This window comes from Platichthys flesus, chromosome 10 (assembly GCF_949316205.1).
Source record: "Platichthys flesus chromosome 10, fPlaFle2.1, whole genome shotgun sequence".
NCBI classification, from domain to species: domain Eukaryota; kingdom Metazoa; phylum Chordata; class Actinopteri; order Pleuronectiformes; family Pleuronectidae; genus Platichthys; species Platichthys flesus.
Window position 1 is genome coordinate 4,570,181 of NC_084954.1, and position 70,509 is coordinate 4,640,689.

The 70,509-nt window shown below is 43.1% G+C and overlaps 4 protein-coding genes and 1 non-coding gene across 10 annotated transcripts; 2 read left to right on the forward strand and 3 right to left on the reverse strand.

Moving 5' to 3' along the window:
• Positions 1–780: 780 nt before the first annotated feature.
• On the forward strand, positions 781–11,129 carry LOC133962034 (afadin). Its single transcript, XM_062397470.1, has 23 exons — positions 781–876; positions 1,612–1,804; positions 1,891–1,997; positions 2,143–2,270; positions 2,379–2,455; positions 2,768–2,973; positions 3,090–3,235; positions 3,950–4,044; positions 4,126–4,397; positions 4,880–5,023; positions 7,087–7,285; positions 7,390–7,481; positions 7,576–7,662; positions 7,768–7,833; positions 7,911–7,984; positions 8,226–8,344; positions 8,430–8,588; positions 8,683–8,777; positions 9,026–9,163; positions 9,326–10,201; positions 10,559–10,658; positions 10,752–10,803; positions 11,042–11,129. The coding sequence occupies exons 1-23, from the start codon at positions 781–783 to the stop codon at positions 11,127–11,129; spliced, it is 3,609 nt and encodes a 1,202-aa protein (XP_062253454.1).
• dusp23b (dual specificity phosphatase 23b) lies at positions 10,690–14,963 on the reverse strand. 4 transcript variants are annotated; one of them, XM_062397797.1, is made up of 3 exons: positions 14,826–14,963; positions 12,284–12,564; positions 10,690–11,659 (listed from the first exon to the last, which is right to left on the reverse strand). In XM_062397797.1, the coding sequence occupies exons 2-3, from the start codon at positions 12,551–12,553 to the stop codon at positions 11,474–11,476; spliced, it is 456 nt and encodes a 151-aa protein (XP_062253781.1). In that variant the 5' UTR covers positions 12,554–12,564; positions 14,826–14,963; the 3' UTR covers positions 10,690–11,473. The 4 variants fall into 4 exon arrangements, with proteins under 4 accessions (XP_062253781.1, XP_062253783.1, XP_062253779.1 ...); XM_062397799.1 differs by lacking the exon at positions 14,826–14,963 and adding an exon at positions 13,594–13,665; XM_062397795.1 differs by lacking the exon at positions 14,826–14,963 and adding an exon at positions 13,351–13,505.
• Positions 13,602–13,684, forward strand: trnal-cag (transfer RNA leucine (anticodon CAG)). Its single transcript has one exon. It is a non-coding gene; the product is annotated as a tRNA-Leu (tRNA).
• Positions 14,964–16,304: 1,341 nt separating the features above from the next.
• gng2 (guanine nucleotide binding protein (G protein), gamma 2) lies at positions 16,305–31,409 on the reverse strand. 2 transcript variants are annotated; one of them, XM_062398096.1, is made up of 5 exons: positions 31,325–31,409; positions 30,866–30,950; positions 22,362–22,438; positions 18,083–18,203; positions 16,305–17,434 (listed from the first exon to the last, which is right to left on the reverse strand). In XM_062398096.1, exons 4-5 carry the CDS (start codon positions 18,167–18,169, stop codon positions 17,306–17,308), a joined length of 216 nt encoding a protein of 71 aa, XP_062254080.1. In that variant the 5' UTR covers positions 18,170–18,203; positions 22,362–22,438; positions 30,866–30,950; positions 31,325–31,409; the 3' UTR covers positions 16,305–17,305. The 2 variants fall into 2 exon arrangements, with proteins under 2 accessions (XP_062254080.1, XP_062254079.1); XM_062398095.1 differs by lacking the exon at positions 31,325–31,409 and having other exon boundaries at positions 30,866–31,134.
• Positions 31,410–38,573: 7,164 nt separating this feature from the next.
• frmd6 (FERM domain containing 6) lies at positions 38,574–63,874 on the reverse strand. 2 transcript variants are annotated; one of them, XM_062397766.1, is made up of 14 exons: positions 63,706–63,874; positions 53,374–53,676; positions 52,658–52,748; positions 50,495–50,574; positions 49,641–49,717; positions 49,315–49,501; positions 47,725–47,880; positions 47,467–47,532; positions 47,291–47,359; positions 43,808–43,982; positions 42,738–43,046; positions 42,345–42,476; positions 42,008–42,099; positions 38,574–41,690 (listed from the first exon to the last, which is right to left on the reverse strand). In XM_062397766.1, the coding sequence occupies exons 2-14, from the start codon at positions 53,470–53,472 to the stop codon at positions 41,400–41,402; spliced, it is 1,824 nt and encodes a 607-aa protein (XP_062253750.1). In that variant the 5' UTR covers positions 53,473–53,676; positions 63,706–63,874; the 3' UTR covers positions 38,574–41,399. The 2 variants fall into 2 exon arrangements, with proteins under 2 accessions (XP_062253750.1, XP_062253749.1); XM_062397765.1 differs by having other exon boundaries at positions 50,483–50,574.
• Positions 63,875–70,509: the final 6,635 nt, after the last annotated feature.

The window sequence follows — 70,509 nt, forward strand, 5'->3', positions numbered from 1 at the left end:
GCATCCAGACAACAATACCCTTGATTGTTCAGTGTTTGTTAATGCAGTTCTTTATATCTAATTGAGGGGTGGGTTTCTTTAAGGCTTTTGTTCCATTGTAGGTTTACCCTGAGAGCTTCGGTGCAGCCAACAAAAGCTGCCCCACATACATGGAGCCGACTGAATGGGAGGACATGTAACCGTAAATTGTGTTGAAGATCACTGGTATGCATGAGAAGTGGGATTCCCTCAAGCGTGAATATGCACATTGCAGGGTGGAAATGTCTCTGAGTCCACCACGCACTGTCCGCGTCACATGACCACCTATGCAGCACGGTTGGAATATATCGGAATACTCAAACGCATGTAAATGCCCGTGATGAGAGATCCGAAAAAATAAACTTTGGGAAATGATCTGATGACGAATGAAGAGAAACTGACAGATTACATTTAGCCGAGTGTAATCGTTTGCCTGTGAAGGATCTATGATTAGGAAAGTGTTTGCCTCACATAACAAAGAGGCACTGACCCGTTAAATGGGAGCAGAGGGGTGCGAGGGCTCGGAGGGGAGATGTGAACGTGGGGATGAAGTAGGCAATTATGTTTGAGAACTCCCTGCACAGCACAATGGGTTTATAACGAACAGAGAATAGAGTGAGGACGGGGTGGGGTCTCAATACATTAGCCACTACGGGTAATAACTCATCTTTCAAAGGATTGTTTTTATTCCTCTCTTTGGTTTTTGGGGAGCAAACCCACAGGAGTCAGTCCCATAGAGACTTTGACGTTAATTGGTGAAAAATGCCCGAGGAGGAAGAACAGGAGAAGTTGGCCAGAGTCATCCGACAGTGGAACAACAACAGACTGGACCTGTTTGAAATAAGCCAACCTGACGAGGTGAGTGGGCTGCAAACACTAGACTGGATTCCTGCACCTCAATCAGCTGTAGGTTGGATTTACCTTCATTCTTTTTAACTTTAGATAAACCTCAGAGCTGTTTTATAAAGTTAACAGCCACTGTAATACTTAAGCAGAAGATAAATAAATTATTTGGTTTATCAAATGTAAGAAAGGTTTTCAGTTTAATGTCATTAAAAAAAACTGAAAGAAGAGAATATGAAGCATTTTTGCCCCAAGAGAATTAAGCGATTGTCAAAATAGTTGTTGATTCTGTTTTTGTTAAATGGGTCAAATTATGAATCAATAAAATAATGATTTCGTACATTTTGAGCCGAATGGTTATTGGCCTACAGCTGTTGGTAGTTTGGACAGTATGGAGATGTAAACATGCGAAGACATGGATAGATATAGAAATAACAAATTAGAAATTCTTCAAAAGTTAAGAATACTACACAACTACCTCCTCCTACTAATACTACTATGACGACAACTACTTCTAGTTATTTACAGCAATGACCAGTGTCCAAACATTCTTGCTCTTCTGATTCTTGATCTTCTGATTTACATCATATTTTATTGTGACCATCGTGACATTTCACTGAGCTAAGAGTTGGTTTATTTAAGGTGTGGATAGAAATACTGAGCACGGAGTACTCTCAATATTCTGAAAGCAAGTTAACTATATAGTCCTGAAAACAGAAACCACAGGACACGTTATCTATTTCCCAGCAGAATGTGGAGTTTCACGGTGTGATGCGTTTCTACCATGAGAATCCCGAAGAGGGAAACGTGGCCACAAAGTGCCTGCGTGTCTGCAGCAACTCTTCCACTCGCGAGGTCATTGAAACTCTCTCGGAGAAGTTCAGGCCCGATATGAAAATGCTGACTTCCAGTTATTCCCTTTACGAGATCCAAGCCAAGAAGGGTGAGCATTGGTTTGGACTGTGTTCTCTGGTCCAGCAGCTGCAAACCGTCACTCTGATCGCTTCTCTTTGTTTTATGTGGATGAAGAACGCAAACTAGACCCGGACGAGAAACCTTTGATTGTCCAATTAAACTGGAGCTCGGACAACAGAGAAGGACGCTTTGTGCTCAAGAAGGACAAGGAGACTACCCAGGTATCATCAACCTATTGCAAGATTTAACCAGGTGTACCTCATTTGAATGTGATATTTTACAGGTAAATGATAATTTAGTCAGTAGTTAGCTTCCTCCTTTACACACACACAATTTCACGTTTGTTTTATGTGTTGACAAATAAAGGAAATGTCTCCAGAGAAGGAGAAAGGAGGCATCATCCAGAACTTCAAGAGGACACTGTCAAGAAAAGACAAGAAGACGGAGAAGAACAAAGCTAAAGCTGCTGACAAGGTCCCAGGAGACGAGAAGGGGTATTATGTCCAGTCTTCACTATAAGTTATTATTTTCCAACTACTGGTCCCAGGTCTGCTGTACCTAACTGTCTGAAAAACCATCTACCCCTTAAAACCAATATCTAGGTCAACTGAAAAACTACTTAACAACCAGGAGGCAAATCACGGCTCAGAAAACCAAAAGCAGCAGAGGCAGGCTGCAGGTGAGTATTCTGAAAGGTGTAGAGATATAGAAACTGAAATGAATTTTCTTTCATGCATAAAATACAGGAATATTTAACATCTATTCTATAATAAATAGATTATATAACATAAGGAAGGACGGTTGCTGGTGTGAACACTCAGAAAGTTTCCATCCTGACTTTTCAGATCAGCCTGGATTACCAATCAGGATTAAACTCTGTGAAAACTGTGAGTATGAGATTAGATGTTTTCCTTCCACCGAGTTATTTGCAAGTTTAATAACCTGTGAGTCAGAAGCTCAGTGCCCCCTGCTGGTGTGTTTCACTTCTCAGCTGAGGAGGCCTTCCTGGCTGCGGTCATAAATTACACCAACAGCTCCACGGTCCATTTCAAGCTCTCACCTGCGTACATCCTCTATGCTGTGGGACGCTTCACCCTGCGGTGCTATCACAGGCAAGGCTCGCCGCGCTCAGGACAACCACACGCCGTCACATCCATCACTGGCAAAATGGTGGCCATGACACATAAGGTCATCCAGGCAAGTGGAAGAAAAACACCTACTTTTGTTCCAGTTGAACAGATGAGACTTAGAAACACGGGACCAGATGTTGTTGCGAGTTTTAAAACCACACTGCTGCTGTGTCTGACCCTCAGAGGCAGCAGACCATTGCCGGGGCGCTTGCCTTCTGGATGGCCAACTCCTCGGAGCTGCTGAATTTCATCAAGCATGACAAAGACCTCTGCCCGCTCACACAGCAGAGTCAGCTGGACCTCGCCCACCTGGTGCACAGAGCTTACAGGTGCAACGACAAGACGCTTAATGGAGGCATACTATGCTTTTCCAGTTTTTCTATCCTCCTTCCCCATCAAACATGTGGCTGTGCTAAAACCACGTCATGAAAAGTGGAGCTAGAATCACATCTGATCTCACTCGCCTCACTCTGTCTCTCCCCACTGAGGCATTTGTCCTGCAGGTCTAAACAAACCGCAGTAGAAAATAAATTCTTTAGCTCTGCAGAGGCAAACCTCAAATCCCCAAATCCCCAACCTCACAGTGAACACTACATGCACTCCAGCACTGTGCCACTTCAGCATACATTTCTCCTGCCTTGTGAATGTGGTAGTAAAACAAATATTAATGTTTGTTTGGTTTTCCAGTTTCTCAAATATAAGTGACTTATCGTTTCTTTAATCAAAGTAAAGTAAATCTTTCGTTAATTTGAGCTGTTAGTTTGAAGAAATGTGTTAATTGATGATGATTGTGGGACTTGAGGGATGTTCATAACCTCTTCCAATGTTTTCAAATATTTGATAGATTCATCTACTACTCCAAAAAGTGACATATGCTAGTTTCAGCCCAAGACTGCTTCTTATAGTTGCTGACAGTCTAGAACAAATTCTCAGAATTCAGGTTATGTGGTGATTTAATTAAAGTATTTAAAGTGTTAAAATTCAAAATTATCATATGGTTTGTTATCTAAATGTTCTGTTTGTGTCTGTGTTATTCTTTACAGTTGCCTGCTAGAGTGTCTTCAGAATGAGTTAACGAAGCATTTGCCAACTTTTCTGATCGATCCTGAGCAACATGGCTCCCTGCCGGCTGGTATAGGTAAACATTCATTTATGACAATACAATACTGTATACTGACTCTCATATGAGCTGAGATATGTTTTATCTCTCCTGTTCCAGAGATGGTGCTGAACACCTTCATGAACACCATGTCTCTGCTACGCCGCTGTCGGGTCAACCCCGCCCTCACCATCCAGCTCTTCTCCCAGCTCTTCCATTTCATCAGCGCTTGGCTCTTCAACCGTCTCATGAGCCCAGCGGCCACTGCTCCGGGCCTGCGCTCCCACTACTGGGGAGCAGCTCTCCGCCAGAGGCTCACCGGCATCGAGGCCTGGGCGGAGAGGCAGGGCCTGGAGCTGGCCGCCGACTGCCACCTTGGACACATCATCCAGGTCAGTTCCTACCTGGACTTCCTGTCTGGATACTGGTAAAAGCAAAGTTTAGTCTTTCGGCTTCTTTAGAAACGAAGAAAATCTGAATCATATAATCTTTTCTGTACACATTTTCTATTATTGGATTTTTTGATGAGTAGATACATTGAATAACCTTGTTTTACAGAATCTTAAATCCAAGTTAGAGATTATACTGTACATTGTGAGATAGCCTTTAGTTGAAATACTTCGTACCTTTTAATTCTTGGGAGGGACAGTTGTTTAGTCTATAGAGTAAAATGATGGACAAATAATCCAAATAAGGTTAAAAACATCTAAGAACATGACAGAAGCTTCTCAGTGCATCTATATTACACGTTCAACATCGAGGTGTAAGAACTCATTTGTGATTTTTGCAGCTTTTGTCCCAGGTTTTTTTTATTCAGCGTGAGAACATCCAGAGAACAGGAGCTGTTAAAACACTGTTGCCTCTCTGTTTCCAGGCAACCACACTCCTGACCATGAATAAGTACTCGCTGCGAGAGGCGAAGGACATCCAGAATACCTGTTTCAAGTTAAACTCACTGCAGCTGCAGACGCTGCTCGCTGGCTACCTCTATGCAAACACCGAGCCTCACATCCCCCCCGTGAGTACTGCAGTGTGTTCCTCTTCTCTCTCTCCTGTCTCTTTCTCCATCTTTGAAATCAAGAGGAGTCAGAGGAAACTCATGCACACAGGGCGGATCCAGAGAAAACGTGGGGTTTAGAACTGCACAAAGCAGATGACGTCATGTATGAATATAAGTTTCATAATGAATGTGTCTGACTGAAGCTGCAGCCTCAACCGCACCAGAGAAGCTAGACAGTATAGATTCAACAGTTGTGAATAATTAACGGTGATGAATGTGATTATGAATTATATATGAAAACGAGTAAAGCGACTTGTCACATTACCTGATTGCTTCGGAGTGAAATATTTCTCTAATGTTTTACTTCAGATTAACGCGACTATTCCACGAGTCACAAAAGCCAAATCCATGTTTTTCCGCGTGAAGCTTTTGTTTACATCATCAGTTTGGGATTTGCAACGAGCCAATAGGAGCAGGGAATATGTCATGAGATCAATTCAGCCACTTAAACTCAAACAACAATAAACATCAACATCCATATTTAACTTTGAACAGCACGAAGGCAATGGATGCATCACACCAAGCTCACTTTGTGTCTGACATGTTTATTCGAGTCCCTTTCATTAACATATATGTGTTTTATCTATGACGTCCCCTTGGTTCACTTGTCTGTGAGAGTTTGAATGAAGAAATACTCAAACTTGAAGTTAGCAGTTGTAAAACATTTATAAAAACAACTCTGTGCTGTTAAAAGACATTTTCAAGGAGTTTAAATCCCAATTATTTAAGAAAACATGATGCTAGCTGTGACTCCAAGAAAGCTACTTATGAATGCTAACAGAAATTATAAACAATACTTATCTTGTGGAGGTGAAGCAGTCGTTTGAGGCAGGGCAACATATGAAATTCCTGATTTAAGCTAACTAGCAGCTAAGCTAACTAGCAGCTAAGCTAAGGGCTAACGATCTCGCACGTAAAGAGCAGAGAACGCGGGTGGCAGAAGTGGGCGGGTCTTCGTCAATAGACTGACCCAGTTCTTTACCGTGGGAACCGCCCCCACCAAATAAAACAGTCAAATAATAAAAACAACACTTCACAACACTGCAGGACAACAACAACAAAGATAAGGAGTCAAGTTGAGTAGGAAGAATGTGCATCGTTCAGAAGGTCACAGGTTCGATTCCTGCCTTCTCCAGTCTGCATGTTGGATGGTCCTTGGGTAAGACACGGACAAATCTGCCTCTTATGAATATACGAATGATAGAGAAGGTTTATGTATGAATGGATGAGTGTGACTCTTAGGCTAAAGTACTTTGAGTGGCCCTGAGGCTGGAAAAACATTATATAACATGCATCTATTTATATAAAAGTGAGAACAAAATACTAGTGAGGTAGTAGTTTGGGTATATCTGCTGACGAACAAACAAAATCACGATAACAGCTACACTCACTAACGCAGATGCTTGAACTAACTCATACTGTAGTTCCAGATTTCACACGACTCAAGATGGTTTACCGGTGAGATCCTTTATCAGCACCGCAGTGGGATGAAGACGTGAAACCAGCCAGCTTGAAACTCAGCCGCTCAGACAGCCCAGCAGATGCTTTAATAGAGATACAGCAACTGGAACTGAATTCAAATGATGGGACTAAGTGGTGCGTTTGTATGGATAACAGCACCGAGGCTGTCTCAGTGAGCGGAGAACAGAACGAGCTGACAGATGTGGAGAGGAAGCCGTAAAACAGAATCACATTCTCATGAGTGTAATTTGGAAAAACAAATGAAGATGATAAAAAACAATGAGCATCAAGTGAGAAATGGGGTGTAAAAGAGAGAGAACAGGAAGATGGTTGAACAAAACTTAAAGGGAAGTTAGTTGGACGGAGGTTTTGGGAGTTATGGTTTATATTATGTTAAACTGAGGTCACAGGTCAAGGTAATCCGCAGGAAGGTCTTTAGTATTTAGGTTCAGGGTCGCAGTCTGCAGATTCGAGCCTTGTCACGGAATGACAAACGTCTAATCAATATATCCTCGAACGACCTTTTCCTGAAATATTGTCCGCTGTTCTCCTCGCTGCAGGATTTGATCGATGCCGTGGTGGCGGCCGCCGAGGCCTCGGCCGACAGCCTGATTGACAGCGAGGGGCGGGACGTCCAGCTGGAGGAGAGCCTCGACCTCCACCTGCCTTTCCTGCTGCCGGAGGGAGGCTACTCCTGTGACACCGTGAGAGGAATCCCTCATGGCTTCAGGGAGTTTTTGGAGCCAATTTGCCGAAAAGGTACAAGATTGTGAATTCTCTTTGATATATACAAAACTGTAGTGTGTTTAAAACCGCTAAAATTGGTTATTTGTGTAGTTCTTCCTGACATCCTACTCTTCCAGGTCTCTGCTCTATAACGTCCCAGCCGAACCCTAAAGGCGACTGGACCGTGTATTTCTGTGAATCTTCACCTCCTACAGAGAACAAGTACTTGGTAAATACAGAGGTTTTAAAGTATAATCTTAATTTCAGTAGCAAATCCAGCATAAATGAGGCACTCGCTGATTGGTTTCTATTCTCTTTACCAGGCAGCTCACAGAGAGCCGGAGGTTGTGACCATCACACTGAAGAAACCTCTCAACAGTGGGATGGGAGTCAGCATCGTGGCTGCCAAGGTGACCACATGTTTCCCAGCTCACTAACTGGAACCGTTCTAACACCAGACCTGGGAGCTGAACATCTCAGCTAATTAACAGCCCGCCTTTTGTTTTCTACCACAGGGAGCGCAGCAGGGTAACCTTGGGATCTATGTCAAATCTGTAGTCCAGGGAGGACCAGCTGAAATGGTGAGACACGTTCCTGCTGCAGCTGAACTTGAGACTCTAAAAGGAAAGATTGACATTAGCTTCATGTGTCTCTACAGAATGGAAGGTTGGCAGCTGGAGATCAGCTGCTCAGTGTGGATGGCCAGAGCCTCATTGGCCTCAACCAAGAAAGGTATGAATCCCAATAACTTCAATGATCCCCTGACTTGTCCTCTAGCGCCACCATTAGGTTCACATGAAAATGTGACACAAAACTATTGGTTGTTCGTCTTCCCTGCAAGAAGAACTATACGACAGATAATCTTATGAGTTTATACAGGCCCCAGTTTCTTAATCAACGCCAGGTTGGCACTGCTAACAGTTTAATATGATGGTGGATGGTGGTTGATTGTATTACTCTTGTGTGGATTCAGGGCTGCTGCCATCATGGTGCAAACTGGCCCTGTTGTGACTCTACAGGTGGCAAAGTTCGGAGCAAGCTTCCACGGGCTGGCGGCTCTGCTGAGTGAACCAGCTCCAACAACGACTACAGGTAGGAACTAAACAAGCAAAACACAAATTCTATATCACTTCTGTTTGCATCATGACCTAATCAAGAGCTTCTATTTCTCCACAAGGTGAAACAATCTTTGCCAAACCAAACGGTGAAGCGCTGGTGCTGTACCGTGCAGTGGATCCTGGTCCGTCAGGGCATCAGCTCCATGGAGGCAGCAGGAGGAAGAAAGAGCTGATGCAGAGGAACCGGCAGCTGTTCCGCTCCAACCCCAACATGACCAGTGGGTGCTCTTCCATGTTGAGCCGCTGCTGGGCACATTCAGTAAATGGCCTTAATGTGAAATGTCATGTTTTTTTATTTCTTCCGCATTTCAGCCGACCTTTGCCCCGAGGATGGAGATGAACTCGTTGACCCTGTTGTGAGAGGAAACAACCTGGCGGCTGTTTCCACCGTCAACCTCTGCACTGACGTAAGATACTTTTCATTTATCACAATGAATTTCTTCAATCTGAAATATAATCCATCAATGACTTTTGTTTTACTGTTTTTTTCACACCTTCATGTAAACGTGTTTTACAATCTTTTATTTACCAAAGTCTTATGTAGGTTTATCCAATATTTTCTGTTTTGATTTATATTGAATGGAATTTGAACTTTTTGTGGAAACGTAGCAACTAAATCTGTCTTAAATTTGGTTCCCTCCTTTCCTCCATTCAGACGTTTCACAGGGAATACTTGACACTTCCATCTCCTAAGTCCCAGGACAAGAAGGTGTCTGAATCCAGTCAACCACAGAAAACATTAGTGTCTTTCGGGCCTTTGAGTGGAAACAGCTGCAATAAGAAGACGTACATGGTGAATATTAATGTCCCTCCGGCTCTAAAAATTGTATATATCATCAAATATTCTATTTACCATGTGAATAATCAGTAGACATATGAACACTGATATAATACTCTTTAAAAAAAATGTACAACCAGTTTAATGTGCCTAAACACTTTGTGTGTTCCCCTCCAGCGTCAGGCCCTTTCACAGGAAAACCTTTGTATGGAGAGTGGAGGTCCCCTGCTGGACAAAAGGGGGAACAACACAAGTGCCAAACAACCCATGAGCCACTACTCCGCTTTCCCAATTCGCTCCAGTGTTTCTACCCATGACCTCCTCGCTGATTACAGTTCCCCTGTAAAACACCAGCAGGTCATTCGCACAAGTGGCGCCGGTGTCTGGAGGGCGCCATTTTCCCAACGACCCACGTCCACGCCTTCATCTCAGCCCGTACGCATCGACATCCCCATCACCAGGGCAGTGAACACAAATCCTCCACTCACCACCTTCCAGAGTCCGGCTCTGCTGTCGACCAGCATGAGCCCAACTCCTAAAGTCAACGGACACAATCAGAGCCCTCACCATCAGGCCCACCATAACTACGCTTGCCCCATCTCTGCAGTGAAGAAGCTGCCCCGGCCTTCACTTCCGTCCCAGCAGCACAGGCCCGGCATATTCAGGGGTCAAGCTGTAAAACCTCAAGTGAGCATCCCTCCAACAAAACATGTTTCCTTCCAAGAACCTCCCACTCAACAGAGGCAGGGAACGGGTGCTCTGAAGCACAGATGCCCCCAGGAGCTGTCCGGCCCCTGGAGGAGGGAGACGCAAGAGAACCTGGAGAAGCAGCACCGGCTTCAGGCGGTGGACCTCCTGGAGCAGGAGGTGCAGGAGCTCCAGGCCAAGGTGAAGCGCTCAGCAGAGGAGAACGACCGACTCCGGAAGCTCAGCCTGGAGTGGCAGTTTCAGAAGAGGCTGCGGGAGATTCAGCAGAGAGGAGACGAGGAGGAGGACGAATATGAGGATTTGGACATGATGGTGGCGATACAGCAGCTGGAGATGAAGACTCAGGTGAATCACATGGCTCTAAGGGAAATATACAGGGTGCCGATATTCAATTATCAGGGATGAGTATTTAACTTTGATATATTGTTTGTTGATTTTGAGGCTCCTTCCCAGAGGTTCTTTAGGAGATGGAGGCAAATTAATAATAGCAAAAAGAATCTGTAGATGCTGAGAGGCTTTTCCTTAACCAACTGGGATTTGTTGTACTTTATAAACTGAAGGTTATATTGTGGGAAAATACACATATTTGAAAGCTTTGTGTCAATCTCTGTTCAGAAATACTAGTGGTATTCACTGTATAATTAAGGTGATGATTAAAAAGTCTCGACATCTATAGCTCATATTTTTTGTTTACATCTTCAGGAAAAGAAAAGCTCTGGAGGAAATATCAATAGCGAATTGAAAGAGTTGAATCAGCAGACTGGAAATCACATTCTCCAAAAAGAAGACAAGGCAGACCTCGGTAATTGTTCACGAGTGCATGACAATGAGAATCAGTTTTAATGTAATATTTATTGTGTTTATTTCATGTTGCAACATTTCTTGTGTTTGGCAGGTCACAGACCAACTGGACAGACTGAACATGTTCACAACGTGGCAACAAAAGAGTGAGTTGACTTACTTTTTTTAACAATTGAGGCAAAACATTGAAATGAAATCAACCGACATGAAGATATTTATGCAGCATTTTTACAAATGATGACTTTAAGACATAGAAATCAATAAGCACATCAAGATTATTACATTAGTCTCTATTCGTCAAGCTTATTCCAGTGTGCTTCGTGAATTTCTTTCAAGCGAAAGAAGAAATAAAATTCAAGTTTTCATACGATTGTTTACTTGCAGAAACCAGGAGGAGAAAAGCCTGGCGGCTCCTGAGACGCTCACGTTCAGGGAGCGGCAGCGTCTCTTTTCTCTGGCGTCCAGTGCATGAAAGAAGTTACAGTCATGTAAAAGAAAATGTCAATGTTTATAAAAGAGAAGTAAATATGTGCTGGTCGAAGGAAGAGTATACAGTACAATATAGAAAGGCATGTTCTTTGTTTATTAACTGTAGAAGTGTTTCTCTTAGTTAATTATCCCAACGGGATCATGTGAGTAATTAACATTGAAGTTCATTATTGTTCAGGACTTTGTTTCTTGATTTATCGCCTGTCTCAACATTATTATTTTGTATTTTCATACTTCTAGAGAATAAAGTATTAATTTAGGGAAATAATTTTGTCTGTGATAATCAGTGATACATCTGTAAAACAGTTATTAAATCCTCTGTGTCAGTTACTTGGTGCGCTGATAAAACTGCACCACTGCTTTCTCTTGCTCGTGTGTTTCGATGGAGCCGGTCCGCAGCCGCCGGATCTCCTCGATGGCGTCGATGCCTGAAATCTTCCTCGTCTTCACCAGGTAGCAGGCCAGCATCGTCCCGGTTCTACCGTGGCCGTGCATACAGTGAACTGCAACACCCTGAAGAGAAGAGACACCATTCAATATCGTTTCATCAGCTGCAGCTACGCACACAACCTGCACTAGTTTCTCTTGTGAGACAAGGGGAAATTAAACATCAACTATTTTAATTATCCAAGTGATGTTTTCCAGCAAACATTGCGAACATTAATTGTTTGCATCTTCCTAATTAGGAGGATTAACTATTTAATTGTCTAATGGGATTTTAAACTGAATATGTATGAATTTTAGACACCTTTTATATATATATATATATATATATATAACAGTTTCCAATGAAAAAGTAAATGACAAACAGCTGAACAAGCTTCAGTAAACAAAAGTTGTCCTGACAGCCTGTATGAGGGTTTAAAAACCAACTGCATGCTGAGTCAATTCTATATACTGACACAGCATCATTTTTTTCCTTTTTAATTCACAAACTTTAGAGGAGATACAAGTTGTGGTTTTTTCCACTCTTACACAGGCTCCATCAAATTCACCTAATAATTATTCCAAGTGTTTTAGGTTTCTCAACCGTAACTTGTGAGCCAGCAAACACAATACTGTACATGATCATGGAAACTACTTTATAAAAATAATCCATCCATCACATCACAGTCGATCAAGTGTCTGAGATCTCACCTCCCCCTTGGAGTTGGCCTCTTCCACGAGAGCGAGGAATCTGTCGATCTGACTCGGCGAAGGAGGAGTGAAGTCTTTGATGTTGATGTGGTGCAGCTGCAGCTGAGGGCACGAGTCGTACTGAGGCGGTTTTCTCTCGCACAGGCAAACCAGGTGTTTGATGCCATTGTCCAGCAGATACTGGTATTCAGCCGTCATCCTGGGCAACGCCAGTCCGGCCACTTTGCCTGGCTCGACCCAGGAGAAGTTGCTTGGAGCATTGGAGGCCATGACTGTAGGATCTGAGGACAGACAGACCGAGACAGTCTTTCATGTTTGGAACTGGGAGGATGAAGTGCGTGGTGTTCAGACACTTCACCACTAGATGTCACTCAATCCTACACAATGAACCTTTAACATTTCCAGCTCATGGTCCAAAACACTGTTTCATTTAGCCAGACTTCCTGGTTCGGTTCATATCTAGCCAATATGGAAATGTGGAGCGCTCCCAGAGTTTATGGCTTTGAAGTGTGAGTTGGCTAAAGCTTTGTGTGTTTTCTTATGTAAACACCATAGACTGTAAGGTAAACACACAAAGTTAAGACAAGTGACACACTCCTAATAAGTTCAACAAACTACTTTGACAATTTCTAGCAAGTGTGTCTGTAAACATAACCACAGCAACAAGTTAACTACTGTGGAGACACGTGAGAAAATACACAAAGTACACAGCAGTACTCCTGAGGGACATTAGCATACTGGCTAGTCTGGCTAGTCCAGTGTCTTCCTGAGGGATTAGTCTGAAGACATTTCGTCCCAGTCAGTCCCAGTCAGCCTGATAAGGAAACACAAGCAGCTGCCTGCATGTTTCACACAAAGATCAGAAACAACACAACAGAGATCTCGTTTAGCTTCTGTATCAAAGTCCAATTCAGAGCCCCTGGAAGCTAACTAGCTAGCAGCTAACGTCATGTACACACACACACACACAGACACACACACACATGTTGCTCAAGCGATGACACAACTGATGTTATTATCCAGCAAACTTATATCAAAGCTTCCTGTTCCTGAGTGAAGTTACCCACTGATTCTTCTCTGTGATGAAACGATGTTTGGCTACTTCCCAAAGCTGCGGCTAACACGTTAGCATCGAGCTAACTCGCCGAGGTGAATGAATGACCAAACCCGTCTCTACAGTAAAAAGAAAACAGCTGCTGCTCTGTTATGTAACGGCAGAAGGGCAAGGTACGAGGTGCGTCAGAGACAACCAGCGGAAATCAGCTGTTCAACGTAAATCAGATGTATAAATTAATACGTTGAAATCATACGTTTTCATGTCAGGATGGCCGAGCGGTCTAAGGCGCTGCGTTCAGGTCGCAGTCTCCTCTGGAGGCGTGGGTTCGAATCCCACTTCTGACAATAACCTTTTTTCTATTGGTACAGTACGTTGTATTTATGCAGGACTCACATATTGTATACTGTACTGCTTCATTAACAGAAGTAGAAGTACTTAGGGTTTAAGATAAAGTAAGTGTACTAATATACCACAAGGTATTAGGTTTATTTTTATTGAATTATTTGCTGTGTTAATTAATGGTCTCGTGACACAGATTATATAAGATTCTTCTTCTTTCTCCTTTTCATTCAACATGACATTTTGTAATTAAAACAGTTTTGGTTGGTCGTTGAATGAAGTAAACTTATACACTATAATACTTGATTACACATTAAGAACACATCAGAGTCCTTGACACACATACGTGAACCAATATACAGCAAGCTTTGGGAATAAGAATAAGCACAGCAGGGTTTCTGTGTTACAGACCTAAATCAGTAAAATTGTGAATTAATCAATATCAATCCAGCTATTTATCTATGTATATATTTATCTATCTCTCGATCGAACTATCTATCTCTTAATTTATCATTTATTTCTATTTATTTTAAAATCAAACTAATTTCAGATACCAAACATCTGTATCTTTGGAGAAGCTGTGTTCAGATGATGTTTGATGCTAAACCAAACTGTGAGTTGATCATACCTGTATTAAATTGAACAGTGGAAATTTAACAATTAAGTGGAAGAAAAGCAGATTTGTCCCAGTGTGCTTTGCTCAAAGTGTTCTGTCCATTTTACTGTTGACTGCCTGATGCTGAGCTTCATGAAAAGACGACAGTTGTTTGTTCTCTTAAAATGGATGATGCTCTAACACTGGATGAGTTGGATGTCTACGCATCAGTTAACTTTAGAAAAGAGGAAGAAAACGTTTTTATCTAATAAGTCAAAGTTGGGTAAGTATACGTTAGAAACTTAAATCTGAAAAGGCAGTAACGCAAAATGGATTCGTCACCACAGAGTTATTGTGTCAAACAATCACTCAGTGAATAAAAAGGTTTGTGAATGTTGGTAAATGTCCAAACGCCATCGACCAATGGCGGCCGCTGCTTTGGGACCTCGATGCTAAAGAGTCAATTACATGTAAATGACGACACTTCAGGTGAAACCACTTCTCCACCGAAGGCCAAGTCGCGGCTCTCTATTAAATGTGTGGATTCTTACCATCGCGGTCGGGAACTTCGGTAGTTTTCAGTGACTCGTTAGCTTCAGCGGTCGATGAACCTGTTTCTGTAAAGCTGGGGAACCGGCCGGCACGTGTCTCCTCGGACTGACAACCGCTGTGATTGGCTGCTGCAGTGCTGCCCCACTCCTCCGTCGGCCAGTAGCACGTGTTCGCTGCATGACACACGCCCCCTTTACTCACCTTCGCTGATATAGCGCTGCCAACATATCTGTGCTGTGATTGGTCAAATGTTGTAAATGTTGGCAGACGGGAAGAATCCGCTGCAGCGAGTGGCGGCTGAATGATGGAGGCTCGAACGTGATTGGCCGTGTGGTCGAAAATTTTCCGACATTTCCACGGACGAGCCGTCTGCTGCTACGCGTTCTACTCCCCTCGAGTCTAGGGTTCGAATCCCGCTCATAACATTGACCTTTTTTCCTACTGGTTCGTTATATTTATGTAGGAGTCACATGTTTTGTACTTTACTGCTTCATCCACAGAAGTAGAAGTACTCTACTTCAAGTTTAAGTAAATGTACTAATACCACAAGATAGATAGTTAATTAAGTTTCATTATTTTCCTTGTAAATGAATGTCTTGTGAAAGAGGAGCAGATTACATGAGTTTATTCTTCTATCTGCTCCTTTTTATTAACGATTTGAGATTTTGTGTTTGCGTTTGAAATAGTTTTGTTTGGTGGATGAATTAAATAAACTTATACACAACTTAAATAATTGATTACACGTGAAATATTTGTATCTTTGGAGAATCTGTGTGCTGATGAGGTTTTGTGCCAAAACAAAACTTTAACGTTTATTTTGTAATGATGAAAATGATAACATTTAGAGAGAAATATGTCAAATGTCTAACAAGTGACCAGCTGAGATCACACATTGGTATTTATTTAGTGTTTTCTCTTTACCACGTTCGGTGACCCCATGTAATGAGAGGATGCAAGTTCTCAAAATCCTAAAAAGGTGAAATAAAAAAAAATAATACATGTATTTATGTCATCCACGCAGTTGCACTTAAAATACCTGTAGGGGGCGCATCATCTCCTGCAGCAGAAAAAAATGGTGCTTTGATCCATTTTTCACAAACTTGTATTGTGCAACCGAGCCATCCCAAGGATTTTATATCAAATTATAAGCAATGATGAAAACACATGATGTGGGTTTTAATAGTTCTATTTAAAGCAGATATATCGATTTTTATACTGTTACATATTTTAGGAAAAAGTTTATTCTTCCCCACTAATTTAAAGAAAAATAAGTGAACATATTAATATTTTAAGGTTAAAACAGTTTATTTTTTAGTTTTACTATAAATAAATGTAAGTTTATCCCGAGCATCCAAACCAAATCCCAAATCTGATGTTTTCTGCAGTCAACTTCTCCAAACTGCGAATGTGCTGCAGAACATGATCAGCAAACGCTCATCGTGGTTTTTCCTCTTAGATTTGAGAGATGTCCTTGTCGATTCCACACTGAATCATTCTCCTTTTAATTTCTTTAGGCCGGACCCTGTTTCATACAATCTCCACACGAAAGAAAAGAGAAGCTCGTTCTGCTCGTTTCATGCAATTAGACAAAGATACAGACACCACGGTTTCAGAACTCACAGCACAGCACAGTTTACTTGCTAGTCATTTTATACAAAGAGTAGAAAGAGGGTTTGTATCTGAAGGAGACAAACGGCGTCACATTTGCCAGATGGATGTTGAGATACACAGAGACCGGTGGTTTTCAGAAAGGTAAATGTAATGTAAAGAGAATCACAGAATCAAACTTTTTCAAACATCCCATTTAAAAAAAGCTTTCACTAACCTGTTGGTGTAAAAAAAATTAAAAGAAAAGAAAAGAAGTTAACAGAGCAGTCATCACGTACAGTTATAGAAAGATATCTAGGTGAAAGGTCAAATAAACACAAAATAAACAACTTAAAAAACATTCCAAGATTCAGGTGGTGTCTAGTGGAAGGCGTACTTTTTGTTTTTCTGTCCTACGGAGCTCGAGCCACCAACAAACCATCTAACAGAACATCTGGAAGTCCCAAAAGAACCACGAAGTATATTTATTCTCATTTTATCTATTTTTTGTTTTGTTTTGTACACGTCACAACCTGAAGACTTTTCTCGGTTGACTGGTTGTCCATCACTCTGCGTCTCTGGGTTTTCATCATACTCCCCCTCCTCCTCCTCCTCCTCCTCATTATCAATATTATCCCTTTTGTTTCATCTAAAAAGCACCGACCCCCTTCAACATGCTGCTACCCCTCCCCCCTCAACAAAGCAATCACAACCCCTTTAATGTTTACATGTTAACTCTGGTTTTAATTTGTGCACTCTGTAGGTGCCGTTCGAGAAATGGGGGGGAGGGGGCATTTATCGCCATGCCCTCCTACTAGAAGATATCTACGTATTTTGAACGTCCTCGTTCAAAGTCCCACGCTGAGCAGGCTGCTGGGGGGCCATGCCGAGTTTACAGGATGGCACAGAAGAACTTCTTCTCCCTGAACGGGTTCTCCGACGCCGGCACCGGCGATAACAGAGGGTCCTCTTTGGCGTGGGCTTCGCAGTACGACATCAGGTCCGCCGCTGCTTTTGAAACCTGGATTTAAAAACACAAACACACACGTGTCAGCAGGCGACAGGTGTTAAGAAGTACTTTGACATTTTAGGGAATGTACTTGTTTTTATGACAAGATCGATGATGCTCTCATGTCTATAAAGGAATTAAGAAACTACAGGTAGCAGCCAGTTAGCTTAGCATTACATCTGGATACAGGGGAGAGGGGATAGTCATATACTGTATATACCCCAATTCAGGTAACTTATTTCATATGGTATTCATATCACAGTGACATCATGATGACATCATTCTCCCCATATGATATATACATGGTTTTCAGGGTCTATATAAGCTTCAGGTCGGTTTCTATGTTGTACAGATACAGTGAACATGTAGTTTTGAACTCCTTCATGACATCATATGATGAATAATTATTTGATGATAATTTTTTGGATTCAATACAAGCTTTAGATCGTCTTTCTATTATCTACAGAGTGATCTTGGAAATCTATTATCAGAAGAAGTGTGTGGACACCTGACTGAGAGCTCCACGACATCGCTCGCCCACTTACACCTGAGACCTTCTATTAAAGTCTGCAGATTGATTCCAATCTCCCATCTCATTGGGTTGAGGAGCTGCCCGGATGGTGGAGAATTTAAAAAAAGATCCAAAACGTGTCAACTGACCTTTATCCTGTCGATGTTGGCCTCCATCTTCAGCTGCTCCACCAGCTTCCTGGCTTGTGCGATACTGGCCGTGTTATTGCTCGCCATTGGGGCGCTATCAGTCAGGTCTTGTGTGCTCTGTCTACATGGAGGAGAGAGAGAGAGGGAGAGAGAGAGAGAGAGAGAGAGAGAGAGAGAGAGAGAGAGAGAGAGAGAGAGTTACACATCATCTACTTCAGCCACAGTGTGACACTGATGAGGACGAGCACCATAATACACCAGGCATGCAAAGAGGACTGCTACTAACAGACACCCTGTTTATTACACACACGCACACACACACACACACACGCATATTATTTATGGTGTCAGTTGCTAGGCAGCCCATGACAGTGAGGGGGAGGCAGAGAGGCGGGGGAGGAGAGTGAGGGGGGGGGCAGCGCTTTGTCTTGCACTATATTTAAAACAGATAAAGGGATAAGTGACATTACTGCTTCCCCAGATACAAACTTTTGTTTTGTTTTCTTCAGCCTTGGCCCTCAGTGTCACACGAGGGCACGAGAGGAGCGATGAATCAATAAAGTGATGGAGTGAGTTTCTGACGCAAAGTAAGACCGGTCACCTCTGGGGCAGCAGATGCAAACACAGCCCAGTGTTTTATATATATATATATATGTGTGTGTGTGTCTGTGGTTTGCTTTACCTTATCATTTGTTAAATGCAAAACAGTAAATTTCAATAAAGTCAGGATAAACACGGCATTGTTGTTTATTCATATTACGAATGACAGGGCTGAGCTTTCACTTCATGTTGAATCATGGCTTCTAAAGATAGATTGATGCTTTACCTGGTAGGTTTTTGAATTTCTTCTAAAATTGATTTTGTGAGTGACGGGACCACTTGAAAATTAAATATCTAATATCTCCAGTAAAGCTGCAAAGGTCAACTAGGAAGCAAATGAGCTCATGTGAGGTGTTTTGTTCCTCAAGGGCCAGTGGCTGTTGGAAACAACACTGAGGGGGCGGGGACAGAAACAGTGCCACAGGATCTGAAAATATTGATGAGAGCAGCTTTAAGATTCAAAGTCCCTGTTTTACTGGTGCTGGTTGGGATTAGTCACCTCTCAGGAACCTTTACAAGAAGTTGGATGCTATTGTGTTTGTTTGCCCGGTATGTGTCACACAGACGGAAGAGTGGAATCCCCAGTTCAGACTCTACACTAATTTGTTGTTCTTAAGAATGTTTCGTTGGGATCAGATGTTGAATTGAATTAAACTTCTTGTGTCCTATATGAATAGAAGCATCTGTTTTTTCCACCTTGTACCAGCCATCTACCCCCCCCCCCTCACAGCTTCCACCTGTGTGTGTGTGTGTGTGTGTGTGTGTGTATTTGCTTCACAGTTTTAGTTCCGTGTCCTCAGCTGCTTCTCTGCCTTTTATACCCTGTTTGATTAACTGGATCCAGCTGCGTGCGCTCTCAAACAGCGTCCTCCTCGGGGTGTGGGATCAATCCTCCCCGTGCTACCCCCCCCCTCCCTCCCTCCATCATCCGTCCGTACGCTCGGTGGTGCCACTCAGTGTGGGGTCAAGACTGATCTCAGCGCGGAGCAGGAGCCGAGCATGAATAATGATGCTCCACGGTGGCACATCTGCTCATCAGGTCTCTGGTGTCACATGACCTGAACCCCGGTGACCTGACGTGCTTCGTTAATCACAAACGCAGCACAGGGTCACCGGTTCCTCTGCTTCACGTGATAACTCCCAATGTGTACCAGAGGAATCGGACTAAATGTGATACTGTTCTGTATCTTTCTTCTATTTTCTGTGGTCTTTGTATTCTTCCATGTGAGTTTCCTGTTTCTTGTTGAGCTCTGATAACCCACATACACACATTTTCCACTGATTCCAATATGTGGTTAATGATGTTGTTGTACTTTCTTTGTTTCCTAATCATTTTCTTTATTAATCGTTCAATCTTAAAACAGAACAACTAATTCTCAGGGCCCAGAGTGTTGTCTTCATATTTGTATTTATTAAAAGGAAATGCATGAGGCCTTTCTTATTTCCTCTAGCGTGTCATATTGTTTTTCCGTGAATGTATATTTTCTGCAATATCCAAATACCTTTTTATATTTCTCTATTATAATACCTCATTGCTCTACTGCACATTAGTCTATTATATCTATATGTACAAGTTATCACTGTTTGCAGTGTCTGATTAGAAGATGAACTGTATTTTAATAATCTTGCTTCTACAATAAATCTGAGATTTTCTGTCGGACGACTAATTCATCTACAAAGTGTTTCGTTGCTTCAGGTTTGAAGTTGACAGTGTTTACAGTGAGGGTGTTTATATCCACGCTTATAATGTCTCTATGCATAGCATGAGCCTGAATTGACTTGTGTCTTATTCTTTGACATTTCAAGAGTGATGAAAATCTTAATTCCCACTTTAAGGCTGAAAAACTCTTCTGACCTGAGCTGGAATATCTCGAACCAGCGTCTGTGTATAAACCAAGTGACAACCTGAAGATGATTCATGAGCAAAACCTGCAGTGGACTGTGCAGATTTAATAAACATTGTATTTTACAGTTAGTGCAGCAGAGGGATCCTGGTTTGAGAGTTTCACCTTTTATGGTGATTTCAAACTGAGCTTGGTGTCAGAATATATAATTCTACATCTGTTGTGTTGTCAGATTCCTCTTCTTATGAATGAGACGGGTACAAGTCTGAACAGCAGGTAAATATGTTACTACAAAAAACGTCCCAAAAGGTTTTTGCTTTAAAAAGGAGAAGTAATGTGGAGAAACAGAGGAAAGGAAATGATTGGAGGTCGTGTTTACACCAGCTGGAGGGGTTTTGGATTACTTCCTCCCAGTGGACTCCTGGCTTCAGCGTATTTACATCCTTGTGGGGTTAAAATACAATAATCTGGGTTCCCTGTGTGGAAGCCATATGCCAACGTTCCTGTGTTATCTTAAAATCACAGATGGAGCAGGTTCGGTGTATTATATGCAACGTTTTAGGTTTGAAATATAATTTGTATATCCCTTTTCTCCTCCTGATGACCACACACATTCTTACGGTGCATCTATGTGCAGCACTTTCTCTATCACACATCATTCAAACGCTGATCTATTTTTTGGATAATTTTAAGCAAAAATATGTTGTTACTCAGAATTATACCTCGCCAAAACACAAAAATAGGCCATAGACTTCTTACAAGGTGAGAATTCTGAGTAGAAATTTGTCTTTGTAATGTTTCGAGGCCATAACATTGTTTCCACACTCAGGGGAGACGTCAAAACAGGCCAGACCAACACCAGACTATTGATAGGGAGAGACGTCCCTCTTTAAAGGCTTCTGGGATGTCTATGAAAAAGTAGGGCTTCGTGTTTTTACAGAAAACGATCAGACACTGAGACAATAACCTAGTTTAATGTGAGACTGACACAGAGACATGATGGTTTTGGTAAATATCATAAAATAAAATAAAATACAGCCTCTTAAGGGGCTTAAATACGAGGGAAGACTTTTGTCATTGGAAAGGAGAAATCAAGAGTCAGTCTCAGCTGTGAATCAGGAGGTTTCATCCCTGTTTTTATAGCATCAGATAACAAATTAAAACAAAATGAATCGATTTGTACCACAATAATGTGTAGAAATAAAAAAGCTGCCGTGTTATGGGCGCGTGTTTCATGTGTAAAATATGTAAAACATCTAAATCTATGAGATAAGCTATTTAACAAAACTGTCACTGCGTCCACAAAGTTTGTTTCCTGTTTATTGTCGGAGGAGCGTGCGGAAATGCCACCCTGACATTTTCATATCTAGGAAGGGGAAGGGGTGGGGGGGTGAGGCATCAAGCGGAAGAGCTGGTACCTTGAAGGCAGCTGAAAGGATCTCAAATTAAAGATAAGCAGAGAATACAGCGGCCTGGCCTTTTGGTTTTGGAGGTTGGTTTACTCATTCTTTCAGGATATCATTTATCCGCTACCCAATGTTCTATCTTCCTTCCTTCCCTCGGTGCTATCAGCTGCCCATAACACCCTGAGATGTTGCACACGGTGTCAACATGCTGATTAATGTGGGCACTGATAAATAATGCATCCCGATGGACGCAGGCCTCAACTGTGTCAGCTGTCGCCACCAATTCAAAAACTCTTCGCTGTTGCACAAGTGGCAAGCAGGAAGTTTGTGAGCGGCTCGAAGGTGCTGTCATCGCTGACCCCTCCTGCCGGTCTCTGCCTCCTCTCATAATGCTGCACTGCCTGTTCCTCTTGTCTTGACGTGACTTACCTTGTCTGCTCGCTCCTCCGCGCTCTGCCCCGGTGTCCTCCTGCAGTTCAGTCAGCAGTTTGTGTCCAGCTCGCTCTCTGCAAACAGACAGAGATACAGACAGTGACATTTAGACGCTGATCAGAGGAAGACGCTCTGTGCGCTTTCATTTCTGCATTCCAGATAAATGATGCCACGACTTTGTGTGTGTGTGTGTGTGTGTGTGTGTGTGTGTGTAGCCTCTGTCTTCTGGTCACTGTGTGTCAGAATGTCACAGCTCATTCCTACAAACTCAAGGCCTCAAAGATAAACACTGATGGGAATACACAACCACAAACTACAGAGGGAAGTCATGCATTTAAAGGAATAGTTCAACTCTTGTTGGAAATGCCAAAAGTCAGACAGGAAGATTGATACCAGTTTTATGTCTGTGCAGTAAACATGAGGCTGCAACTACTTCATCTTAGCTCAGACTGGAAATAGGGACAACTGTTGATCGGCTATTCTGGAACAACAAGAAGTTGCAGGGTTATTTGCCTTCAGGTTCTTTTATTGTGATGTTTAGCACTAACTACTGTTTCTAAAGATGGACAACAGATCCCGAAAGTGAAGCCAAAACATCGGGAAATCTGACAACAATCTGAAATGTTGGGAAAAATGTGATTTGTAGATTTCGGTGACACTTCTATCTGTCTGTCAATCAAGCTAGAGCCACCAGCTGGTTAGCTTAGCTTAGCTTAGCTTAGAGACTTGTAGGCACTAAGTCCAGTAATTACCCATCAGTCGTCATGCTAAGCAAAGCTAAGCTAACTGGCTGGACACGCTACTACTGAATCTACTGTCCTGTCAGTTCTGACCGGTTCCCTTCTCTCTTTTCTACCCACTCCTCTGTCTCTCGTCCTCTGGTCCAACACATTCACTCGGCTGCATTTGATAAATGGGCCAATTACCCTGCATGAGAAGATCTGCAGAGGAAGGGAATTCTACCCATCGTCAATCACGACCGCACAAAACGCAGCGCTACATGGAAGCATCCACTCACAAGCCAGAGCAGCCAGAGTTTCCCAGTGACACCGACACTGCTCGGAGATTAAAGAAACAAATAGAAGACAGAGCAGCAGCACTATCATCAGACCTGATTCCCTCTGGCGTCATTAATCTTCACTGTTACAACGTGTTATGCAACATGTGTAATTATTTTATCAGCGCAGTGAATCTTGAACTATTCGCTGGAGGGTTTCAGTGTGTAGCAGGATGGTCTCATGGGTTTTCACATGGAATGTTCTGCTCTCATGAAATACCAAACAACACTTTGACTTTATTTTGACTAAGATCTAACATTGATTTACCTACATGTGTGTTCATATTTTAATTCAACAAATAAAATGCAGAGTTGAATGCAGGGTTGGAATCAATTTAACGGATTTGATGTTTGAAGGACCTTCAAATTATAGACCCTGTTGACTTTGAATGAAACATTGACACAATCCAATTAATTTGATATACATTTTAATAAATAATCGTATTAAATACAATAAATGTCGCACAATCCAAATGGAAAAGAAATGGAACGGTCTCCTTTTTTTGCATATTTCTTTGTCAGTTCTTTTACATATTAACTGAAAACCACTGAGGGCGTTTCAGGAGTCGGAAAATATGCAAAACTGCATCAACTCATCACCGTTATTGACATTATCTTTCCTGCTGGAGAAACAGGTTCCGATGACAAACAGTCACATGACCTGGAGCATGTAACCAAGTTGTATTTGCTCAGAGCATGTGCTCGCCCTCGGAGACATCCGGCTCCTCACTCGGCAGACTCACATTTACCTTTCTCAGGAAATAAGCTTGACTGTGTGTTGTTGCTGGTTTGGACTTAGTGAGGATGGGAAGGTTTCTATCGTATTATAGTGTTTGTTCTTCCACTGAATTTGCATGGAAACGTGTGTCAACATATTAGTAGAGTATTATTTTAGTTTTTTCCACCTCCAAATAAGCCCTCTAATGATATGTTAATAAAAATCTGTATTTAACTCTCTTAACCAATATAGAGCAGCTAAAAAACACGATACCCGATCAAAAAGTTGTTTGAAATTAAATGTGCATATACTGATTTCACTTGTTAGCCAATGACACGTGGCACAGATGCAAAACAACTTTATTTGTGTTGTGTTTACGGTCACCTGATGATTATACCCTTTCCTGAATAGCTCTGTTCTCGCTCTCCTCCCAACCCCCAGGCAAAATATTTTTATTTTTAGCAGCTAAATGCTTCATAACATGAATTAGCGTGTTGTTGACTTCCTCCTACAGCAGTCCCAACACCTTCGTTGTGTTTTCTCCACTCTTGTATGAGAAAAAGGTTCTTAAAAAAGGAAATTGCACAATTAGATTTTGCTTGTACACCATCTGTGTCATCACATTAATGCAAGTGTGCAAGCGAGAACAGAGAGAGCAAGCAGATCTTTTTCAATCTTGATGCTCTGGCAATATTGTTCTCTTACTTAATGCCGGCAAAGCATCTTGGGCTAAACTGCACTGAGAGAGGAAAGAAGAAAAAATATGTCCAGGTGATGTGTCTGCTGATCCATTTCTATCCTGCGTTCCGGCCTCCTGCTTCCCATCCCTCCCTCCTGTGGCCGACAGGTGTTCAGTGATGGGACTAAGCCCCCCCCAGCAGCTCTGTCCTCCTGCCACCTCCACCAAATCAATCTGACCCCCTCTGCCGTCCTCACGCTGCCATTTGGAGCCGTTTTGAACCCCTTCCTCCGGGGTTTTCGGGGGGGCTGTGTTCATGTCACGGCCCTCCACAGATGTGATTATGGCTGCTGCTCGACTCTGGGTGTCGCAGACTTAAAGGCTGATGAAGCACCGCAGGAAACATCCTGGTGAGGAAAATATAATTCCTGGCCTGCCGAGAATGACGATCTCTCACGTACTCCCCGCACACGTTGACTCTCAGCTTGGATCATCCTCCCTCTTTCTCCCCCGTTCTCCTACTGTAGTGCACACCTTATTATCCTGCCTTTGTTTTACCCTTCACTCCATCCAAAGAGAGAAAGTAAGGCGGCCAAGCAGGGAGTGTTCTGTCCTCTACGATGCCCAGCGTGTGAAATCAGAGCGTGGTAATTAAAAATCTGTCCCTGGCTCTGTTATCTGGACCCTGGAGAGCCAGTGATTAACCTGCGAGGGTCTGCAGGGACCGAGCGGAGGCAGGATGGGACCCCTGCTGAGCCAAAACAGGGACTAAGTTGTGAGGGCCACATAAGCTGCAGACGCAAACAACTGACAGTTTACTAAGCCCTGTCCCATGTGTTATTGTTGCTGTACTTGTCAATCTTTCCATCCTTTCACAACAACTGACCGACAGCTCCACAATGCTGACTTGGAAAAGGGTTTTTTCGAATTTGCAATTGATGGAGACATACTTGATCAACCCATAATCTAGACCACTTGTCATTTGGGAGTCGCAGAACCAATCCCAGTGTACCCAGCATATCAAGGACATAAAGAGACAAACCATTCAAACTCACATTCACGTCTACGGACAATTTAAAGTCTTTAATTGACAGAATGTTTATGGACTGTGGAGAACATGAAAAGGCCACATGCCGAAAGTTGTTCAAGCTCAGGAACTTTTTTGCTGTGAGGAGACATTGCTAACCACTGCACCATATATGGGACATAATGATAAAAGGTCAAGTAACTGACTGAGAAGGAAGTGAAGTTCAAAGCTTGACTGGTTGCTAAGCCATGTTTGGACCTTCACTGTACAGGAGAGGTTTTCAATTAAATGTCAGTTGATTCTTAACTGGGTGATTGATGACTGTTGAAGACTATCTTAGAAATAGGGGGTGATTTGGGTGAAGTGACTGGAATGTTAATTTAACATCACAGAACAAAACTCCTGACTCCAGTTTGGTTACTGTAGATGCTGACACGGCCCTTTTCTGTGCTGAGAGACTCATTATCTTTCTGGAGTAAGTGTTTTACTACAAAACCCACAAAATGAATCCTGAGCCCCCCTGTGGATTTAAGGAAATGTATATATATATTTTTCAAAGACAATGTGTCAGTGGAAGTCCTCCGAGCCCTCGCAGTGTGACTCAGCGACTGCACCATCCTCAGTGTGTCATAGGACAATGAGGTACACTCTGCGATGTCACTAGGAAATAAGAGGCGGTGAAGGGCACGCTCTGCTAAACAAAGATTTACAGAGTCGTAAATCGATAGGAGATGTTGATGGAGTGAGATAAAAATAAAAGAAGAGCTGGAACTAGGAACGTAAAGTTTCACAGGAAGATAAAAGTGGCGGTAACATCCTCCTTCCTGAGTGTTTCACAGCGACCGCAGCAAAGAGAAGTAATTTAAAACTGACCTCTGGAGTTATTAATGAACACATTCAAGAGGATATTGACTATTGAATGTAATATAGCACAGATCCCTGTCCTTGAATCGGTGGAAGGTCACCGCTCCCCCTGCACATGAAACACAAAGAGAAAGAGTTGGGACACGGAGCCGTCAGGACGCGATCGCCTGGGGACGAGGACGCCGAGTCTGACAGCTGAGCCTCTCTCTACATCACTATTCCTGAAAACACCAGGATGTGAGCAGCTCTCAGACCTGGACCTCACATCACAGCAGCCTCCAACAACCTTTATACAGGAATATGGGACATTTGGAAAAGGTTAGCCCCCAAAATAGAGCACCCAAGATGTGAAGAAGAAGGTCCTATTATCACGTAACATTTAGAGTCTATGGCCTGAATTTACTACCCTGAGAGGCGTCTAATGGGACCTTTGTGGTTCGGAGCCACACTGTGTGAAGGAAGCATGTTCAGAGGGAGGTTTTTGTCTGGTGAAATATTTAGTAGTAGTGAAAGTTATACGACCATTATAAAGCACCAAACCTTTAGCATCTTTATTCACTTTTAAATGTTTTATTCATGTCAAAGCCTCAACCCATAAGATACTGGGAATATCTTACTTTTCACCCAACTCCTTGGTGAAAAGAACCACACACATGTCGACAGAATGCCAGCGAGTGCACCACAGCTGGCACTTCCATTAAAATAAATCCCAGTACAAACAGTAACCCTATCCATTCAGTTCCTTTTAGAAGGAGCGATACCCAGTTTGTGTTTTGGTTTCACCTCGTGTTGCCGCCTCTCGGTCAGACCGCCACCACCCGTGATCATTCGATTAGCCCGGACATCTGTGCCACCCCCAGCATGCCCTGCCCATCCTGCCATCTTAGAGGTTGCAGTGTGTGTGCGTGTGTGTGTGTATGCCCATGATATGTGTGTGTGTGTTGAGGGTTAATCTAGGTCCCAGAAGGGGGGGGGGGGGGAGGCAGTGGCCCAGGAAATGATGCATCCCCTGGGAGTCAAGGATGCAGCAGGGAGGATGCTCATGGCTCCAGGGAGTGCAAATTTGAAATTGTGTTTATTAAATCAGACGATCAAGGATCAGCATGTTTCTTCTTTGTTAGATTAAAGCGATGACCAAGTGCTTCTATTGTCCTTGAACGTTTAAAAGACCCGTGTTTAAAACCTTTGATATGTGTGTGTTATGTAACAGCCGTGTAGTTAGTGGGGTAGAAACAATGTACGGCACTGCTGTCACAGGAATGGCTACAGAGCTTTGGAAGCTTTGTAGTCACAGAAAAGGCGCATGTGTGCTTTTGTCCGACCAGGGTGGAAAATTAACACCAGCCAAATAATGCTGGTGATGGTTTTATTGAAATCCCCTGGCCAATTCGACATGAAACCAACCATTGTGTGGAGCTTCTTTTCCACTGTGGAAGTCATATTTGGAATTGCTCGCTGTGGTGGCCAAATTGAAAAGGTTAGCCCCCCCCCCCCATGCCACAGATGATGACCTTTACCATATCTTGTGAATATTAGGCTCTCATCTCTGTGCTTTACCAGGCTGGAATGAGCAGTATTAGTGCATTTGAGTTTGGAGGCACGAACACACTTTTCCTCTGGAATCAATCTGCATGCCAAGAATAACACGGCCAGACTCCTGGGCTGTTAACAATATTACAAACATCCGGGCTTGTTTAGATCCTGCTGAGAGTGTGAGTGAGCTCCTCAGAGAGACTCAGAGCCCGACTTGCTCTAACCGACTGGAAGGTAATGAAAGTGCATCTGACTTGAGGGAAGAATCTGCCATAGATTCATCCACACAGCCAGAAACTGACTGAGAGCGTCTGTCTGGTCAGCATTTACCTAAAAGACTTGAAGATGCAGTTCTGTGAACATTTGCATTGACTCTGACTTCAAGGACCTGAGACTTGGACGGACTTTGGCCTTGACTCAAGACTTGGATTGGGATTTAACAGCAAAAATATAAAATTCTTGGGTTTTGTCCGTAAGAATTAAAAATTTGACATGAGACTTTAAATGTCTCAAAACACATAAAAGAGGTTAGCTAGTCTTAGGTAGAGTTAGATCTCGGCTAGACTTAAGTCACCAATGGAGCACTTGAGACTTTTCTTCTAATGGACTTCAGCTGCTTTTCTTGTGAGCTGGTTGGAATTACCCACGAAGAGTCAAAGAAGCTGATTGGTTAAGCTTGAGTCACAAATATGAGGAGTTATGATTGACTACTGTGAGACCTGACTTTACTTGGTCTTGATTTGAATCTTGGTTGGACAAGATCCAGCCTTGTATTTGATCTGTGAAGCCTAAAACCAGCTCTGATAGAGTTGGACCCAAGTCACAAAAGTCTGGATTTCAGTCTAAAATCTGGCTTCTGTGAAACTTGAGGGGCTTCACTTCCTAAAGACTTGATTTTAACATTAAGAGCAAGATCATATTTTACCCTAAAGGACGAGTTTGAGAAAGAAGTGTCGATTTGAGATTTGAGACATTGACATCAATTCAGACTTGAGTAACAAAAACAGGGACTAAAAACTCCTGTGATGATTGTGCTTGTCTCAGGCCTTGATTGGACAAGATAAGACCACAAAAGACTGAAAAGCTCCTTTGACCCTGAGAGCTCTGGGTCCCTGAAGACTTGAATTAAGACTTGAAAAGTCAAGGACTATGGAAAAGTTGAGAGCTGGCTGGACAGAACACGAGAGTTGACTTGGATGCTTCTATCGTGACAAACCACAACACGCTCGAGTAAGCTCCAAACCCAAAATCAACACAGTTTGAAACAAACAGGTGCAGCCAGTACAAAGGTCGAGGCCTCCAGGGCAACAACATCCTTCCTTCCTCGTGTTACTCGTCCCTCTGAAGCCCTCCTCATCTCAGACACACAGGTTACTCTGTTTTAGAGGTTTCAGGTTCAGGCTGACATGACTTCAGCCAGACAGATGCTTTGGGGAAGAACGACTCACATTTTGATTTGAAAGTGAAGAATTCTTTCAGTGGACGGGTGTGAAGGGAGTGGAGAGGTCAAAGTGGTCAGCAAAGAGTGAACGGCTGCTCCTGTTTCCTTATTCTCCTCTGTGATCCCTCCCTTTTCCCCTGTAGTGCTCACTACTTTCTACTGTGATGCAGATACACTCAGGGTTCTGGACTCTTCCCTGTGTAACACTGAACGTCTCTTGTAGCCTCAACACTGACGTGTGAACAGACCTGTGGCCTTGGAGCTGCTGGCCTTGGAGATACAGTACGAGCTGCCTGGACGTGAGCTCTTGCGTAATTCTGACTCGCTGTGTGCAATTTGTAACAGGCCTGCATGTATAACACACGATTGGACGATTTAATGCGAGTTGTGCATGACGGTGCTTTCGCATGACAAGCTGAGAGTGGGAAAAACAGCACATCCTGTTCCCTTTTTCTCGGTTTACTTGTGAATGCAGCCCGGTGTCTGAGACGTTATCTATGAACAGCATAAAAACACAACCTCCCCCCCTCCTTCACCTCCCTTCCCATCGCCATCTGCCTGATACAACCACTACACGGAGCTCGTGTGTGGTCAACAGCTTTCTCCTCAAGGTATTGGGGGGGCGAGAGGGTTGAGAGTGGCTGGAAAACCTTGCGGGAGGCGTGTCGGTTTCTTCTCTGGTTTTCCTCGGCCCCCCCACACGACTCTTGCATCCCCCCCCCCCCCCCCCTCTTCTTGTATGCCACATCCCCCTTTTTTTCATCTGTCTCATTCTCTGTCCTGGTGCAAATATCCCTTTAGAAACAGATGCCCTTAATTCCTCTGGCTCCACATTATAAGATCTGCCCAATCCTGAGGGAAGAAGAGGGAGGGTGGGTGGGAGAAGAGAACGGCCGTTCATTCTCTTATTCCCCTCGAACGTACACATGAAGGGAGGTGAGGGGAATAAAGCAGCAGGAGGGATGTTTTTTTTCTAGATTTTCAGAGGTAGGAGGGGATTCCATGATGCAAACCAGCATCTCGCCCCTCGAGCGCTGACAAAATGACAGTGTGGACCTGAAACCCCCCCACCCCTGCTCCTCTGGAACACACCCTGTTTTGGATGCAATCAACCCAGATGTCAGCGGGACCGAAATTCAATATGAAACAACACCTGCCTCCAGTAATGTAGAATAATCCTACCTTTCTTTGAGTGTGCGTGTTCTCCTCCTGTGCTGCCAGACGTATCCAGTCCTGCAGAGTAGTGTCCACGCGATTTTCTCTCGTTCTGTCACACACAAACACACACACACACACACAGACACACACACACACAGTCTGTCTGTCAGTCAGTCAGCAAGGCAGGCGAGTACATCCAACGCACACACTCCTCTCTCTGTATGCCTCTCCCTCTCTCGCTCTCTCTCTATGCTCCAGCTGAGATCCTCCCTGCCTCCCTCCTCGCTGCTGCTCTGAGTCTCCACCCTTCAGCCAAATGCTCAGGCTGCAAGAAACCACCCACCCCCTCCTCCTCCTCTTCCTCTCCCTCGCTCTCTCCGTCTTCTCTTTTCTGCTTTAGGGACACACTCCCTTCATCTCCCAGAGGTCCACAGGAAAAGCCTTGACTGTCTCTCTAAACACCTACAGTAAACAAATGCATACCAGGACAGAAGACAGTCTGGACGAGGTGGATTTCCCTGCTGATAAATATTCATGCCAGCTCCTGCACAGCTCTCCTCAGCATGTTTTCTTCTTTCTTAACTCATATTTGACTCACTAGCTGCTACTGTACTCTCTCGAAGAGAAAAACATTCATTCAACACTTGACCACAGCGGCAACATCCTGCATTGCAAACATGACGTGTGACATGACACTGCCAGCGCTGTGGCTTTACACCACTTGTGCACAACAGTGAACCATCAAAGATTAAAACCAAAAAAAAGAAGATAGAGAAGAGAATGAGTGTCCCAGCAACGGCACTACAAAGCTTGAGCAACACACATAAACAAACACAGGGCTGCACACACACATGGCTCGTTCACACATCACAGAGAATGTACAGGATGTATTTGATTAGGAGGAGATGAGCAAGATCTAATGCGCAGCATTGTTTGTGTGTGTTGCCTTGACAGAAGAGATCCTGTTTCTGGTCAATAGTGTTCACATATGTTAATGTAGAAGCAGGAGATTTGAAAACCTAAATTGACATATTTAAATAGAATATTTTGAAATAGACATGGGGCTGCACATCTGGATGATGGACTGTATATAAAGATGGACGACATGACAGCTCCCGAAAAAGCAAAGCCAGTCTCAATTTAGATCATTCTTATCACACTGATGTATAATCGAGCATCATGATTGACAGCAGTCACTGACTTACAATTGGTGGAGAGTGTGTAGTGGCAGGACCTTGATATCACGGCCTCATCCACCAAACGCGTCTGTGCAGAGTCTGTCTCTAAATGGTGTCATCAACGCAATATGGCAGATTCTGCATCTGGGATATTGTGGACACGTGTCTTTAACAGTCATTATCTGGATTTAATCATTTCTAAACATTATAATTGTCAATATTAAGAGAATTGTTCATGCACGTGCAGAAGCATCTGTTCTAAAAGGATCATACCGTACATCTGCTCTCGTGCGCGTGTTCTTCGCCTGCAGGTAAACTCAGTGAACGTTACTCATCTTTGCCCTGCTGTCTCCACCGCACATCTCGTTTTCTGTGAATCACACTTTCCTCAGCTTCATTCATGCAGATGTTATTCTCCTTGAGCCGTACAGTAACAGCACACAACCGGCGAGAGACGGTGAGAGGATCTGGAGGAGGAGGACGGAGAATTAGTGAGTCATGGTTCCTGTGAAGGAGAACACAGGAAGCCTCTGTCACCAGGATAACAGGGACAGACCTTCCTGGGTCCACTGGGCCAGTGTTTCCCAACATCTTCTGTCCTGATGTGCCCCGAGAGTCTTATCAGATGAGCTCCAGTACACACCTCCATATGTCATGTTTTTATGAATGGATTATAAACTAGATGTTTGTATTTGTCTCTGAATTATATTACTATTCATTTGATCAATGTAAGTCTGCATTGGTAATGGATGTTTTAAGTGACAAGCTGTGTTACTTCCTGTTTTAAGTGTTTATGCATTTCAGCTAATTCTCTAAAATGTTTATTCAACTTTTCAAATGATTTCAACAATTATTTTAGCTTAATATTTTCACCGTTAACCAGTATGTTTGTCATGGCCCCAGTGACCTCACGGGGAAACATGGCGGCGGAAGCATGAGAGCAGGGGAGATGAAGTTCATAGTCGATACTATATGAATGCAACAAATAAATGCACTAATACAGAACACTATGAATCATTGGAGCCAAACACTGAATCAAAATATGACTTGGTAGGAGAGGAACTTTCCAACATGGCCATGATCTCAAACACACAGTAAGGGTTTGGAAAAAAGAACAGAGTGAAAACGATGATCCGGCCACTTCTCTTGACTTGAATCCAATAGAAAACCACAGAGTATTTTAAAGTTGAAGGTAAAGCATCAAAACCATATGTGCAAGAAGAGCAACTCGGAAAAAAATAGCTAAACTAGCGTGTTGGGGATTTTGCTATCAATAAATAGAATCTATTGTTGTATTTGAAATCACTTAACCTTTTAGTGGGGGTGTAGTACTGTCCTTATACTCTATTGTAATTGTTTATGTAAGTAAATTGTTTAAATTAAAGCTCATCCACCTCCCTGCCCTCTGCTTCCTGCCCTCTGCTACAGTGCAGTGCTGCTCTGTTACGTCCCTGTTTAACATCAGAGAGACTGCTCCTTCCCTCCCTCCATCACTGGAGAAGGGATAAACCCAGAGATTTGTTTATTTGTAATCTGATTACTATGTTTTATTATCGGCTCTGGGGATCATCTCTGAACCGTGTGGTGTCAGTGCAGCTGTTTTACGGTTAATAGGCTGATTTATTAAGTGCTGTTAATCCACCTCCAAGAGGACATGACAGATGTAGAGACTTCAGACTTTCACTATCACTACAAGGATTTTTTTCTTGGTGAAATTAGTAGCATCGTTTTGAATCAGGGCGACTTTTCAGGAACTGGGAGAAGCCGTGTTGGATTCACATCAAAAGTGTTTTCAGGGTTTTATGAGCCCGACGTGTAGTAAAATGTGCTCCAGCACTTAGGAGAACCATCAGCTGAGGTCAAATCGTGACCATAATAACAGGGCTGTTCACACAACCATGGTGATACTGGCTGAGGAGGAGGAGGATGAGGAGGATGAAGGATGCTGTACGCTCATTGTTTATGTGTGTGCAGCAGGGGTAGGGTTATCACCACGGGCGGGGGAAGGGCCTGGATTTACTTTCTGATTTGTGACCATCTGGCCCCTCCAGGCAGCTGCAGGCCCCGAGCCGAACAGAGCCGCCCCGCCTGTCCTGCCCCGATGCCTCATGGGATTTACGGAGAGGTCACCGCCGCTGCCGGAGACGCACTGTCACCTAATACTTCCAAACAATCGGCTCAAATGGTCGCACACATTTGAAAGGGTACAAATGGGGGGAAACTTGTAGAGAGAAGATTGTGAGAAGACAAATAAACAGATGATAAATACGTCTTGATGGAGCATCAGATCTCCAGTTTAGCCGTCCTTATGATTTGATAATTAGAAGTTTTATTAAAGGTAACTAGTGACCCGGTTTGAATGCAAAAAAAACAACATCGAGAAAATAGTTGTACGCGAGCTACACCTAATTCAACAAGACAGAAGAAAGGCGAGGGAGGAGGGGGTGGTGACAGAAAGAGAGAATGGATTTCCCCCTCTGTGTTGCCATGGAGACAGCAGTGGATGGTGGATGACTGATTTCCTGTACAGCTGTGGAGCTTGGAGAGGAGAGAGGGGAGAGAAAGGGGAGAGAGAGGGAAGAGAGAAGAGAGAGAGGAGAGAGAGAGAGAGGAGAGAGAGGGGAGAGAGAAGAGATAGAGGAGAGAGAGAGGAGAGAGAGAGAGAGAGAGAGGAGAGAGAGGAGAGAGGAGAGAGAGGAGAGAGAGGAGAGAGAGGGGAGAGAGAGAGGAGAGAGAGGGGAGAGAGAAGAGAGAGAGGAGAGAGAGAGATAGGGGAGAGAGGAGAGAGAGGGGAGAGAGAGGACAGAGAGAGAGGAGAGAGAGAAGGGAGAGAGAGGAGAGAGAGAGAGGGGAGAGAGAGGAGAGAGAGGAGAGAGAGAGAGGGGAGAGACGCGTTATCTGTGTCGGAGGAAGGAGGTGGAGCGAGCGTAGAAGAGCATCCATGTTTTCTCTTAAAATCGACATAAGTCTCTGTGGTGATCAGTGTTTTCTGGATGAAACATATTTTGAGTCTCTGTTGTTTGTAGCTACAGTGATAACTAAATATTAAACCTTGGAACAGAGGCTCTCTCCACAGTATATATTGGGGCTGACATTGTACAATATTTCTCTACATTGTTGTTCATCCAATATTTATCTTTTTAGCAACATTTACAGAACACCATTTCCCATAAGCCCTAGAGATTCATGGGCTAGATGTCACAGGTAAATGCTTTAAGGACATAAATTAAACCAAGTAGCAATGTCATGCCGACAATTCTATCTATATACATTTATTATAATAAGTAAGGTTTTAGTTTTTTATTGCAGTTGCTGTATTTGAAGCTGAACATGTCTGATATGGAAATGGTTTACGTGTGTCTTATGATATATTTATGTTCATATCTGGAAAATTATTTTTGGGCTGCAGGGAAAATATTTTTCATTGCAATACAACAAATGGCCACTGGGACAAATTAACGGCACGGCTGAGTGGCAATGCCCTACCCAGGTCTTTTAAAACATCCATAGCTGCTTGAAGCTTCTAACAAACGACAGATGCAGAAATGAAGAAAAAACTAATATATCCCGGTGAAAAAGTGGAGCAACACACGTAGAAGACAGACGGACATGTCAAGAGTTTGTTGTGCCAACGCTCTCGCAGAATTACTATGTCACTTCCTGCCTTTGTCTGCTCCACCTCTCGCCTGAATAATGCGGAGGATCTGTTGCTGTTACGAATCTGTCTGTGCAGAAAACCTCCCTCTGTTATGTATATGTTTGAAAGGTGAACTCTGGGTAAACTCTGGAGCCAATTCTCCGGACTCTATCCACAGGTCAAGTTTGAAAACGTACGTGTCTCTGTGAGCTACAGCTTTCTGGGAAACCTATTTGACCTCTTATAATCTATTTTCTATAATTGAGATAAGTGTCTGGAGAAAGATTGAGAAAAGGAAATCTCACTGGAACACCCACGTGTTTGTTGTCTCTGCAGCTTTCGGCCACATCCAGTGTCTTCATCAGCAGATCAGCCTGCTCAGCAAAGAAGACGTGAACCTACAGAGACAGAAACATTGAGAAATAAGTGTCTCTATTGAGTTTGTACCAGAGCCACAACTTCTTTACATTATTAATAAATATGCAGTTTGTTTCCTCAAATAATTCATTGATCATTTAGTCTATATGGGTCACTGACATAACGCCTATGTTTTCTGTCCGACTGCATTTTCTTCTCTAAAAAAAAAAGGTTTAAATACATACACAAATAATATATATATATATATGTCGTACCAGTCCTGAGAATTTTACACACTTAAATTTCAAAAGAGCATTAGTTATTTAAATGTTCCTGTTTTTTTAAAGTGTCAAAATATCATGCAGCAACAGGTTTGTAACTCTCTCTCAAATTTGACCTTTTTCACAGCTGGTATGTAGTTGTCACATTTGGATATCATGTGGTATGACCTGAAAAAAACTATCTAAGTTATTTCTAAAAATATATATTTGGATTATAAATTGCATAGTGTACTTTTGTGCTGACCTAGTTTGTTTTCTTTAGGTGGCCAATTCTGTGGCTGTACATTTTGACTGAACTAGAAAAATATCATGTGGTGCGACCATTGCAGAGTGTTACAACAATAATTATATTTTTATGAAACTAGTTAGAGATTATTTTATTTCAACACATTCATTAACTATTTGTTAAGTGCCACGTTCAAATTAAAAACAACTGAATCCATTACTTGCACTTCACACAATAAAAATTCAACAGTAAATTCATGTATTAGTAATTACAGGTGGCTTAACTTCACTAAGTCGTAGGCCTGGTTCCACGTGCTAATGCTAGAGTTAGCATGCTAGTTAGCTTTGTTAGCTTCATTAACGACCATTAACCACTGAGTAATGGGAAATAACGAGAGAACTACAAAGATGTCAGTTGATTCTAAATGTCCATTGTTCACCAATGAGGGAACTCAGTGTTAGCTGTGGCGAACTGCTACTAGCTTAGCTTTGTCTTTAGCCGTCCGTTTAAAATGCACCGAATTAATAAATAGCAGCTGCTGTTTGCTATGTATCATAAATGTATGACGTGACTATCACTACATCACTCTGACACTGAATTAAACCTAAAAAACTCTTTATTCCAAGGCAAGTTCTGGGCCGGTACTTACTGGGATGTTAGAGCAGGTTCACTGAGGCTTGTGGGCATCAGAGAAGACGATGGTTCACCAAAAGGTGAAAGTCACGTTGATATTTAAATCAAAAAAAAAGTTTATGATTGATTCATTAAAGCCTTAACGACCATCATCTCCTGAAGCTGTACATCAGTGGAGCCAGACTTCACTGATCAAATCCTTGTTTTTTAGGAAACACCTGCACACAGCTGTTCTCCATTAAACAACCTTCAAGAAAGGAACCATGATAAAAAAAAAATTCAATTAGGAATTAAAACCATAAGAACCTGCACAAATTAACATTTACCTGCATCTTTAGGGAAAAGTCCCCCAATAATCACAATCCACAATTTTATTTCATCAATTAAAGGGGAATCTGTAACTTCAGGTCAACATTATTTTGGATTCAAATTGGATTCAAATACTTATTTATTGATACTTTTCAATAGTGTCAAGTGTCTGCTGAGGTTTCTCCATTAAAGGGTCAGTGTATAGAGCTTAGTGACATCTAGTGGTGGAGTTGCACTTTGCAGCTGAACACATATCCCTGACCTATCTGTGCTAAGGCCCAACACTTTCATCATGAAACCACATTTAGATCCAGATTTGGATTTGGATCCACACCACATTGTTAACACTCTTAAATATTCTCAGTGTGAGTTTGAGACACAATGAGACACAAGTTTAGGATTATTCCTCAAATGGAGGAACGGACAGGAATGAATCCAGCGCTTCTTATTTTTTTGTTCAAGAGTCAATGCCTGGTCAAAAGTGTCACTGAGATTTATGATGCAGATTTAACAGAGGAGGCGGATGTGGAGGAAGAGGAGGAGGAGGAAGGTTTCAAGTCACCTAAGGGACCAGACGAGAGCAGCTGGAGCACAGATGACTTCTGTTGCATCAGTTTGCAGGGACGTACGAGTCATTCAGTGTTACACAACATGTACAGTTACTGTGTTTCAATAAAAATGCAAAATACTTTTGCTGTCAACACTTTTTCATCAATGTTTGCACCAGAGAAGCAGAGATAAAATGTCCCTGCCTCATGTTGTACTTTTTTACATAATTGATTTGTTTTGTGTCTCTGGGCATGTGCAAACATGTAATGATAAACAGCTGGATAAGAGATTTCACAGGCAATACTGCCACCTTCAGGCCAAGGATGATAATCACATGAAAGTGAACGTCACCAGAGGGCAGCATAGACTCAGGGGAGAGTTTGGAAACATGATCAAGAACATTCCTGTGGATTATTATTGAGATAGGTTTGTCTGATATTTTTGTAATAATGATATGTAAAAAAATTAATAGTTTCCTGGACATACTTAAAACCAAGACAAATACACATTTTATTCATTTCAAATTGCAGTTGAAAGTGAAATCAGGACAAAGCAGCAGATGTTTGGTAGATAAATGTACCTTTTTATTGGATATTGAGGGCGTTAGTACCAGGAAGGCACGGACCAGACTTCATAATAACAAATCTTTTTTTCTTTCAAACTACAAGGTGATCCTTTCACAGAAAGGATGATGGACGCACACATACGGCCTCTAGGACCATATATCGAAGTCAGAAGAATTCATGAAGACTTTAAGGTGATGGGTTATGACTGTATGGCTATGTACCTCGACACACACACTGTTTGAATATAAGAAACATCATTGTCCATCAAAATATGACTTAAGACATTTTCAATTAATGAGTAGAAATACGTATAAGTTCAAAACAGTGAAAGAAACAAACTGTAAGAAATATAGTTGTTTTTAATTACATAGCAGTATCAAATTCATGAGTTATGTCAAACAGAGAACTCTTTTTTAAACAAAACTAAACTTGTTCGGATGCTCTATTTGCTGACGCGGGGAAAAATTAAATACGACTTTGGAAACGCAGCTACGAACGTGCACGTCACAGTTCAGCTCGGCAACATGAGTTTAAGTAGCTGAGGCTCGACTGAACATTTCTCAGCTCCGATGTTTGTTGTTCGCTGGATTTCATCTGACAACGACATGCGGCAGAGTGACCACTGAACATTTGCTGAGACATTTCATGAAACACACTTTTCACTTTCTTGCCGGTAGTTGGAGAAAAGGATTGAACCCGATGTTGTGTCTCTACAGTAAATATGAAGCTACTGTACCACAAGCACATATCTGCTTAGCTTAGCTTAGCATAAAGACTGGAAATAGAGGGAAACAACTAGCGTGTCCAAAGCTAACAAGGTTGTACAGTAGGGCCAGGCGTTAAACAATAAAACAATATCCATAAGTATTGCAAATAATGTTTTTTAAATCAATGGCAATATAGCAAAAGTCAAATATATATTGAAATATATCTTATGCTTTGTGTAAACACAGTGTTGTTGTTTATCAAGTGTTTGAAATTATCTGCTTAGAAAGAAAAGCACAACTTTCATTCAGGAGCAAAAGTCTTCAAACTTAAAAGAAATAATAATGTGACATTTACCTTGATGATCAACATCGAATGAGATTAACCTTTGTTATATTTGTTGTCATGTCGCCCAGCCCTATTGTTTAGTATCAATCTTCACAAGGAAATTTAATAAATGTTCCTTTATCAGCAGAATCTGGTCTTTTTCCAATTGTTGTTTTTTAAATAATTTAAAGCAACGCAATGTTTTAAAAGTTCATTTTAAACCAAACCTATTGTTGTTGTCGTGGTAAAAGGTTACGGTGCATTTTAAATAAATCTTTAGTGTTTTCACCCCAGAGGACTTAAAATAAAAACATTATGGCTGTAATTTTAAAGCTATAACTGCGGCACTTTGAACTTGAGCTGCACAAATTACGAGTAAAAATAAAAACAACCTCCCGTCCTCACTCACACCAGCGTTGAAACGTTAGATTGATAAGATTGAGATGTAATTAACGCGTAATAACAGGAGCTGTCAGCTACCGCAGGCTACACTCCGCTCACCTCTTATTAATGAAACCTGTCTTTCTTGTTCGGAGCCACAAACCTCTTAATACTGTCGCATAGATTTGAATGTAATACTGTATGACAGTCTGGACGATTTTTTTTTTTTACAAAAACCACAACATGTAAAGAGATTTCAGGTTAAACAACAGGAAGCAATGTAACAAATTCCAGTTTAAAACGATGAGACGAAAACAAAAGTAACGAGGACTCAAAGGAAGACGAATAACGCATGCATCAGAACTGTTTGTCTTGGCTGGCGACCAGCCCGGGCTCCATCTTGAGTCGGGATTACAGGGAAGCTTCTGAGGCCCCAAACTCGACTCGAGTCCGGACACGCAGGAACGAACTCTACCTCATTCCTCCAGGGAAACTCGATCGGAGTTCACAGGGCAAAAAACAGTTTTGACCTAAGATGCTGACACACGAGCCTGATCTGCCGACGAGGCGTGTGCACGACGTGTTGATTTAAAGTGGAGCTTTGAAATCTGATGGCTTGGATGTGTATAAATGACGAGGGGGGTAAAGGAGGGGGTGATTGTCAAGGCGAGGGTTTTGACACCTGCATAGTGTGATGAAGGCACGTCGAGTGTGTCTTCACATGATTAAGGATCCAGCCTGAGAGGAGACGGGGGAGCGTTGGCACACCGCACTTCCTGCTGAGGTAAAATGAAGTGGCATAGAGGAAGAGTAAAAGGATTATGGGTCCATCTTCCCTCTGAAATGTTTACGTCACACTGTGAGAATGACGCGGATGCAGAAACGCATCATTTCATGTCTTTGGTTCGTAGCTCAGGGAGATTTTCTGTCCTCCACAGAAACCCTCGATATCCCCATCGTGTGTGTGTGTGTGTGTGTGTGTGTGTGTGTGTGTGTGTGTGTCTGCCGTGGCTCTACCTGCATGCACACATCGTTTCAAAACCAGTTTGGAGGAGACAGGTTTGAATTAAATTGTTTTTCATAAGACTCGATCCCTTTTCGTTTCCTTTCATACAGGAGGAGCCGGTTTTTGAAGACACAGGTTCTCTTGAGCCGAGTGTTCGTTCTCAAAATGACCGTTTCAGTCATAATCCTCCATGTTTGTTCATTTATCCTGTGTAACGCGTGTGACGTGGTGACTGGAGATGCAGCCGACTTGTTGCCAGTTTACTCATCTCTTCCGTTCCTTGCCAAGAATAGAAACCACCTCTCCGACACTCCCCTCTCTCGTCTCGTTTCCTGAGGGCTGAAATATCTCCACATGTGTCACGGAGGAGCGAAAAGGCCGCCCTGAGGTCGCCTCGTCTCCCTCACACCACAAACTCTGGGACCTCTTCACTGGTCAGGTCCAGGGAGAAGTACTTGTTGGTTCTCTTGATGGGGAACGGGTGCTGGTCGGCGAGCATGCCGGCGCGCTGGTCGGCCAGACCCTGGTAGCCGCTGCTGTCGCTCAGCTCCTGGGCGCAGCCGAACGTGTAGCTGTGGGCGGTGTCCTGGCAGAGCTCCGCCCACTGCAGGCAGTCCTTCTGGTAGAGCCGCACGTCGTCCAGGGATTGGCTGTGGCGGTCGGTCGAAGAGTCGGGCTTCTTGCATGCAGATGTCTGCGAGAGAAGGAAAGAAATCAAAAATTAAACACAGAGTTAAAGTTACTGATCTTTAGCTTATGACACTCAATACTTTCTTTTATCTGCAAAAAAAGAGATGGCAGTTATATGATAACTCTTCCACCCCTTCACCGAATAAGCAAATTGTATCCTTAACATGAATTATGGTGTTTGTTTAAGTGCTCTGGCGGAACGAGCTGAGGACGTCCTGTCACCGCTCTCTGGATCAAGCCGTAAAAAGAGGTTAATGCTCTTTAATGTATTTAATGTTTTTACTGCAGCGCTGAGAAACCGGAGCATCAAATCTCAATCACCTGCGGCAGAGACTCGATGCTCTGTCCTCGCATCTTGACGACGGTCTCGGAGGAACTGGAGGTGGAGGAGCTGACATCTTTCACGATCAGTCCTGAGGAGAAAGTATGGTGATGTCTTAGTTACTGTATTATGCAGTAGTGTTCCCCCTGGTTTTAAATCTCCTTCTCTACTCCTAAAGTTGGAAAACCTTGACTCAAATATTATTTTACTTCTCCAAATTTGCTCTAGAAGATCATCAGATAAGGAAAACTCTGAAACCCTCAAGAAATCAAGTTTATGTTAATTTACTTGTAATTCAGGCTTTAAGTGGGAAATTAAAAAGAACTCTGTGTGTACCTGAGTATCCGTTGGTTTGATCAGGAGACATCGTCAACATGTCCTCTGTGATGTGGATGCACAGCTCCTGGTCCAGAGCCATCTCATGTAGCTCCTCATAATCTTTGGGGTCGTCCACCAGCATCTCGATCTCTGCAAAAGGAACAAATGTTGTCTAAATTATTACTCAACAAAACCCCTGAAGGAATTACAACTTTGAACTAATAACCTGCAGTTCCTTCTGTATTTTGATTACTTTTTGCAGCACTTTTGATGCAAGGACATCAAAAATCTTATTTCAAGTAATCATTGTATCCAGTGACGTCTTTTTTCTGGAGGTATCTTCCTTTAACTAGATATTAGGGTTATTGCTGCTGACTCATTGTCGCTGAAACAGCAACTCATCGCTCTTACCGTCGTCATCCAGTATGCGCTCCTTGCCGCTGCTCTCGATGCCCGAGGTGTGTGAGCTCCCGTGGCTGGTTGTGGACGAGCTGCAGGTCCTCAGGGGCCTGTGTGGGGCCTGGCCCGGGGCCCTGAAGCTGTCTGTCCCGATGCCGGAGGTGTGCGAGCTCCCGTGGCTGGTTGTGGAGTGGCGAGACAGACGTTTGTGATGGGATATGCTCCCCGCGCTGCTGCCGCTGGCCCGGGAGCGTTTGTCCAGGTGGTCCATGTCCAGCTCGAGAGCGTCGCTGATGTACGACTCCCTGTACTGCTTCTTATCTGAAATCACACAAGACACACAAACGACTAATTTAATCATTTATTACAGATTTAATCGATTTAAAATTACAGTTTTCAAGAGCCACAACTTTAGAATTATAAACCTTAAAGCAAAACTTCAGAATTCTGGGAAATTAGATAGAGTCAGATAATTCTGAAAGAGGTCAACAATCCACGGACCAGCTTTTCTTAAACTCAAATTTAAGAAAAGAAATTCAACTTCACAAAACTAAAGTGTAAAAGCAACTTTCTTTGTTTTAATGTTTTGCCAATTTTTTTAAAGCTGCCAAACAAACAGAAACCATTTGCAATTTCAATTGGACCTCGACTTTCCAAGTTGACATCTTCGTCTACGTCTTCTGCGTGTATGACTCCTCTTTCTCATCTGTTTTATATTAGTTTAGTTTCAGTTTTATGTCAGTTGCGTGTGAAAAACCATCAACGTTCCCGATCATTCGCTGGGATGTTTCCAGACATTCTCCTGCTGTATTCTCACATGGGCTCACTCCGACATTTTTTCCAAACAAATTACAAGAGGATTGGAAGGAAAAGTTCTGGAGCATGTCAGGAGCAACTGACTCAGACATTTGGATTCTCACATCCTGCCCCTCCAGAAGGAGAATGTCAGACTCCAGGAAGTTAATTCCTATTGCAGGAGTTTAAACTGTCATAATTCACCTGATCATTGTTATCGAGTTCTGGCACACGCTGAAAGAAGAGTAAATAATTAAATAGTAATAACATCAGCTGCTGGCGCCTACCTTCGTTCTCCTCCAGTCGCCGGACTTGTTTGAGAACAGGTTGCAGGTTCATGTAGAGCCGGTGGCTGTTGCTGAGCAGCTGCAGGAGGTGGCGAGAGCGCGCTGGACAACCGGTGTAGTACATGAGTTTCCTGGCCGAGGGGAGGCCGTCAGGAAGGATCTCGAACTTCTTCCCCTGTGAGAGCAGGAGGATAAAAGGAAAAGATGAACGTTGATTACAGGACTACGGGATGATTTACTGCAGTTATGAAAGAAGGAATGAAAGACAGAGGAACCTCAGAGGAAGAACGGAGTCTGTTTAAAAAATACGATTTTGAAGCCGAATACAAAGCAACATTCAGTTCACGTGTCTGTTTCTCATTTCTTCATGCAGACCCTGAAACAAAGCATTTTTTAGCCGTCCGGATGATTTTCCAGGGAGAGGACATGTTGGCTGAATACACGGAAAAACTAAAATGGTGGGTTTGTGCTTTCTCCCCTCGCCTTTTGGCAGACGCACGACTCAATAACAGCTGTCTCCAGTGTCAGCGAGGTTGTTTTCAATACAGACCTATAAACAATTCTGCAAAGGTTTGGACTTCCAGAAGGTGACGGGCCAGTTTTGAGACTGTGAAAATGCAAAGAGATGCAGGTTTTTGACCACAAGGATTTTTTTTACTTTATTTATCCAGATGTTATTAAAGATCCAGCTGATTTGAAGTAACTTTGAAGCCTGAACACAAGAAGGGAAGCACGCTATACATATTCAGCTTCTTACTCTAGGGAAATTAGATCATAGAAAACCAACTGACAGGTCTTTGAAAGTGGCTTTTCCTATAAAAGATCATTTTCTCTGGGCAGAGGTCTCCTTGAGGCCGAGAGATTTCCTGTTAGACAAACCATGGACTGGCAGGAAAACTGTTTGGTGGGAAAAGGAAGGGGATTTATTCTCTATTTGTCTTCAACCTCCAACTGCCCCTCTACAGCTCAGTGTGGCCACCAACGAAAACGGTGGAGTCGCACTGGGCAGCGGCCAGGTGTGAACGAGCCAGAGTGAGTGAGTCAACACAGGCTGCAGCTGCATCACATCTCTGCTTTATAACACCACATGAATCTCTCTGCTCTTTCTTTTCATCTGAAACATTTGAACTCTGCTTTGTTGACAAGTTGCATGTTTTAGCTCAAATTGGCTAAGATGCTCGGAAATGTCGATGATAACGTTGTTAGTGATACTAAGCAGGTCCCAGGACAGTTGAATTTAGGATTTGATTCCACAGCCGACAGTGGACAGAGGAGACGAGTGGAGGGCGAACAGAAAACAGGAACGACCAAGGACGATGCAGTGCCACAAACCCAGAGGCCACTGGGATGCTGCTGTACTGGGAAGGTTTTCAAGCAAGTTTTCAAAGCAAACATGGATAAATAGATAGAGGAGTTGTCTGCTAGCTTTAAACTACACAGTCTCTAGAAGTACATCAGACCATCTGGAGTAGTTTGCCACTGAATCCAGCAGGGGGCGGTCATTTGACCTATTGCTTGCCCTGTTGACCTGTCAGTAAATTAAGTCAGTGATGTCAACTTCTTTGGATATGAAAATGGAGGTTTCTAACATGCACAGTCGTCCTAGGTGGACAAATCACACCAATGCATTTGAGAAGCGGCGAGTGGAAATATTTTGTCACATCTAATCCGATTTTTGGGAGAAGTGACAGCCTTAATGTGTACAGCAGGAAGTCAGGCTAAAAGACCATGTGACCACAGATGTAAATATATCAAGTTTAGAGGAGAATTATCCCTAAATCAAGCTATGGATGTTTATCATAAACCAACACTGGAATGAGTTAAGTTTCTGTTTCCACTAGTGTCTGTTTGAAAAGGGTCAAATCTGCCCACACTCCAAGAACCAAACACACCGAGTCAACGGCCTCCCTGCCGGCTGTAACTCTATTCCAAACAAAACACAAACAGCAGCCGACCGGTGTCAAGCAGGTTATTAAACCCTGTTCAGGAACCACTTAGACAAGTTTCTTGTTACATGACGCACACGTGATCGCTCCATCTAAACTCCCAGCACAAGACAGCTGCACCACTTTCTCCCCCTTTTCCAAAAAAGACGGACCACACACATCGAAAAACTGCCCACATCACTGAGTGGACGTTTTATCCAATGATCTATCATCAACACCAGGATTCACTGGAGTTCTGCTGAGGTCAGAGTCTGGCCCCAGATCCCACACCACAGGACACCAGGGTGATGACTTCATTTCAGTTGGAACACATCGAATTCTCACCAGCTCCAGAAAAGAAAGAGAACTTGATTTTCTTCTTATTGCATCAGAAAACTGAATTCCAACCTTTTCCAACACCGAGCGGAAAACGCCCCCCTTCTCTAACCTCGATACCAAAGACAACCTAAGTCACAGCGGCCAAAAGCCCGGATCCAGAACATTTGCAACATCTGGTGCTTATTGACCCCACATGTCCCTCCGCCCTCTCTGGCTCTCTCGGCCTGTTGCTGGAGCCGTGGTGGCAGCAGCGGTGTTGGATGACGTGCCTCGAGGGTGGGGCGATGGGAGAAAGCCTGTTATTCAGCTGAAGGGTGGGACGTGGCCACCAGAGGCCCTTCATGTCCACCGTGAGACCACAGCCACGCCAGCGCCGGTGCACTGTCACGGCGCCGCAGACGGCAGATGCAGGGAAACCACCGAAAAAAAGAGCAATGAGAAAAAACAGAATGTCTTTCCCCTATGAACTGAGTGGAAGACGGGACAATGCCAAAATGAAGGCGACGCAACAACCGTTAACATTCTGGGACAACAAAGCATTTTTCTCAAAACCAGTGCAGTCATAAAAACTCCATTAACATATTTAAAAATACAGTGGAAGCCAAAATTAGACTCCCACGGAGCAAACAGCAGTGACAAGCATTAATTACCTCTCTGGGTTGTGATTATTAGCCGACCGGCATAAAACATGGAGGCGTCAGAGTGAAACAGATATACAGTCGGCTGCTCTGCCTCCCTGTGATAACACAAACCCTATGGAAGCAAATGAACAGACTGCTGCAGTCGACTGAACAAGGAGCTGACTCAGGGCAGAGATGAGAAGATTTAACAGGATTTCCTTGAGAGGGCAATAATTAAAATTTACTTTGATAAATCTGGAGACATGTATATCACGAGAGGATATAATGCTGCTTACAAGAAAACATATATGCTGTGAGAGTGTGTCTGTGTGTGTTTGTGTGTGTGTGTGTGCGCACAAGCAGAAAAAAGTCGGCCTAAATCCCTGATTTGTTCCAGAGGACTTGCAGGGCTAAGATAAAACAGCAGCGTGGAGAAAAGGAGCCTTGTGTTTCCACGACCCTGAGCAGGAGCGAGGCTTCCACAAACATCTCCGTGAGCCAGAGGATGCTCGGGTTTCGTCCTCGTTACAACAGAGGAAGAAAAAGAACAAACGGTACCGGTGGAAAAATGTGTCGGTCTGATGGTGCATCTGACTCACCACAAATACCAGTTTTCCCACGTTGGTCCAGGGGAAGTCGTACAACAGTTGCCTCACAGTGCCGACATTCTGTAAAAAGACACAAACAGACAAAGTCAATTATTAAGAATTTCAAACTCAGATCCAGGAAAGGCATGGAGACACATATTCGATCGCCTCGCAAATAAAAACTGTACCTGGAATATTTGAATGCCACGTAAAGTCAGTCCCAATGTGAGCGATGCCTCCACTTCTTTCTTGTCCTGGTGAAAGAGAAAAAATCATAAAGAGGTGTTAAGCCTGACTGATAAGTAAAGTAAATGTACCCTCAGCCAAAAACTAAACAAAAAGCAGCAGATCTTGAATTGCCATCCACGGCATCTGCATGTAGATTCATAGTCTTCTACAGAAACAACAAAGCCACCTGCGACTGTGCGTCTGATCCCATCTCTCACCTTGTAGAGTCTGTAGTAGTGGACAGTGACGTCATCGAGCTGAGCACACTCCTTGATGTATTTGAGGTGCGCCTCTGAAGCTGTGAGGGCAAACTGGTCTTTGTGCATGTTGGGGATGTGTCTCAGGATGTACTCACGACCGCGCTTGGCTATCACCTGGAAGAAGGACAGAGAGAGAGAGAGAGAGAGAAGCGTCAGGCCTGGCTGCCCTGAAGTCGTGCGGACACGTTTCAGCAGATTGGCAGCACGAGTTGCCAATGAGGATAATGAGGCTGCCTGCTGCAGAGCAAGCTGATGTCACCCTGCAGAGACCGGACAAGGAACTGGAAACGCTCTGGCTAAGCGCCACGTGTGACTTCTGAAGATTTCATAAGGGAGTTTTCTAAGCACCTAAATCCACGAGAGATTTACTGCCGGGTAGCGCTCATCATCAAACCATTTCCTGTCACCGCCTGGTTTCAAGTGGCGATAAGGAGGCAGGAGGCTAATCACAGGAAGTGGAGAGCAATCAGACGGGTGTGGTGGTTATAAACGCCACGGTGGAGGACGATGTGGCCAGAAGAGAAACTCAAATTGGGGAATTTCTCAAGATTAAAACAATATATCAGTGTGTGTGTGTGTGTGTGTGTGTGTGTGTGTGTGTTCCACTTTCATGGACAAAAATAAACTTGCTGTCCCAGTTCTCATTATCGCACATGCTCAGACGTGGAGCTGTCGCTAGGTGTTTGGTCAGTGTGATTAACAGCAGGTGGCTACAGACCCATATTCTGTTCCCACCACAGACCAGGACCCTGAACTTTATATTTGATCAGCTTGGACCTGTTATTTATTTCAGGGAGATTTCACCGTGACTCAGTAGAATGTCAGACAAGCTCACCACAGAAGGATTCAACCGTCTAATACATGAATGTGTTTGTTGTATTACTCACAACATGTTTACGTATTTGTTTGTGTACTGCTGCAGCCTTTTCCAGCTTTTCCCACTGGAATATTCAATCTATGGCGGTAACGGGGGGGCACGTGCACGCACAAAAAGGTCACTCTCATGCACAACAGATCCCGAGTGACAGGTACACCGACTAAAGAGTGAAGGACAAGTTCTGCCGTGAGAGAAATAACTGAATTGCCACAACATGAGAATGAGTCTGAGCAAGATTTCCAAACATTTTCTAAGTCTAGCTTCTTAAGTTCAGCGATGCTGCTGCTTTTTCTTTCATTTTATTTTTAGTTGGGAGCTTAATATCTTTGAGTTTGGGAATGTGAGTCGGTCAAAACAAGATATTTAAAGACGTCACCTTGAGCTCTAAAGCAAATACTCACACGTCTCCTACATAATCACATTAAATAAACAAGTGCCTGATATTTAAAGAAGAGCCAGAGAGAAAATAGGTCAGGTTTTGTTTTTTTGTTTTCCAGGTTGTGCTCAGTTGCAGCAGAACAAAGAAGATCCAGATGTGAACTGGTGTGAACAGTAAGAAGAAAGAAGACGGAATAACGGTTGTTGGTCCTAAATCATCCTTTTCCTTTCTCTTTAATACCTTTGACAAACAGAAGTTCAGTCCACATGCGCTACAGGTTAGACATACTCACCCACGGGGGGAAGTAGGCTTCGGGTTCAAAGTATTTCCCAAAGTGCTTGTTGCGTTTGAAGTTGCCGAGGTCGGCCTGCAGGGCGAAGGCCGCCAGCAGGAAGTAGGCCTCCTCCCTTTGGATACACTGAGAGGGCAGCACCTGTTTCCTCAGGTGCCAGTAGTAGTAGTACCTGGCTGCTCGGTCACTGCAGGGCCAGACAGAGGGCAGAGTTAAACAGATTATATGTTAATCCTGCTGAACTGCATGACGTTAACACAGTCTGCTACAGGCAGGTGATGTCACTCGTAGCAGTTGGTTGTGAACAGTCTTTGAGCTTCACTTGCCTGATCAATCTCCCATTCTCCACGTAATACTGAGCTCTGAAGTGAATGATCATCGGAGGACCAAACTGGTCGATACCCTGGAAAACACAAGTGGAAGACCAGGTTTATGTTTGGAACAGGAAACATTATTACATCGGTTAAGTCAGGGATTAACTGTTTAGCATCGTGATTGAGAAAGATCAGTTTTAAAGAAATGTTAAGGTCTGAGAGGTACAGCTATGAAGATCTCCTTCTTTAACTGGAAAGAGCAAATAGCTATAAAACATTCCAATTAGCATGTTTACCAACTGAGCTGATCTGCTGTCAGTTCAAATACACATGGATAGTCAAGTGAAAGGGCAACATGTCTCACAGCTAACAGATAAATCAATTAACAGCTGCATCGATTAATAGCTAAATCAATTAAAAAGATAAAGAAAGCAGTTTATGAAGGATGGGACATGGCCCAAAGAATGAAACTATTATATTTCTGGGTGCAAACAAAATATTACATACTCATAGATATCAGTCCCTTTAAATATGACTTTTACATCGAGAACCTATGACTAGGAAACCTGTACTTCCTCCAAGTTCTGTGGAAATCAACTAAGCAACCATCTAACAGGGGTAAAATAATAACCTTCTTGACTGAGGTGAATACACCTGCAATTTACAGGGTTAAAAATAGAAGAGACAGTCTATATTTCCACTTCCTGCGTCATCAGCATCTTCACCTGATGCTGACTCTCTGATAAATCCTGTAAATCCGAGACAGGGGATCTATTAAATCCAGTTTTATTAAGTTTTACTGTCTGAAACTTCTCTCGTGTCACTTTAAAATGTGGACTTTTAAATCCCCTCACATCTTTTCCCACCTTGCTGGCTTCTCTCTTCCATTCCTTGGGACAGTATTTGGACAGTTTCTGATCCAGCTCCATGTAGATGTGTTCATTATCTGTCAAGAGAGAGAGAGAGAGAGAGAGAGATGGAGAGAGAGACGGGTTTAGGTCGTTGTCATCACTGTGTGTGTGTGTGCGTGTGTGTTTGTGTGCGTATAGGTGCCTTCATAGGTGACGTATGGAGGCACATATAGGTTTGCGTGTGCTCAGAGAAATCCCCCCTGAATGAGGTCTGTTCAAAGAAGGGGCTCAGAGCCATCACATCAGACAGTCTCTGCTCTCCTCTTTGTATTCGGAGCCTCTGGTATTCCTTCTCATTTCTTCACCTCGCTCTGTGACGTCTTAATCTCCTCCTGAAGTGAAGCCTCTCATGAGCCGTGTGGCACGCTGATCTGACAACTCACAGTTTCTATAGAATGACGACTTGTTGAAAAGCTGCAGCAGATGAAGAGCGTCTCGTACAGAGCACCGGAGAATATCTTTGTGAGTGTGTTATCAGAGCGATTAAATGAGCAGTAAGACGGGAAAACGATGTCCAAAATCTTACCGGCCTCGTTTTCACCTTTTTAAATTCAAACATTTCACCAGAAACTTTGAGTTTTATTTGGTGACGATGGCTGAGGCTTCTGCCGCCGTCCCATTACAGCTGAGGTCAGCAGCATTTAGTGTGTGGTGCTTCAGGAATCCATAATTTACATTTTAAAAAGTCCAGAGACGACTGTTTCCAGAAAACAATATCTTTGTTGGTCGATATCCAAGATCGAAAGTGGAAACTCGTGTTTTTGAGTTGTTTGAAGCCTTTAACGTAATTTTACTGGTGTGTTCTGTCAGTTAACATCAACAGTTGAGTGGTGGAGGAACAACGTTTGTTAAATAAATCAATTAACAAACGCTTTAAAGCTACAGCTTATAATTATTTTCATACAAACAAGTTCCTAAGACGATGCTACAGTGCAGCCCCAGAGTTTTCAAACCAGAATAGGGTCAGCAGCGTTTTAAGACTGCTCCGTTTTAAGTGCTTGCAAACTGCAAAGTAGTGTGAGCCATAACTGAACTGAACTAACAATGGAATGGATCATTGCTGTTGAAACTAAAACAGAGCAGCGTGGATTAGAGTGCAGCTCTGGAAGTAATTTTTTCCGTCCGAGCTCGGGAGAGAACTAACCAACCCCGACCAGAACTCAAGAGGGATTCTGTATTTCATGTTCGAACCTGAACCAAGCCTCATTTTTTTGAGCAAATCTATAAAAGACCCTTAACCGTTCATCAATGCACGAGTTATTGTTTTTCTTTTTAGCCTCCGAACCGCGGAGAAACAGATGTACGTCTGTGTGACACTCTGGTCGGAGGGGACGGTGGGTGACACACAGGGAGTGGGTGGCCTTTGTTTGCCTTGGGGATTTCACGCTGTTCAGACAAGCACTTCAGGAATGTCCCACCATGAGACCCACTGGCTCCTGCTCAACTGCCCTGCTGTGCCGTCATTGGCTCATGTGGAGGCCAGCTGTCTTTAGACACTGCCTCTGCCATTTACTCTCCCTTTGCAGTTGCCTACGACTGTCACCCGCTGTCTGCTCGGCCGTGGGACAGACACGCTGACTCAATCCATGCGCACGACCCTCGCCGGGCAGCGTCACAGTAAAAGCAACTTTACCCTCGCAGCACAATGGGAGGCAGTCAGGACGAGGTGGGCCTGGTTCCTGGGAGACCGCCATGACAGATAGGTGAGAGATGCTAGTTTAGTTTAGTGCAGTTATTTGTCTGAGGAGAGTAACTGCCTGGCTACACAGTTTTATGTGCCTCTCTTTGTGAGTGGATCCACTGCACAGTTTGCATCCAGTCATTGGGAAATTTGTTTATATATGTATATTCTTGTAAGATTATTTTGGGCCTTTTTTTACTTTGTTATTGATTTGACAAAAATCTGTATTATAAAAACTACCTAAATGTGTATTTTGACTTTTAAGTTTGGTTCATGTCCCTTTCACTACCATGGAGGAGACAGGGTTTAGGGCCTATGCTGCAACCGGCCACCAGGGGGATTCTGCTACGTCGTCAATCTTTATAAACAGCCTCCAGTCACAAACAGAAGTAGGAAGCATTTCTTTGTTTCTCCCAAAAGAAGATGAGAGGTCTTACTCTGAATAACGCTGAGACCAAATAGATGACAGTCCTTCAGCCTCAGGAGGTCGCACACCTGCACCAACAGTTCCTGGCACAAAGTCTTCACCTGAGGAAAAAAGAGGAGGAGGAGGAGGAGGAGGAGGAGGAGGAGAAAGGTTAATTTTAGCTTATCCGTTAGTAATCACATACCTTACACAGAGACTATCACACACGAGCTATCGAACTCTAACGTCTGGTGTGGATTGCAGACTCCCTGTGACTTCTTGTGTAAAGTTAAACCTATTTTAGTTCATGTCGAAACCTGGTTTTGGGCCAACAACCCCAGGAAGTCACATTCAAAGCTGTAGTTATGGAACATAGGTTGTTAATTTACTGTAATTAACATCTTCAGACTCTACAGCACAAAAAACAGGGTTTCGTAAGTTGCTGTTGTCAGATGCCAAGAAGCCAACATTTATTATGAAATTAAAACAACTCTGTTAACACAAAATCCAAACAACACTAGGGGAAACTGATCGTATTTAACAGCTCTCTCAAGTTTATTAATTTACATTTTACATGTTTTTTTTTATGTATCTATATCTTCAGACTGAGTTAGAGAAGCTGTTTCCTCATGTTTCATGCCTCGATTTTATTTCCCAAAATACCAAATTGCTCCTTTGACTGTTCAAGTGATAAAAACATAGGAAAAGCCGCATTGCAACAGGAGAAGTGACATCATGTCTACTCACATTGACAATGACGTTGAGCGTGTCATCGTTGGGCAGAAAGACACAGACACAGCGGCGGTCCTGCATGGTTTTGTTGTTGTGGAAGCTCAGTCTGTTCATCTTCGAGTGGCTGGGACAGGACAGGCCCCTCCGCCTGCTTCGGGGGCTCTGGGCCCTCGGACGACCCGCCTCCTCCTTCTCCTCCTCGTCCTCAACAGGTCAGTCGCTGTAGTCCAGTACAGACACACCGGACGCACCTCTGGGCTCAGCAGGCCGAGCAGCACTCGCAGGGCAGGGCATGGGGACGTGAACTGTAGTCTGACACTGTAGAGACACAACAGAGAGGACGGAGGACTTGAGTTTAGTGCGTCACGCTGAATGCAAACTTATCAAGACGGGCTCTGCAAACTGAGAGGCGATTAGACCGCGACTGATGTGGATTTTATATAGAAAGTTATAAGTTTATAGAAGTTGAATGAGAAAACAAATGATTTCGAGAAATGTCAACATAGTAATAATAAGTATATACAATAAAAAAATGTCTTTGAATAGCTAATTTTTGCCGATATTATCAGGGTACATCCAGAGTCCTATGAATTCATATGAAAGGAGGCAGCATTCCTGTTCATGTCCTTGAACGTGTGACATCAGCGCAGGAGAATGTCAGTGACTCCAGAGGAACATGTGAACATCTGTCTGCACAGGAACTGATGAGATGTATAACGATGGCTCGAAGGAAACACAGAGAACTCAGACTGAGTCAGACTGAAAACAAAGTTTTTTAGTTTTTTTCCTATCACTTTCCCGTCAAAAACATAATTACAACACAGCAGCGACAGAGTAGCTGTTGTGAAACTCTGAGATTTAGTAGCTGAGCGGGTGTCTGACTTTGTTGGCACTGTGAGTCTCACAGCTCCACATATTCCTCCTGGCATCAGATTTGTCAACTCATTCTGTTTTCAGCTGTTGACACGGTTTAATATTTGGTTGTCTGCTGAAATCCACATGTACAGCTCTATTGATGCTGACAGAAAGACAAACATCCCTAGGTTATTTAATTATTTCTTAAACAATGGGATTGTTGTGATGTGTTTGTTAATCTTTCACTAAATGGATTTTTGTGTATTTATGGAAAAGTACTGAACATCAGTGCTGCAGGAATGAGTCAGTATATCTGCCCAGTGAATTTTAAGGGTTTTCACAGAAATGTGTTGGAGAAATTTGACTTTATTCTACACCTGAGCCAACTCATGTTAAATCTTCACAACTTTGTGTGACTCACACACTTACACACACACGCACACACATACACACACACCTCCTGGGAACAGCTCACAGCGTGAACTGAGCCCTGGGGCGTGTGAGACCAGCAGGGAGTGTGAAAAGTCCCAGAGCTGATCCGACAAAAGAATGTTTAAGAACAATGGATCCAGATTATCACCTCATCCTGTTTTAAAGTTCCTCACCTAGAGGACATGTTGTCATTAAAAACAGAGAGGGCAGATAATGGGCAGGATCCCATGACAGAGAGAGGAAAGCAATTTGAATTTTAAAAGACGAAGGCAGAGAGTTTAGGGTTGAGGAACCAACAGACCATGATCTAAATGTTTGGCTCTGCTGCAGTGTCAGGACTCCTGAAACAGGTTGTCTCCTCTGCAGCTGGTTCCAAACTGATAGAAAATACATCAAACAAGGAAAAGCAATGTTGAAAATTAAGTATGTAGGGATTTATTTTCTTGGAGGTCAGGACATTAAGTGTTAACAGCGTTTTGCATTAACCGCTGGTAGTCTTCTCATGAATGATAAGAACCAATCAGGATGTAAATGCGGGGGATTGCGTTATCCTAACATCTCAGTTCCTGCCCGTTCATTCTACAAAGAGAATTAAAAACAAGACGGTGCAGTTTATCGAGTGTATTGTTTTAGGAGGTTAAAAAACTCTGGAGTATGGTGGATGGCGGGCGCGACCGCAGCAACAGGGATGAGTCTAAGATGAAGATGATGTGTTTAAAACTGAACCGTGCTCACGTGGATGAGGCTGGGAATGATGGGAGAGTGAGTGGTAATAATGCAAATCCCTGTTGTTGAGCTTCTGTAACAAAGCAGCAGGTTGATTATCTGTCACCGGTGGAAACAACACGGAAATGATCGACCGAGCCCCCAAACCAATAAACAACACCTTTAAGCTGTGGGATGGGACTTCTGCTGCAAACTCTGAAAGTGCTTTTCGGACTAAGTGCCCATTCAATAGGCCCGCTGTCCAACTTTATAGAGAGGGAGCATTGTGGGCAAAGCAGCCGTAAATACACATACTGTTGACATCCTGCATCAGTTCTCATTAGAGCTGCTCATTGGATGTGCAGCGTGGCAGGCAACCAGCCACTCAGCAGAGTCAGCTGATGAGCCGTGACTGGGACGACTCCCTGCACTGCTGCTGACCTTGACTAAACTGCTGCGCTGCACATACACATATGTACATGAAGACAACAATCCATCACACACATGCACACACACACACACTATCACTCTCACACTCTGATCTCTTGCCATGACCATATGTCAGGTGCAGCTACAGCAGCTGAGCTGTGTGATGGCAGCAGGGTTAATTAGTGCTGAGATCTTTCTAATTGGATCACTTCCAAGCATCGCTCGCTTCTCATCCAAAGAGCGAGAGTGGTTCCAGTAAACCACGGCCGATACAACACTTGCCGAGAACACTGTGTTTTTTTAACTGCTCTCTTTGCAAGAGCACAGAGTTTGAGAAGCGTGATTTAACTGGACCGTTCTTTGTGTAACTAGATAATTACGTCTGTTGTTTGCTGACTGAAAGAGGCAAAGGAAAAGAAGCAGAAGTGTGAGTTGCAATAATGCATTTTAAGATTAAAACATAGTAGCATGGATGTAGCCTAAAACATGGCTTGCAGCATTTCCGTAGTTCTTTATTTTAGGGGCTCAAAAACTCATTTTTCACAGGGATTGAATTCTGTGAACAAGATGGAAACACTCACACATTCAGCTTAGTCATGTCTCCCTGCAGAGAGGGTTAATGGCCCTTGAAGCATACTCCGTTAAAAATCAGATCATGTTGCAACTGCAGCCGGAAATATGATTCCTACTTTCTGCGGACGCCCTAGTTATGACACAATTATCATAGTGTTTAGTGTTACAGAGAAAGTGGACGTGTGCTGGTGTCATGCAGAGGCGGGTAACTCGGAGTCAACTGCGTACAGTTATTATTTATGGGTTTAAAAGTCTATAGTGTCATGTCTGGTCTACTCCACAGTGAAATTAAAGGGCTCTAACACTCAGCATGGCAAACACCGGGTCTGTGCGAGGAGAGTGCTGCTGGGTAATAACATTACTGCTGCTTTCCATCACCCCTTTCACTGCTGTGCAAAGTGTGATGCAATACTAAAGTCCATCTAAAGCAACACACACACACACAAAGAGCAGCCAACGGAACTTCTACCTCCTGCCTTTCAGCCCGAAAAACAGGAATTCTGTCAACGTGGCAAACCTCAGAGTCATGACATCAAACCCCACACTGGGAAAGAGAAAGAGAGGCCCTCTGTCACAACTACACCTCTCTCTTTCTCCTCCATTCACACACCAGAGGGTTGGAGAGCCTCTGCGACCAACTATAGGAGGGTGAAGCCAAAGAGAAACTTCCTCAGCTCGGAGAAGGAGGAGGACAGAGGCTGCTTTTAGAATAGCTTCAGGTGGAGTCTGTGTCAGACTATCAGGGAAAGGAGGGAAGAGGAGGGAGGATGTATACAGCAGAGAGGGGCGAGAGAACGCAGGACGGAGGGAGGGTGGGAGGGAGATGGAGTGAGGCAGCACTCAAAGCTCGGGCATGAAAAAAACTGCTGCAGTCAGGAGAATTCCTCACTCACATCTGCTTCTCATTCCAACAATGGCGGTCTTTGATTCCTGACGAACACAACGGGCAGCGCCGCCACCGGCTCCACACGCACACATCCTCCACCATCCTCCTACAACCTGGAGCTGCACACATGATCTGGAACTCCTAATCTAGAACAGAACCTTATTAATAAAGTTATACTTTAGTGTTATTCACTATAACTGGCTGGTTTTGTTCGGCTTCACCGATATTGAGAACATTACTGGTATATCAGGACCTAACAGGTAGAACCAGTTTGGTATTCAGGTACGGGAATCCGATACAACTAATTTTCCAATATTAACAACTTTGAAAAGATGAAATCATTTGACTGGAGTAATCAACAGTTATTCTCACAATCCATGTGTTGTTTAGGCAAAACATTACTTAGTTAAAGCAGCTTTATTTGGAGAATTAGCAATAAGAAAATGTGATATATACTTTCAAAATAAATTGATTTGTAGCTCAAAAGAAAATGGGGATTAATAATTTGAGATGTTCTGCATTACAATCTAAATGAACACCTTACAATCGCATCCCTCTACCTGTTCAGACTCAAGCAATATATGGTGTGAAGACTTTGAAGGAATGTATACATGTATTGAGTCAAAATCGATGATCGAATTCTTGAGTTATGGCCTAAAGTGTGAGGTGACAGTGAAATTCTACCATTTTATTGTTGTCCTCTTGTAACCAACCTTATTATATTACTATCTTCTAGTGAATATTTGGGCAAAATTTGAAGAAATTCCCTAAAGGTGTTACTAAGATCGCATTCATGAGAATGAGCCAGACAGACAAATAACAATCAAACAATTCAAATAATGGACTAGATTCACTTTATGTTCTCTCAAAATTATTTAACAGAACAGATGTGGTTCCGGTAAAAATAAAAACAAATCAAATCCCAATTTTATTGTACAAACAATCGTATAAGAGGATGGATGTTTGTGTTGCTGCAGATGCTGACACAAACTGCCCTCGCTAAGATATCTAAAAGGCTCGTTTTCAAAAGGCCACAACTTTTCAAAATAGTGTCAACCACTAAATCTGAGTGGGAACTGCTCTTTTTTTTTTCTCCTCCCCTCCTCAGCTCGCTGCCAAAATATCTGTTTATTCAGCTAATGAAAAAATGCTGCTGAGCTGACGAGCAGCCCTAAATCACATTGGTCACAAGATGGCACGAGCCCTTGCTGTGAGACTTTCCCTGCTCGTCCGTCTAACCTACCGATACGCTGAAAGAGGAGGGGCCGAGTGTGGAGAGTAAACAGGAAGAGGCTCGCTAGTGGCCGACATGCTTGACCACCCGAACCACTAACCCTGGATGGATGTTCTTAACATCTATTCTGGGTCCAGGCTGGCTCGTGATGTCAGGAAGTGGCTGTCGTTATGTACAGAAAAAAAAAACTCACTTATGTTTATTTTACTTATAAAAGGATGCTGCCTTCACTGTGATGATGTTGTTGTTTATATATTTGTGTAGCTCTGCTGTGACCCTTGCTGGTATTAATAGAGCCTAGAAGCATGTTTAGCTGCTCCGCCATAAATACCTGGATGCCCTGTGTGTGTGTGTGTGTTTCAGCCTTTAAGCTTAATCTCAAAGCAGAAAACCACTGAGCACTATTTAAGACTGCGATTTCCCATGATCCTCTGCCCATAGGTTCAGGGCAGCAGATACTTTTTTTGTTTCAGAATTCCTTGTGTATTTCCAACCGGCTCCAACAATCTGTGGCTCAGATTCAAACTCAAGTTTGTGAACCTCAAACCGGAGTTGAATGACTTATTGCAAGTTGATGAAATGTAGCGTCTGGATTATGGTAATTATCCACAACACAGGCAGAAACGGCTCCAGTAAATATCGCTTTCTTTCACAGGAAGTATAATCTATCGTATATGTGTTTCCTCATAAATCCAGGATGTGAGTAAACGCCTATGTGTCTTCCTTAATCAAATGTCATGCTCATTAACCTCTGAGGGTCATGCCTGAACACAGAAAAGCCCTCTAATGATATTATATAATTCATAAGGAAACGTCGAGGAATGGGTGGTGGGTGGCCTCGGGCTCAACTGCTAATCACATAATAAACACAGCTGCAATATCTACTGCACATTATCTGAATTCACTGGAGAAGTCGTCTTACTGGAGAGAATTTTACAGACTTTTCACTTTTGATCAATTTTGTCGAGGGATTTCTGGAACCTGGAGCTTCTTCCAGCTGGATTAATCATCCTTTGTAATAGTTAATAGCAGGATGATAAATTAAATCTATTTGCCCCGCTGTTGTTTCACAATTCAACCCCTGCACACATGTACACACAGGAAAATTACAATATGAAACATAGCTGGCAGCTAATTGCTCTTGATGACAGTCATTGTCTGAGGAGCAGAACTATGCAGGGAGTGTCGAGTACACGGCTTTTCTACTTTGACAAGTAACATAAACAACTTCCTTTTGTTTTTGACTTGATTTCCCACCAAGATTTTTAGGAAATAAATCAATTTTAATCCAGAATGCAGCAGAAGCATATATTTTAAATAAGTTAGATTATGTCCCTATTGGACTTGGCTGAAAGTTTTGAGCTGGAGTTGGCAAACACTTTCCTTCTTTGAAGCCAAACCACCAGGTAACTATTATGAGTGTGCACTTGTCTGCTTGAATCAACATCATTTTATTGACAATGTTTAACAGGTAACCTTTTGGAAGCTGTAAACTTAAAGCAACAGGGAGCTCAAACAGTAAAGTTCAAAAAAATCTATAGGGTTCTCAGTGAAGTAAAATGCTCTTTATGCTAAAGATTTTTCAACGTCCATAACATCTGGCTTGCATGTTGCTCTGAGCAAGGACACACACACACACACACACACACACACACACACACACACACACACACACACTTCAAACTGCCTGCGCTGCCAGACGTGTTAGAACAGAGTCAGCAGTCGCTCCCTTCCCTCCCCGCCCAGCAGTCAGGCTTGGACTGTGCATGAGTAACCCCACAAAACTAGCAGGCGCAGTGCAACACACCGCAGAAACGTCAACCCGACCATTACGTATCCTCGAAATAGAGCGAGTAGCATTAAAGGAGAGGGTTAAAAAAATGAGCTGCAATTATAACAAACCCCCGACCGAGCCCGGCTGTTTTGTTTCTACCATAGATTTCTGTGTTCGGACACAATGTGGTAGTTGCAGGTGATCAGATCCATTTCCTGTGAGCAGGGATCGTTTCCTCTATTGACACTGTCACACCTGAAAAGAGTCACAAGACTGAGACGTGGTGTGTCTTCTTAACTAGGACAAAAGAAAAGCTATGCAGGAGTTTATCTGCAGCCTTACCTATACCTGTAAATATTTGAAAGTTGGCAGAGTGTGTATAATAAAATACAGCTGTGTGAAGTTACTTGGTGGAGGGCCAGCGTTTTCTTCAGCCACGAACTCCACGGCCGGAAAATTACTTCAATGGAAACTCAAGTAAAGATGATGAAAGTCCATCATTTGCCCACTTTCACCAAACAGGACTTAAAACTGTAACAACAACAGTAATTTTGGGTTATCCATATGCAAACCTAGGAACTAGGATTGTACCTGCATCTCAGTAATATATCTTCCCTGCAAAAAACTCCAGTGAATATCAGCTAAATATCAAACAGGAAGTTCTGAGAGCTGCAGCGAGGAGTGAGGAGTGAGAGCAGTCGATATTATCCTCAGGGGGTGCCGGCAGGTTAAATCCGTCTGGTCTGCTTCCTTGAAAGGACTCAAGCTCCACTAAGGCGGTCATGCAAGCAGAGGGGGAAAAAACAAAACCTAAGAAAAAGCGAGAACCAGACAGAGATGCTGGAAGAACTGACCCCGTTTTCTTCATGCATAAACACTGACTTTGAAGGTTTGCATTTGAAATTCTTCTTGTGGTCTTCTGTGGAGCAATTTCAGTACAATAGCTAAGTCTCTGCAATGTTTCCTGCATCTGAAAGCAGCTTCATGTGCTGGACGGTAAAGCAAAGAGCCCCGGGCACCTGTATAAATTACAAGTACAGATATTCAAATGCTACACAGCCACATTTTGTAAACACAGATGAGATAACACACGATACGGGGTGGTAAGGGGTCGAGTTTCTCCTTCTTTATGACAATAACAGTAATCTGATCCTTCCTTCCTCGTGGACCTGCAACACCCTCATTCCTCACTTACATTGTCCTGACAATCAAAATATGGTCTCTCTCTCTGACATCTTAGCTAGTGGGAAAAAAGTCTTAGGCTGATGAATTTACATAAATACATTAAATTCAGGTAATTGAAAACAAGCCAATTGCAAATCACCTCTCAGCATGTGTATCAGACTTCCATTGGAGATTATTATTTGTGAGGAGATGATGATGTCATTAGCATAACAGGTTATCTCCCCATTATCAATGTAAAGCAAAAACAGACATGTTCTTCTTCAACTAAAAGATTATTCGTGCAGACAAGTGAATCTGACTCTGTATCAGAAGAAAGTGTGTAAAATTGTACTTATGTAGCACCTTTCAAAACTTTGTACTACTCTGTTGGTTGCTTCGTTAAAGTAACAACTACGAACAAGTGAGACATGGGATTTATTTTCTTGGACTGACTGTCAGTTTTCACAACACTATGCATACATAACTGGCGGTTGACTTGTGACTGATAAGAACCAGGAAGCAAAAGCAGGTGATAGTGTCATCCTTTTTGAAAAAGTCTTGCTTTGTGCCTGACCAGACTAAAATGCAGCCCAGCAGTTTTCAAATGAAAATGGGGTCAGCAGCATTTCCAAAAGTATTAGGCCCTCAAAAACTCAGGATGCTGGTGGACGGCTGGCAGGTTTAATCCTTAATGCTGAGGGAAATCCCTGTTACATTCAGGAAAACAATAGATCCTGACGTGTGGGTTCTACGTGACGGGACAGTGGAATCAAGGTAAAAGCTCCAGGGTTACTCAGACATAAGTGATCAGTGAAGTGGTGCTGGGGGGGTTTGCCTTGTGCAATTTCAGGCCATCCCATTACACATTCCTACACATATTCAAGTGAATGAGTCACACACACACACACACACACACACACACACACACACACACACACACACACACACACACACACCAACCACCTTTGTTCACACGTTTCCTTTTTGTTTCCTGCTCAAGCAGAGCTCTTCCTGTCCGGCCAGCACCTGCACCATCTCCCTCTTCCCTTCCTTTGCTCTGTTGCACCACCGAGCCAAGACAGTGACACAATCACAAAAACACAAGTTGTTTTTCTTCCGTGTGTCCCCCCCCCCCCCCCCCCTTTCTCACAGCTGGAGCAGAGCACGCTTGTGTACTGTATGCTGGGGAATGGGCCACACAAGGTATGTGATTAGCCTGCCATGTGTAATGGAGGAGTTTTAAGTGTTGCAGGAGATTCCCTCACTGAGCCAGAAGTCATGCTAACATTTTTTCCGAATGCGAAAAACCAAATTTTGCAATGCATTGTGAAACAGCATTTTATTACCCCTCATTATGACTTACAGCAAAAATAACATAAAAGTGACAATGCTACAGTGAGAATCAAGTTCAGCTGGCAAAGCATTCCTCTCAACGGAAGTGCCCTTGAGCAAAATATGAAGCTCCAGGGAGCAGCTCACCTTCCCGGGAATGACCTCTGGGGATGAAAGATACTCGCACTGAAGAGTAAACTATACTCAGGTTAAACCCAGTGGAGCCAACCAGTGTTCAGAGGCTGAGCTCTGCAGGAAGGCGTGAGTCTGTGGGTTCTCTGGTCTGATTTAAAACAGAGGGGGAAATTGTTGGCATTCCTGGTTGCTAAGAAAACAACTCTTGAGTTTGCTCAAAGGGACATTAAAGGGGGGGGGGGGGGACTGATTGACATCTAACAACATTGTCCCCTGTTGGAAGGGGGGTGGGATTCATGGCATGTTAACTGCACTGCAATAACACATGAGGAATTTCATCATTTTAAGGATCAAACACTTCAACGTATAAAGTTTTTGGTAACATCTTTGCAACATGCACTTTGTAACGTGTTTTTTTTTTTAAGTGCGAAAACACATAAATCATTAATTAACACGGGGAGAAAGAGGCTAAGTCACTGAAATAACCTGCGTCATAAACAGTGAATACATAATTCACCTGGGACAAAAAAGAACGGAATTGGAAAGTTTGGAACTTTTTGATGCTAACATTCTCAAGTAAAATGTCGTGGCAGCATCACCACTGTGAACTCCTCTTAAATGTTCAAAAACACCAACGTTAACTATTATAAACGTTCAATTAAGCGGGGGAAAATGCGGATTCTTCCAAAATGTTCACGAATTTAGCTAGCCCCAATGACGTCACTGGAGCCGTATCCGCAAAAAGAGTTCGAAAGATTTTTTTTTGTAAACGTTGAAAAGCGCTCAGAGCATCCCGCATGGAGAAGAGAACCCCGCAAAAACACTCACCTCTGTCTCTATCATGAGGGAAAACACAGGTATTCCGAACGAGAGCGTTAATCCAGCTGCGGTAGTTTCTGCGTGCGAAGTCAAGAACAGACGCGGAGAAACCCCCGAGTTTTTCAGGGAAGAAGTTTCTGGAGAAACGCGTCGTTGCTCCGCAGCTTTCGAGCGGCGCCACATTCTGTCCCCGCAGGACGGGGAGAGACCAGGAGGAGGAACACATGTGTGGAGGCTGCGAGCGGAAACACGGGGAGGGAGGACCAACAACCACATCTCACACGCTTCTGATCAACCGTGTAGATCGGCCTTGTCATACACACGACATAATTATTAAACAGTTATGTGTTCTAGAATGTTCTTGATGTTGTTAGAGTGCCTTTATGCGCGTTAACGCCGCGGTGCTCGCTGCGGACACCCCCCTAAGGGAACCCTGAGTTGGTATCGTCCACGGCTGCCTCTCATTCCATTCCTCCGGACTGAGCTGACCGACGCGCCGCGGTCATGATGGAAGAGGAGGCAGGAATAGACAGGGCATCGACCCTGTGTATTAATAAGTACACACAGGAATAAGGTGGTATTTTTACTCCCAAAAAACACACAAATACTCTGCAGCTGTTTTTTATAATAATCCCACTAAAAATAATAATAACTGTATTTGTATAGCACTTTTTCAGAAAAAGCAACAAAGTGCTTTACAGCTAATAGTATGCAACTCTCAAACCATATTCATCATAATAAGGTCACAGATGATCAAATAAGACAGATGACAATAATAATAATCTATCAATAATAACGATGCAGATAAAAGAAGGATGATCTACTCACCACAATGACGAAGCGTTTGAGTCCACACAACACTTCCCTAGGATAAACAGTGTTGCAGCCAAATCCAACACAATTGAAGTAACTGGCTTCTGTAGTTATTAAACTACAGAATAATAACATAAAATGCCTCCATGCTGCTCCTGTGCTGTCATCCCAGTGTCTGTAATTCCCCGACATACGCATTAGACTAGAAAAAGCGTAATTTAGACAATTTTTTGATCTAAATGTCGGCTGTTATCCTCCTAGCTACTGCAGCAGCTACATCGCAGGTTCTCGCAAAACTCACAATTCCTCGCAAGATCATGGTGTCAATGACGCTCTAAGAAGTGAAATAAAATGGCTAATCGATTCTGCAGATTGATCATAACAACAGAGTTTGGTAACACAATGAAATACCCAATTAGACAGATGTCATCTGAATAAAGTCTGTTAATTAAATGTATATTAAAAACACGTAATAGCACAACATTCACTATATCATCTTCAATGAATATTTTATTTGTAGTAGGCCTGTAGTACCAAGATAATGCTATTCATCAATGGACTAGAATGAACAGGCAGTAGAGCAGCTTTTGTATAACAAAGTCATGTTTCGGTGTTTATAACATCTCAAATCTGAGCCAACATGTACAATTAGGAACATGAGAAGACTAAATGATGCTATAAGCTAAAGCAAAATATATTTACGGCTCTGAGAGGGCACCAGTGTCCATTTCTGTTAAATGCTTCATCTCCATGTTTATTATGATAAATTGCTTGTGCACTGGATCCTCATGCTTATCTGATAAAGCCCCGTCCTCCCCAGTCATGATTTGAGCCACAGGTTTCGAGTGTGTGTGTGTGGGGGGGTACCCTCTAAGTTGACATGGTGACCTGTAATTAGTGCTCAGGGGCCCAGACTCCACTCCGACTGCTTGTCAGGGAGAGGAATGGAGTGTCAAACATGAAACGGTCCAAGGAAGTGTGCTTGGTCAAGCCAGGCTAAAACCCCCTCTGGCCCAGCCTGCACACAGCTTTGAAGTGCCATCAGAAAGGAACCTGTGAACAACAAAGCTAACCCTAGAGTCTATTATCTTCAACATGGAAAAGAAAAGCTGCAGACCACAAATCGTTAATCCCTGGATGTGACACCGTACTGATCGGGTTACTGTAACGCTTGAAGCTGCAAAAAGGGTCAAAAGGTAGCACCATGATCGGAAGTGATTTCCCAATATCCAAGCAGTTTTCGCTACCCACCAGTTCCTTATGCACTACAGTCATATATAACCTCCTTGTCTAAAACACTGTGCTGAATGTACCAATCCAAACGTGACACTCCAGACATGTTTTACAGCCCATATCCCCCCTCGGCCTCCCCCTTAGACCACAGAGTGCTTCCAGTCTTTGTCTGCAGCACGTCTGCCTTGATTTGATTAGCTTTCTCTGGCCGTGCCGGAGATGCAACTGGGAGCAGGTTGGGCTTTTTGTTGAGGCAGGATCTGACTAATTGAAAAAAACTCCCTCTGCGTTTCTGTCTCCCCGGGGGAAGATCAGGGGAAGATGAGTAGCCGCCCACCAGACGTCAGTCGGTGTGAGGACTCCTCACTATCAGCACTTCCACTAATGTGATATTTACAGCTAACACCATCAAACAGTCTAACAATAACAGATATGACGAAGGTTACACACAAACCCCTTTCCGATTTGCTACATTGTTACCATAGACTCTAGATGTCCACCTTTTTCATTACTAATACATTCTCTCAACAATGGTTTGTGTCTTACACTGATGTATGTTCAAGTGTTCATCTTTCTGATATGTTAGATATTTTATTATAAAACATGAAAAGCGTCATGATTGAAAGCTGATACTAGCGATCAGGGGTTGGACTTCACCTCTGACTCCAAATAAACACTGCAAAATGTCAGTGTTTGTACCTTAGATATTTTGGCTACGCAAAAAATACCTTTATGACTTGATAGTTCAATTAAATTCATCTAAATTTTATTTGTATGGCCCCAAATCACAACAAAAGCTATCTCAAGGCCCTTTACTTTTAGTAAGGTTACATTTTACATCTATTTCTAAGCAATTTACAAACGAGCGAGCTGATAAAGGTTTAGTGTTATTACGTCAGATGAATAAAACTAAAGCTATGTGGCCAAATTATGTTGACACTAGGAATTACAGCCACATGTTCTATGCTATAGATCAGTCCTCTGAGCAGTCCTGTCAAATTCTCTGTGGACACGACCTTGTGCTTGGAGACAATGTTGTGTGGAAACAGAAAGGCCTTGCCAGCTTAAACAAATAAGGCTGGAAGCACATTCATGTCTGAAATGTAGAAGGTGTTTTGGTCTTATTGGAAGCAATGCATTCTTCAAATTTACTGGAAACTTGAACTGGAACTGTTTTGCTGGCATGTCAGACCATTGTGCATATTTGAACGGAGCCTAACGAGCCTTTCATTATTTTTTCAACAAATGCTTGTTCCAATCTAACAACAAGCATGTGTCTTTCAAACTCCTCGGAGCTCGGACGTGAAATCTAAGGAGCTGTGTGTTCAATCAAAGCAAAGCAGATGTTGTCTAACATCTGTTATGTAAGAATACATACCAGTCTCCCCGTGCAATGTTGGGTCATGAGAGTTTGACGCCTCCCTGCTTAGAGTACCAGATCAAACACTTCAATCAGCATGAGGTGATATTATCACCCATGTTTATTCTATGTGATTTTTTTCTCAATAATTTGAATCTGTTCTGAGGCAATAAGGCAGGTGGCCGATCGGTTTCATGAGATTCTTGCGTCAGTAATCTGACCCTTCTGGGAACTATTGGGGAAACACAGGACGGTTATCTTCATGGAAGACAAATTAGAAAATGTGATGGTGAAAGGACGGCTGAGGTGCACTCCTGAGCACTGTAATTCACTCAGAGTGCAATAGTGAAATAGATTACTGAAAGTTAAAAGAACGAACTTCCCGTCTTGCAATATTGGAAGGAAAGTGCAGCCGTAATTCTGAAGCCCCGGTGTGCAATGAAGTTAGTGGAGGAACAGTACTGAGAAAAGGTGGTGGGATCCTGCAGGCATACAGATAGATGTGGGCATTGATCTGCGTTTCTGTGCCAAAGTCCTCTTTACGTGCTGTCTGAGGATCTATTCATTTCTCCCAGGCACCAGTAATGGCATTGTAAGCAGAAATAATGGCGCAGAGGTGAGACAGCTTGTTGTATTGTCGAATTATCGCACAACAAAACTGTTGTGGTGCAGCTTTTGATGGCAAATGCAAATAATCCCCCCCCCAAACCCCCCTCGATTAGAACATTAATAATATAACAACAGCGCTCGTTTTTATTCATCCAGTTTTTCATTGTTTAACGGAGAGAGTCGCTGCTGTATTGCTGACACGAAGGGGCCGAGCATTCGCCGGCGGAGAACACAAATCAAACTTCACATCTGCATAGTCACCGGCTCGTTTCCCGATGGACGAGAGCCAGAGCGAGAGAGTAAAGGACGGGGGGGAAAGAGGGGTCTAAGTCACCAGATGGTACAGAGAAAAGAATATACAATGGTAATACTATACTAGGTTCTTTCAGTGGGCTTATGTCAGCCTATGCCACAATAATATATGCAGGTTAGACACAGAATGGTGCGTAACGTTGACATGATTCTGTTTGTTGATAAAAGAAAGTACTTTTAAAAAGTTGATCATTTACAGGAGTCCTTTGTGATTTGTGAATATGGGTTATACAAATAGAATTTGATTGATTGAGTGAGAGGCTTTCTCTTTTCTATCTCATCTTTGGAAATATGAGCCAAGATTGAGCAAGTGTGTGTGTATGTGTGTGTGTGTGCAGAGGGACACTGTTTTGTTTTTGCATGGCATCCACGTGGCTAATGTAGCAACGTGGAGTCGGGCTAGTAGCTGCGGGTCAACACGAGCCAGGTCTAAGCACCAGCTGTCATACCTGGCCTCGTCCCCATCACCACACTGTGACCTGGCACCTTGTCAGCTGTTCTCTGCTCTCACTGGGTCCCCATTGTGTGAATCCTTGAGGCCTCAGGGTAGAATTAGTAAATCCTATATTTAGAATAGTTCATATCATTCAGTGTTTGGTTCATATCTTGCTAGTCGCTATAGTTGTCTTCTTTTTGAGTGGATTTGTGAAGGTAATTTCTTCACTAGATTGTGTATTAACCATAGACTCGATGTAAAAATGGTCCAAGGGTCTGGTTCCAGCAAGTGAAGCCAATGCGGAGGCCCCTGAAAACTGTATTCTCTCCACTGACCAGCAGAGGGCAGCTCCACTGGTAGCAAATAGAAAATCAATCTCCAAAGGAATTAATGGTTTTAATGACTAGTTTAAAGTCTTCTTCATTATGACATGATGCTAATTTGGTAAATTATGGAACCATTCAGAGTCAAATAGATGATCAAACATGGTACGCAGTGATGAGTGGTACCATCCAATGGCTGCAGGCTCCACCCCCTGCACCTCCAAATATGGTTAATTTTGGTTTAAAAAAAACAAGATGGTGGTGGACAACACAAAATTCATAGATCAGCCTAGAGCCAGTGTGAAAGTTTGTAGTTTATCATCTTACATATGAAACAACTCATTTAAACTTTGAAAGTGAATTGGATTACTCTTTAAACCATCTACCTTTATTTATTTTATCTCAGTTAACATTGTCTGAGTAGGTGTCACCCTCTCAAATGGGGATATGTCATGTTGGAGCTGCTCTTAGCACTGGGAATCACTTTCATAATTATCACTGATGGCTATATGTGCTAAATTATTCATTGGAGGTATTGAATGCAATTCTGAGTATTGTGTGATGCAAAATTTATTGGTGTTTTGCCGTTGTGTGGCCACTGAAAGATCAGAGTATTGATCAGACGACTGATAGACTACTTATGGGCCTTTTTTATAGCAATCGTAAACAATTATTGATTTTCTCTGTCTGTCCATGCTGGTTTCAACTTGGCTGTGAAAGGCCAGAGCCGAAGATGTAGATCTCTGTGTGATTTGATGCCGGTGTGTCATAGCTGGTGTTTGTGCCTTTGAGCAAGGTTAGTGAGAGCGGACAGATGGATGGTTGGTTGACTGAGTTCAACCCAGGATTTGTCCTTTACTGCCACAGACATATAATTGTTTCACTGAAGAATTGATGATAGATTTCTTTCATTCCAATTGGAGTCACTTGTGGTTAATGAAAATATGTATTGACCCACAAACTAAAAATAGCCCCACTGGGCTGGTGTAGAGGTTGTGCTATTAATAACAGTTTCATAATTGTGTGTATTGTCATGATGCCAAGGGTAAAATGTGTCAGTGAAAAGCTCCTGAGCAAGCAGTCGCCTTGTGACTGATGCTGTGCACATATATGCGGGACACCTTGAAAACCTCATTTCCCCCCCGCTACCATCAGCTGTCCCAGTTACAGGCAATTAGCTGCACTCTGAAAGCTGTTGTTACTTCCTAAACGGAGAAGACACATCCGGAGGCCATTAACGTGAATTAAGATGTTTACCTTTGGGTGAGATCTGGACAGCAGCTCTCACTCAGCAGGTTATTGTCCGTCCCGCCACAGGTCACTGGTTGTTCCCGACCCATAAATCACCTGGGCTAACCTTGTCCCGCGGCTCGCGTCATGTTTATGGAGGATTGTAACAGCGGGGATCAGAATATCTGTTGTTGGGATTAGTGTTGATTGTGATCGCTGATCCTTCCCGGCCGGGGAGGTCACAGCGCTGGAGGCCATGGAAAGGCTGGAGGCTCAGGCACAACAAAACAAACAGCTAAACCACCACCTCCACCACCACCACCTCCTTCAGCCACTCCCCACCCCCACTGCATGGAATGTGCATGAAAGTCTGCTGTGGATGTCATTGTTGACTCTTTATATCTGCAGTACTAATGCTGTGATGACTAATGGGTCGTTACAGTTAATGCTAACAGGCAACGCACCTTGAACATGGGCAAGCCATCATGGCACTGTGG

What these genes read in the sequence shown, in the direction of transcription:
- LOC133962034 (XM_062397470.1), top strand. Translation starts at nt 781, where the DNA reads ATGCCCGAGGAGGAAGAACAGGAGAAGTTGGCCAGAGTCATCCGACAG. An exon ending in AGGACAAGGAGACTACCCAG is followed by an intron (nt 1,998 to 2,142) that starts GTATCATCAACC and finishes TGACAAATAAAG; the next exon opens with GAAATGTCTCCAGAGAAGGA. An exon ending in AGCTGGAGATGAAGACTCAG is followed by an intron (nt 10,202 to 10,558) that starts GTGAATCACATG and finishes TTACATCTTCAG; the next exon opens with GAAAAGAAAAGCTCTGGAGG.
- frmd6 (XM_062397765.1), bottom strand. Translation starts at nt 53,472, where the DNA reads ATGAACAGACTGAGCTTCCACAACAACAAAACCATGCAGGACCGCCGC. An exon ending in CGCTCAACGTCATTGTCAAT is followed by an intron (nt 52,749 to 53,373) that starts GTGAGTAGACAT and finishes TTTTTTCCTCAG; the next exon opens with GTGAAGACTTTGTGCCAGGA. An exon ending in ACTACTACAGACTCTACAAG is followed by an intron (nt 47,533 to 47,724) that starts GTGAGAGATGGG and finishes CTCTTTCACCAG; the next exon opens with GACAAGAAAGAAGTGGAGGC.
- gng2 (XM_062398096.1), bottom strand. Translation starts at nt 18,169, where the DNA reads ATGGCGAGCAATAACACGGCCAGTATCGCACAAGCCAGGAAGCTGGTG. An exon ending in CCAACATCGACAGGATAAAG is followed by an intron (nt 17,435 to 18,082) that starts GTCAGTTGACAC and finishes TTTTAAATCCAG; the next exon opens with GTTTCAAAAGCAGCGGCGGA.
- dusp23b (XM_062397797.1), bottom strand. Translation starts at nt 12,553, where the DNA reads ATGGCCTCCAATGCTCCAAGCAACTTCTCCTGGGTCGAGCCAGGCAAA. An exon ending in AGGCCAACTCCAAGGGGGAG is followed by an intron (nt 11,660 to 12,283) that starts GTGAGATCTCAG and finishes TCTTCTCTTCAG; the next exon opens with GGTGTTGCAGTTCACTGTAT.